This window comes from Gymnoscopelus microlampas (assembly GCF_963454915.1).
Source record: "Gymnoscopelus microlampas genome assembly, chromosome: 19".
Taxonomy (NCBI): Eukaryota; Metazoa; Chordata; class Actinopteri; order Myctophiformes; family Myctophidae; genus Gymnoscopelus; species Gymnoscopelus microlampas.
Genome location: NC_139956.1, coordinates 37,776,281 through 37,837,752, shown reverse-complemented (window position 1 = coordinate 37,837,752; position 61,472 = coordinate 37,776,281). Strand labels below are relative to the sequence as shown.

Here is a 61,472-nt window from a genome sequence, read left to right as displayed (position 1 = left end):
TAACTCCGAGAGTGTACAAATGGAAACAAATGGACCCGTAAGGGTCCAAATGGTACGTTCCATTTGTACACTCTCTTTATGAGTTATGAGAGTCCGTGGACTATACCAAACTGGGGGTCCTTGAAATGAAACATTTTGACAACCACTGCACACTGTTCTGTTCGTTGAGTCAATGATGACCATGTACTTTCATTCCAAGGCTTCTTAATGTATATCAAACAATGTGTACAATGTTTGCCGTTACATGAACTCTATGAACTCACTTCCTGTCTCTGTGCATTCATTATATAAGTACTGACCATAGATATAGAAACCTAGATACCTCATTGGCCTCTGCAGTTCATTGGAGCGACCTGTATCGCAATACAAGGCCACCATAGAAGGCAAGTTGCCACTCAAAGTGACTACTGGCCAATCACCGCGCATTGACTACTGGCCAATCACAACACGTCTAACTGACTAGATGCTGCTCGGCTGCCTCTTAAAGGGTTAAGGGCTGGGTTACGAAAAGACCCGCCCCCACCTGCCTCGATCTGATTGGCCTACCAAACGTCCCCTTCTGCGACGCACGCGGATGCTTGGGCCATAGCGGGGACATAGATTGGTGAAGCAATAAGAAGCGGTGCTGGTACCGAGCGCAAGGCTTTGGATCCGCCCTTCAAGACCTTCGATAGGGCTGGCTCCTCCAGTCTACTCTGGGCCTCACTGAGCTCTTCAACAGTCTGTGATGTTTTAAGAAGACTGCGGCGATTGCGTCTGAAGATCTACCTTCCTCTGTCCTCACAGTGAACGATCGTGGAGCTACGTACTTCTTGAAGTGGCTTTTGTTTTCCATCCACCAGGCTCTTCAATTCTGACAGTGTCATTGCTTGACAGTGGTGGAAGTTGCTTTGTTTTGTCATAGAATGACTTTTGCTTTGTTTTCTGCTGTAGTAGCTTCTGCTCCAGTTTCAGATGTTTATTTTGCTTTGAGATGCATGGCAGTGTAGTACGCAGCTTTCTGTTCATCAGCGGCTCAGCAGGTGACAGTTCGCATTCCAATGGTGTTGTTCTGTAGCTGAGTAAAGCTAGGTAAGGGTCAGAGCACTCTCAGCAGCTTTCTTTTTTCTTGTGGATTCCCTTTTCAGCTTTCCCATTTGCCTGTGGATACAGAGGACTAGATGTCACGTGTTTAAAGTCATACTGTTCTACAAATCTCTGCCATTCTTTGCTATTATAAACACATGGGCCATTGTCGCTCTGCACGATATTAGCTATGCCGTTCCTGGTCAAAGATGGATTTTGTACAGTATGTGTTATGACACAGCTTGATGATGTGTTTGAGAGTAATGCCATTTCAGGGAAGTTTGAGTAGTAGTCTATGACCAAGATGATCTTTTCCCTTCAGATGAAACAAGTCCATTCCTACTTAATGCCATCATTGCCATGGTGCTGTTGGCACATCAGCTAGCACCATGGGCTATTTGGTTTGCTTGTTCCTATGTTACTGGCATGTTTCACATCTGCTTATAATTTTCTTGATGTCCTTGTTAATTCCAGGCCAGTACACTGTGTCTCTTGCCCTTCTTTTACATTTCTCGACACCGAGATGACCTTCATGGATTCTCTGTAGCAGATCTTGTCTTAATTTGTGTGGAATGACTATGCTGTTTTGCTTCAGCAACAGTCCATTCACAACACTCAGCTCACCTCTAATGTGGTAGAACAGTGGGCAGGAACCTACAGGCCATCCATTCTGCATGTTCTCCATGCAGACGGTGCAACTCTGTGTCTTTTTCTGTTTCAACAGCTATTTGTATAAACTTTTGTCTGACACAGGAAGCGCAGCATTCACATGGCACTGAACATCTTCATCTGTTGTACTCTCACACCTCCTTGTGGGTGCTCGCGAGAGCATGTCGGCGAGTATCAGGTGCTTTTCTGGTGTATCGATCAGCTCTAAGTCATATCACTGCATCTTCATCATGAGACGCTTGAATTCTTGGTGACATTTCATTTAAGTTTTTTTTATGATCGCCACTAATGGACGATGATCTGTCTCCACGGTGAAGGAGGGCAGGCCAACTTCTCTAGGCCAAAGACCAAACCTAGGCACTCTTTTTCTATTTGAGCATATCTGCATTCTCTGTCATGGTTGTGGATACATAGGCCACTGGTTTCCAATGTTCTCCTTCAACCTGTAGGAGAATTCCACCGATTCCATCTTTTGAAGCATCCATTGACACCTTTTTTGTTCTTTCAAAGAAAGTCAATACAGGTGCAGTGGCCAGCACTGTTTGAGATTTTCCCACTCACTCTCATGTTTGGCTGTCCATTTAAACAGATTTTCTTTATACAGGAGCTCACGGATGCAGGATGTTTTTACTGATAGGTTGGGAATGAATTTGCCGATGAAATTTAGCATACCCATTATGCGTAACACAACGATCTTGCCTGTGGGCCTTGGCATGCTCTGTATGGCACTTATATTTTCTTGATCAGGCTCAACACCTTGTGCAGAGAGATTTCTTGAGCTTTAACCTATACTTTTGAACCCGCTCCATCACTTTTATCAGCCGCTCATTATGCTCCTGGATTGTGGAGCCCCAGACGATGATGTCATCCACATAGGCTCTCACACCTTCCAGTCCCTCAATAATGTGCTCCACTGCTCTGTGGAAGATTTCCGTAACGCTACCTTCCTTGCACCCGACCTTTCTTCCAATCCCATATCTGGAATTGCTGTTTGAAGGCACGCAACATTTCCAGTCAGCTTCAAACGCTCCGGTTTATCCAAGATATCCATGTTGCTTTTTGCAATCCCTCCTTTGCTTAAAGTCGAGTTTTTACTCCTGGTACCATGTTCTGTTCGTTGAGTCAATCGTTGATGACCATGTACTTTAAGTCCAAGGCTTCTTTATGTATATCAAACAATGTGTACAATGTTTGCCGTACATGAACTCTATATGAACTCACTTCCTGTCTCTGTGCATTCATTATATAGGTACTGACACACTACGGACTACTGACACAGAGCTTGTAGATCTGCTACTTTTGCTATGTTGAATTTGAATCCTGAAAAGTAACAGTTTTGGACATATGAGGAGATGCATTTTAAAGTACATTTAAAGATTCACTGTAGCCATTCTTTGATTATACTTATATGGTAAACATCTATACTTTTATAGTACATAGATTATTATCATTTATGTCCTGTTGTACGTTGGTAGTCGCACACTGAATTTAGTTGGACCTGTAATGGCGATAAAAGTTCAATTGATGTACACAATTTAATCTTTGACTTTTTTTCATTGGGTGCCAGGCTGTGCTTCAGCGATGGAACTGTCAAATCAGACGACAGAAAAGCGTCCTGGTGCTCACCACAGCAAAGGTCAGCATAGCAACCTGTTCAGCATCCTTGGCAACCAGGGTCATCGCCATGCCGACAGCAACAGGGCGGTGCTGACGCTGAATGTGCTGTTGCTAGGCGACATGCAGAGTGGGAGGAGCTCTGTGGGGAACGCCCTGATTGGTCAGCACAAACACATGCGCACACACGCACGCACGCACGTGCACACGGCTGACCTCTAACTGACCTCTACCTGTTCTCCAGGTAGCCACGAGTTCCAGAAAGGCGTCAGCCTATCGGGCGTTCCCGTGACAACAGAGTTCCGCCTCGTCAGCAGAACGTTCCCAGACTTCTTCAAGAGAAATGGGGCGGAGTCAGACCTGAGGCTGAGGGTGGTGGACACGCCCCCTCTGCCCCACCCCTCCCAGCTCAGACAGGAAGTGTGTGAGACGCTGGGGACGGAGGATGTCCATGTCGTTGTTCTGATGGTCCCAGCACACCGCTGTGACGACACACTGATAACACAACTAACACACATAGCACAGGTAATACACAACTAACACAACACACTGATAATGCGGTGCACCCGGCTTTGTCGAGCATCTATACGAACACAATTGGCCTGTGTTCAGGGGAGGGAAGCCGAGTGGGGAGGGTGATGATAGTCATTGCGGTGGGGGCTCCTCACTGGTAGGTGTTTTTTAAAATCATGTTGCTATATAGCATCTAAAATGACACAGATGCTTTCCCGGACTCAAAGGTATAACAACGTATAGGCTTTTCAGGTCTAAATTGGTTACATTTAAAAAAAAAAAGTTTTATATTTTGTGTAAAATTATTGAGTATTGAGCCTATTGTGTAATAAGCAGGATAACAAATCTGGTCGAGCTGGTCATTATTGAGAAATAAACCCCTTCAGGGTGATCCGGGACCCCGATTTGTTACAATGCATTGCCCTAAATCCTTTCATGTAAGTGACTGAACTAACACAAATGGTTAGGGTTAGGAAATAACTGACAGGTATAGCAACACACATGAAAAGCAAACAAGGAACTATACTATTGTATTTGTCACTATTTCAGTAAGACATAATGTGTTCATTTGTTTTCTGTGTGTGTGTGTGTGTGTGTGTGTGTGTGTGTGTGTGTGTGTGTGTGTGTGTGTGTGTGTGTGTGTGTGTGTGTCTGTGTGTGTGTGTGTGTGTGTGCGTGTGCGTGTGCGTGTGTAGACTGTGCTTGGTCCACTGTGGTCCCAGCATGCTCTGCTGGTCCTCACCCACGCTGACAAGCTGAGGGAGGCGGGGCTTCAACCTCATGCGTACCTCTCCCAGGCCTCTGAATCGCTGAGACTTCTGATTGACAGGCTGGGAGGCGGATACACGTTCCTGGATAACACCAGTGATTGGCCAGTCCATCTAGGAAAGCCTCTGAGAGACAGACTGTTAGCCCTATCAGTTTTTAACCACCACTGTCCTCTGAAACTGAAGACTGACATTTAGAACACTTGAAGGGGGTGTAAGTGATATTTATTTGCTAAAATAAGTGTTAAATAGCTTTATATTTTGATTGTAATCATTGCTACAGTGTTAGATACATTTTCAGGTCGGGGGATACCAATTTGATCAAATCAGGATTGAGAACTCATAAAGGATACAGGATAAACAAGTGAAACTGGAAGATATTAAATGAAATAATAAAAGAAAGAAAATAATAGAATGTCAAAAATGTGTTGCTATGCTTGTTTTTTCTGTTTAGTTATTAATTTGTTTGAAATAAACTAATACAAAAAGCATGCATTCATTCAAGTATCCACCAGTCACCACATGGTGCCGCCAAACTACCAAACAGCAAATCATACAGAGCGTGACCAATAATAATAATAATAGTAGTAATAAAAATACCATTGATGTGTGAGCAGTAGCTAACAATGTTTATTTTTTCCCCACACCAAATCAATATGAACACTAGAAAATGTGCTCCTCGGAGCACAGGTCTCCGCCAGCGGACCCGTGCTATTTTAACCAAAGGAAATCACTTACCCTATCTTTAACCATAGTTTTCTAGAAATGTTCTAATTCTTACCAAAGATAGAACATGTTACTAAATCATAGCAATGATATTATTATAGCAATAAGTAATGAGATACAGAGGTGGTAAGCAACCACAATCAAATCAACCATCGAACAGTCATTATTACTACACCAAGCTTCAGACGATGATTTGCTGCTTCTTCAGTTCGCGTACTGGGAGTTAGTTGCATTGTGTGATCTCAGCTGTGATCTCAGTTTGTACTGGAAAGTACTGTTCCTGATTGATCCTGTCTAAGCTATTTATATTACATCAGAATATGTAATATAGACCTGCCAGCCACTGCCAGGTCTTGACCAATGTTAGGTGTTCTCAGACGGACACACACGCACGGTCGGGTAATTTGTACTGGAAAGTACTGTTCCTGATTGATCCTGTCTTACCTATTTATATAACATATTGTGATTGTCACATGCAGCTTGACCAATGTTGGGTGTTCTCAGACGGACACATAGAGACGGACGGAGAGGAAAAGATACTCTCCATTAATCCTGTCAATATTACATATTGCCACGTGTCACTTGACCAATGTTAGCTTGGCTGATGGATAGGTGTTAAAGGTGATTAAAGATAGGGTAAGTGATTTCCTTTGGTTAAAATAGCACAGGTCCGCTGGCGGAGACCTGTGCTCCGAGGTCGTGCATGTGATGTCACATGCAGCTTGACCAATGTTGGGTGTTCTCAGACGGACACATAGAGACGGACGGAGAGGAAGAGATACTCTCCATTAATCCTGTCAATATTACATATTGTCACGTGTCACTTGACCAATGTTAGCTTGGCTGATGGATAGGTGTGGGGAAACTGGGAAACTGCATTTCAGTCTTTGTGAGATGTGTTACTAGACACCTTTACAAACACATTGGTGAGGATTTTTGGTAAGGAATTTATTCTAAGATTGGAACTTTTTCTGCTAATATCCCCTGACTAAATGTTAGCTTGGCTGATGGCACTGATGTCACTTCGAAACATGTGAATAATGTTTCGAAGTGACACACCTATTTATAGGTATGTATTTCGTCATGCGTCTCGCTAGCCAATCAAAGCACACCCTTTCAACATATTGTCACGTGTCACGTGAATCTTGACCAATGTTAGCTTGGCTGGGGGGGACACACAGCGGGACGGGAACGAAAACATACTCTCCACCATGCCTTCGGCCTGGCGGAGACAAAAATAAGAATTAATGTATCTCAGGTGTTATAATACATCTACAGTATTAAAAAACAACATCAAACAAGTTCTCAAGTTGAAAACTATTTGTATTTATTTTGTCTCTTTTCATGTTTTCCAGTTGACCGTCTAGAGGTTTACATTCAACAATTCGAGGGCTCAATTTATGGTTAAAATCAAAACAACAGTGTTCACATGAACAGATTTTGACTTGTTATTTTAGATTATAGTTCTATTCAGTTTAGAAATGCCTCTCGTGGACAGCGGTTGAAAATTTGCACTTGTGCTAGAACACTCGAGCAATGCATCTGGTCTGTCCCATAATTATTCTGAGGTCAAATAACAAAGACGTAAACATGAACGACTGTCCCTTCCCTTCTATTTGATTGTAGCATTGGTGAGGGTGGGGGCTCTGCACAAGCCCTTCCCCCTCACCTCGAACCCCGCCCCCTTGTAGTTGGCCACGCCCTTGCTGTCGGTTTTCAGGTCCGCCTGGACGATTTCCCAAATCCTGTCCTTGGCAAGCAGCAGTTTATCTGGCTCACCTGCACACACACACACACGAACACACACGCACACGATCAATTGAAACATGAGCAGCCAATCAGTGACTTAAATCAAACAATATTTCGTTGGACATGGTCAGAAACACCGCTATAGTGTAACCATGGTTACCGGGGTAGTTGTGGAAGGTGACTCTGTCTCCGGGGGTCGCGCCAGAGGGCGGGGCCAGAAGCTCCATTTCATTGTCGGGGGTGGAGCAACAGAGCAGGCGGGCCTGTGAGACCACGCCCTTCAGCTGACAGGGCTTGATGTTGCATAGCAACAGAACAAGAGCCCCCTGGACAGAGAGAGAGGGAGAGAGAGACACAGACAGACAGACAGACAGACAGACAGACAGACAGACAGACAGACAGACAGACAGACAGACAGAGAGAGGGTGTCAATTAGAGCAGTGGTCCAGGGACCCCAATAAATATATCTTATCCTTCATGAGTTGTCTTTATCCATTTATGAGTTGTCCTGACAGAAGTGTACAATTGGAACCAAGATTCCATTTGTACTATATTATCTCTGTTGGGTGGAAACCTTACATGTCCAAAACTGTTACTGGATTCAAATTCAAAAGTAGCAGATCTACAAGCTCAAAACGCGTTGCAGCTTGTGGATCTGCTTTTGATGCTTTTGTGTGATGCTGTAGTGTGATAAAGTAGGGTGTTCATTTACGGAAAAAAACCCACAAAAAGTTAGAATATGTCGATAAAAGGTTTCTGGTCGACAGCAACGATATTATTGGGGTCCGTGGACTAACGCTTATACTATAATGGGGGTCCTTGAAATTAAAAAGTTGGAGAGTCACTGAATTAGAGAGAGACTGTGTGTGTGTGTGTGTGTGTGTGTGTGTGTGTGTGTGTGTGTGTGTGTGTGTGTGTATGTCCGTGTGTATGTCTGTGTGTGTGTGTGTGTGTGTGTGTGTGTGTGTGTGTGTGTGCGCGCGTGCGTGCGTGCGTGCGTGCGTGCGTGCGTGCGTGCGTGCGTGCGTGCGTGCGTGCGTGCGTGCGTGTCACCTTCTCCACGTCTATCTTCTCCTCCAGCAGGCTGACCACCATGCGGGGGGTGGGCTCTCCCACGTCCACCTCCTGCACCATCAGGTCCTCGGCACACCGGTGTCTCCGCACGCTGAGGATCCGCCCCACGCGGATGTCCAGGCGCGACGCGTCAACACTGGCCACCGCCCCGAAGCACAGTGGGTCAGACACAGGGCGAGCTATACGAGAGAGAGAGGGAGAGGGTCAGAAAAGGTTGAGAATCGGAACTGAACAATTAGGCTCTATGCACAGCAGCTATATTGTGAAGACATTCACAGGTGTTACCAATGATACTAATGAAGGCTCTGTTCCATTCTGGTCAAACCTATGGGACAAACAGAGTCAGGGTGCTGATAGTGTCAGTGTGCATGGTGTAACTCTGAGGGTGTACAAATGGAACCAAATGGACCCGTAAGGGTCCATTTGTACGCTCTCAGAGTTATGGGGGTCGTGGAAATTGAACAATCTGAGAACCACTGTGCTACACTAAATGGAACAGAGCCCAGTGGGTCAGACACAGGGCGAGCTATACGAGAGAGAGAGGGAGAGAGAGAGAGAGAGGGAGAGAGGGAGAGAGAGAGAGAGAGAGAGAGAGAGGGAGAGAGAGAGAGCGCGAGAGAGAGCGCGCGCGAGAGAGAGAGAGAGAGAGAGAGAGATGTTAGTTTTTACAGCGTAGCCTACTATAGGAGGCAGAACCATCCAGAAGAAGGTCTGTGTGTGTACGTGTGTGTGTGTGCGTGTGCGTGTGTGTGTGTGTAATCTCACACATCCAACATTCTTGTGCAGGCCAAGTAGGCCAAGAAAGTATACCTCCAGTCCACACAGACATTTTGTGCAAATGTTTTGACACATTTAAAGGGATAGTTCACCGCCAAAATGACGTTTTCTCTATCAATTAGTCACCCCATGGAGACTTTAATTCATGGGGTGTTTTTTAGTTTTTGTCGCATTCCTAAGCCAATAACTTTGATGACTGGCAGCAGTTCCGGTAGGAGACACAAAGAGTCTCCTTTGTGTCTCCTACCGGAACCGCTGCCTACCTAAATGATTGGCTTAGGAATGCGACAAAAACTAAAAAAATATCCATTCATTCAAGTCTCCATGGGGTGACTAATCGATAGGAAAAAAAGTAGTTGTTTGGGTGAACTATCCTTTTTAAGGTTAATTTTATAATCAAAGTTAGTGGGGGTTGGATCAGGCTGAAATCTTCTCCAAATTTGGAGTCGTATGTCATACTGTTGATATGGTATGTCATAGATGACTGACATTCCGTTTTCAATGTCTGTCTTGCTGTCTCATTGCCTCTCCTCCCTCCTCACCTCTCCTGTCTCCTCTTCTCCTCCGTCCCTTACTGTCATGAGTGACAGGCTGGCCGGGGGAGGGGCCAGCGGGTGTTTGAGTGGCAGGCACCCTGGGGGTTTCAGTGACAGACAGGCTATCGGGGGGCGGGGCTGGAGCGGAGAGAGCCTTGGCTGGAAGAGAGAGAGAGAGAGAGAGAGAGAGAGAGAGAGAGAGAGAGAGAGAGAGAGAGAGAGGAATACAAACAAAAAGATGGATAGAGATATTATTAGGTCAAAGAGAAAGATAGAGGGAGTGACAGAGAGTAGAGAGGGGGAAATGAGAGAAGAGAAGAGAAGAGAAGAGAAGAGAAGAGAAGAGAAGAGAAGAGAAGAGAAGAGAAGAGAGGGGAAGAGAAGAGAAGAGAAGAGAAGAGATTGAATTCGTTATTAACAAGTTCATTAACAGCACAGGTGTAGTACAGTCAAAGGTAATGCTAAAAGACAGAATTACTCAATAACACAAAAAGCTTCCATTGTGGCCCAATGTACTCAATTAATCAATAAAACATATGAAGAGAAGAGAAGAGAAGAGAAGAGAAGAGAAGAGAAGAGAAGAGAAGAGAAGAGAAGAGAAGAGAAGAGAAGAGAAGAGAAGAGATTTTATGTGATAAACAGCATGGGTGTTTGGATGAAGAACAGAGAAACATGGCCGATTCTAGATCAGAACGAAACATCTTAGAATGTGGAACCAATAGAACGGTTCATGGTTTTCATTTTTTATTCTAATCACAGGAAGTTTAGACATCTGGAGATTGTGTGTGTGCACACATGTGCGCGTCCACGCACACATGTGCATGCATGTGTACCTGTTTTGCGTCTCTGTTTTTCTTGCAGTTGCAGTTTGAGCTCTTCGATGTCTTTCTTCAGCTTTGCGTTTTCCACCAACAGTTTCTTCTCCTCTCTCACTGAGGCCTGCAGCACTACACACACAGACGCACGCACGCATGCACGCATGTTAATAATATAACTTTAGGATAATATAACTTTACTATTTTAAAAAAGATATGTAAAAAGATTTAATTGTGTAATTTTCATTGTGATATAAATAGGAACTTAAAGTACACTTAAATGTTTCCCCTCTGCTGTTTGCAGAAGCAACTAGGCTCCATTCAAGCGGATGGGTTTGTGGCCAAACTTTACACTTGATTTTATTACCTTATTAAACATTGTCATAAATACTATGCTTCCAGTTGCTAGTTTAAAATGTTATTTCAATCACCATGATATGCGTTTTGATAAATTTTGGTCCCATTTATTTTAAAATTAACGATAATAATTAATGATATGTTTCTAGGGTTTCTACTGGTTCTACAGAGTGAAGACCCGCCCTCGCTGCGGTTTCAGCCAATAGCAATAATTTTCATTTGCATTTCGGACCGAATATCAACCGTGTATAGAAAGATGCCGCATTTGAAATCGCTGCAAAATAGGCTTCATTTATGGTCTGTAGAACCAATGGCGTGACACTGTCCATATATATTTTTTACATTCTATGGTCTAAATGTAGTATACACTGACGGTTTTATAACACAATGCTGGCCTGATGGCTACAGCAGGAAAGAATCTGCAAGGGGAAGCGAAATGAGCAACACTCACCCCTTCCTCCACACCCACCGCTGAAATGCCCCTGAGCAAGGCACTGCTCCAGTGGCCAACATGTATCAGACTGTGGTTGTACTATAGCAGTGGTTCTCAACCAGCGGTCCGGGGACCAGTGCTGTCATGGAGGCCACACGGAGTATAGGACGGCGTGTGGCCAGTGATTTATTTCACGCGCAAGTTACAGCACGGTACAGTGCACGCGCGTTCACGCATGTGCACGCTAGTATGTCCCCCCCCTTCACGAGCAAAGTACCCAAATGGCTACTTTGCATAACAGGTTTACAAGTGAGTGTGAACATGTTTCCTCAGATTCCTCACACCTCACATCTATAGGCTACACGGTAAGCAACACAGCGTGTTGGCTTCAGTAGGGCTGCTACCAGTATCCTATCTGCACGCAGCAATGCCTCAGCCACCGTCGAAGAAGAGAAAGATACTCGTTCAAAGCAAACTTTTAGTTTCAGCTCTATAAATGGCATACCTTGAATTTGTATTAGTTTAAAAAGACTAAAACTAGGCTAAAAAACATTTCCTATACAAACACGTTTCCTAATTTACGGTAAAATAAAATGCGCGCGGTGTGCGCGTGCCGTGTGCGTGCGCGTGACGTCATTAAAACACCGTCCTGCCAGTAAAAAAATCACCATGACACCGCTGACGGGGACCACCAGTGGTCCTTGAGGGGGTTCCAGGCAGGTGGTCCCCAGTTAAATGATGGAGAGTTGGTAACCAAATGAACACTTATTATTAGATGTTTAACTTGAGAGCGTAAAATGAAACCAAATGGACCCTTTACGGGTCCATTTGGTTTCATTTTACGCTCTCAAGAGCTAAATTATTGTTAAACATCTGCATTACTTAATTAAAGAATTGTTTTTTTGATTAACGTTTGCCTGTTATCTCTCCTATGGTACCAACATCAATACAGCATGGAATTGTGGACACAATCTTATCCAACGACAACCAAATATTCAAAGTCTTGGGTCTTAGAGTCTCATCAAACGGTGGTCCGTCTGTGGCTCAAATGCCGAATAAATAATGGACCCAGAATACTTGGTTAAATTAAAAAAATATGGGTTTTCATTACAAAACAACTTATATTACGTGGACGCTAACAGTAATATTCTTTTCTCAGCAGGTGCCTGGAGTCATGGCAAGCTGCCCTGCCAATGTGGCGGCGACTTCCCAGGGGCCAATGCACTGTCTATAAATGTTGACCAGTGGTTCTCAAACTTTTCCATTTCAAGGACCCCATAAAGTATGTATATATGTGGCCGCGGAGCCCCTTCTGAAAAGAGTTTGGGCCATAGACCCCCATACAAGAATTGTGTTGTTAAAATGCTTCAAACATATTTTTGAAAATAGCAGCTCCATAAGCTCACATCGCGTGAGCTTGCAGCCGATCAAATGTCGAAGCGGTTAGACTGATTTCTGTTGCTATATCACTGCTATAGTAACTCATTTAGCTTGGTACCCCCTGGAACCAAGGGGCAAGGCTGAGATATTTACTATGAGGCCAACCCGGATGTTTAGTAAATGTCCAGCGAGAGGCGCTGTTTCACCCGTGCCGACCTGTGAGTTCAGAAAGAATTTATTTTAACGCAAGCCGATGGGTTTTTACCAACTTTCAGACTCGATTTTCTTACTGTAATAAAAATTGTCATAAATTCTATATGCTTCCAGTCGCTAGTTTAAAGTCTCCTTTCAATCATCAGGATATGCGTTTTGCTAAATTATGGTTCTATTTATTATAAAATTGACGATAAAGTAGGCTATTCTCTAGGAGGGGCGGGATGATTTGATTGACACGCTACACAACCAATAGCACTCATTCCCCGCCCCCCGCTCTTGATTGACAAGTTACCCAACCAATAATGGTCTGAACTCATTCTGACGCGTAGTGAAAGATGGCGGAGCCACAGTCTGCAGCAAAGGATTCATTTTCGGTCTGTAGAAAGCAGCGGAGGGGGTTTGTCCATCTCATTTATACAGTCTATGCCTGGAACCCACTTCAAGGACCCCTGGGGGTCCCCGGACACCACTTTGAGAACCACTACGTGTAGATTATTTTGTCTATGTGGTCGGAACCACAGCGTGCAGCGCTGACAGCAGTTCCTGTCTGTTTTTATAACTGTCCGTGCCATAGGCCGTTATCGCGGTGTGTCGTCCTTATTGTCGTATACGGTCTGTCAGCCCGGGGCTGGGATATGAAAATAAATCATCAGAGACTGTGAGGATGTGGAGACCAAGAGGCGGGGAATCCCCACCATGCAAATCACACCCTGCAGTGGAAGCGTGTATGTGTATGAGTCAGTGGTGGGAAAAGTACTCACAGTTTTTACTTAAGTAAAAAAAAATCAATGCAAGGCCTACAATGTAGAAATACTCTGTTAGGGTACGCTCCCACCGCACTTTTATTTTATCTCTGGGGCAGAATCTGCCAATGCATTGTCAATGCAAATGCGTGGATTCACGCAAGAGCAGATTTTTCCGCTTGTCGCGAAGACCTTGCGTTTATCCGCTCTACACGAAGAAGCATAAAACTGCTGGAGGCAGGAGCTGATTTTCCCCCTCTGTCCAATCGGGTGAGTCGAAGGCGGACCGTCGCAAGACTCAGGAAGCAACATGGTGCTCTCAGTGGACCAACTGGTTGTAGCTGTTGCATCTCACCCAGTACTTTATGATTTGACCATGAAAGAGTTCCATATGACTGACATTAAAGAACTGGCCTGGTTACAAGTCAGTGCGGCCGCAAAGGCTTTAGGTTAGTGTAATAATATATTTAGTGTAATAATATTACTCTAACTATATATTTAATAGCCTTGTCAGTTGAAAATAGTCTTCACTTTTGCACTTGGGGTTCGTACATCTACACACACATTCAGATTTAAAATATAAAGTGCTTACCCCGTGGCCACGGATTTTAAAATCATGTACGGGCCCTCAGAAGTACCCATATCTTCCGTATTGTTCAATAAAAAAACATTCTAATCCGATTGGTGGCCAATTTCCCACAGAGTTATAATGTACCAACAGTGCAATACACATCTCAACCGCTAGGGTCGCGCAGTTGAAAGCATACGGAGAAAATGACCACTGATTGGATTCAAATGCTTTTTATTGAACAATACGGAAGATACGGATATTTATGAGGGCCCGTACATGATTGCAACATCCGTGGCCATGGGGTAAGCACTTTATATTTTAAATCTGAATGTGTATGTAGATGTACGAACCCCAAGTGTGAAAGTGCAAAGGCATTTTTTTGTCTAGTGCAGGGGTATTCAACTAGATTAGGCAGGGGGCCACAACTGTAAAATAATTTGGAGTTGGGGGCCACACAATTTGCGCTTTGCGCACGCGCGCGAAATTTTTCGGGTCTAATTCGGTCTAATTCGGGTCTAATTCGGTTCTATTTGACCAATATAAACCTTTTTTCGGGTCTAATTCGGTCTAATTTGGTTCTATTTAAGGTTCTAAGTTAAGTTCCAATGAAAGATGGCCTTTCAAGAACTAATGATCTAATCATTTGTACTGTTTTAACTTTGATAACATAAATCAAAGTTAAAATAAATAATAATTATGAAAATTAAAAAAAAAAAAAAAAAAAAAAAAAAAATTTTTTTTTTTTTTTTTTGGAATATGGCCAGGGGCCACAAGGAAGCTCCTCGCGGGCCGCACGTGGCCCGCGAGGAGGGCCGCCAGTTGAATATCTATGGTCTAGTGGCTAGTGTCTAGTGGCGGTGCGGGCTACGGGGACGGTCTTGAATGTGAGTGACAGGTGCGTCACAGAGTTTTTTTAGAATCCGCTGGCTGCAAAAAACTGTGGCCGCGCACAACCTGCGTTTAACAGCGGCCAGCCAACTTTTGATGAGAGCGTACCCTTACAAGTAAAAGTCCGGAATTCAAAATTGACTTGAGTAAAAGCATAAACGTATTGGTATCAAAATGTACTTTTTACTTAAAGTACCAGAAGTAGAAAGTACTCATTATGCAGAATGTCCCATCTTGCTTTTTTTTTTAAATAGCAGATCTATAAGCTCACAATGCGTCACATTGTGAGCTTGTAGATCGGCTATTTTCAAATGGCCGAAAGGTATATAGGGCTGAAGTGGTTAATGTATGTTTTCGTAATAATAATCAAAATCTACAAAGTAACTAGTCACTAAGGTTTTCAAATAATTGTTGTGGAGTAAAAGTACAACATTTACCTCTGAGCTATAGCTGAGTAGAAGTAAAAGTACGGAAAATTGGAAATACTCAAGTAAAGTACAAATACCTCAGAATTACACTTAAGTGCAGTACTTGAGTACATGTACTCGGTTACTTTACACCACTGTGTATGAGTGTGAAGCAGGCTGTTCATTCAGTGAATGAAGATAAAAAACATGACACCTGTCACTGTAACGTTGGTGTTCTAGCAGTTCTACAATGACGTGTGCTATGTGAACAGCAGTGGTGGAAGAAGTAGTCTGTTTACTTTTTTTTATGTCTTTATTTAAGGGGGCATGAAACACAAAAAAGGCTGATTTTGTAGCTTGTTTTCCACTTCAGGTTAAAAACTACAGCCGGGTAAAACATAATGTATTGTAAGCAACACAGCTGTAGCTAATCAAATTAATAAGCTCACAACGCGCAGTGAGCCTTTTTTGCCATGTTGGGGTTCAAATGGTTTAGTAAAAGTAGCACAATGTAGAAATATTGTGGAGAACAAAATAAAAGTATTGTCATCATAATTGGCATCAGAATATACTTAAAGCTTTGTTTCGTGTTTTTTTTGTGCGTGAATAAAATATTATTTTGTCCAATCTGTATGGTAGAGCTGTTAATACAATATAACTTTGCGGTGGTTGTATTTGGTGTCCCTGCTCTTCTATTGAGACATTTAGGTTGGACACGACCTTTGACACGATCCTGTTTCTGGTTTGACCTGAAGGTAAAATTTCAATTTCTCCCCTAACCAAGCAGAAGGTAAAAATGTCAGCACTTACAGAGGAGACCCGGGTTCAAAGCCATTCAAATCATATAGAACAGGAAAGATACACAAGAGCAGCTCAAAGTAAAAGTAGCAATATCAAAATGTAGAAATACTCTGTTACAAGTAAAAGGCCTATATATTATAAAGTAAAAGAACAATAGTAAAAGTACTCTGTTGCTTTCCACCACTGGTGTACAGAGAGTAGTAAAATGTTTGCGTGCGTGTCTGCGTGCGTGTGTGCATGTATGTATGTATGTATGTATGTATGTATGTATGTATGTATGTATGTATGTATGTATGTATGTATGTATGTATGTATGTGTGTGTGTGTGTGTGTGTGTGTGTGTGTGTGTGTGTGTGTGTGTGTGTGTGTGTGTGTGTGTGTGTGTGTGTGTGTGTGTGTGTGTGTGTGTGTGTGTGTGTGTGTGTGTGTGTGTGTGTGTGTGCGTGTGTGCGTGTGTGTGCGATCATACATGCTTTCTCTCGCATCATCAGAACATGAGTCTTTAAGTACTCCATGATCTGAGCTCCGTCCTCTGGGTCCAACTTATTCAGCATTATAGCCAGACTGAGAGAGAGAGAGAGAGAGAGAGAGAGAGAGAGAGAGAGAGAGAGAGAGAGAGAGATGCCAGTGATTCTTCAGTTCTTTATTTGATACATTAATCTGTATTGTATGCAGATATTCATTCAGACAGACAGACAGACAGACAGACAGACAGACAGACAGACAGACAGATAGAGAAACATGACCGACAGACAGACAGATAGAGAAACATGACCGACAGACAGACAGATAGAGAAACATGACCGACAGACAGACAGATAGAGAAACATGACCGACAGACAGACAGACAGATACACAGACAGATAGAGAAACATGACCGACACAGACAGACAGATACACAGAGAGATAGAGGAACAGACAGAGAGACAAACAAAGAGAGATTGACATGTGGAAAGAGAGAGAGAGAGAGTGAGACATCAACATGTGATAATGTCATCAATCAAACAGAGTTATTGACAGAGAGAGAAAATATGACAAGAAGGAAACTATCATAACCACAAGAACAATATATAAAGGGCACACACGCACACACGCACACACACACACACACACACACACACACACACACACACACACACACACACACACACACACACACACACACACGCGCGCGCGCGCGCACGCACGCACACGCATGCATGCGCACACACACACACGCGTCCTATAGCCAGTGGCTATTAAACTGTATGTGTTGTGTATTTGAATAATGGTTTGGAAACTGACAAGAAACCACATGAACACACACACAAGGATATATACTGTTTGTACTGTATGTGTGCAAGGATATATACTGTATGTACTGTATGTGTGTGTGTGTGTGTGTGTGTGTGTGTGTGTGTGTGTGTGTGTGTGTGTGTGTGTGTGTGTGTGTGTGTGTGTGTGTGTAAGTGCGTGCGTGCGTGCGTGCGTGTGACACTGACAACAGCTGCAGTCAGACCTCCTGCTATAAATAAAGTGACCTAGTGCTCACGTTTCAAAACACACACACCCACACACCCACACCCACGCACACGCGCACACACACACACACACACACACACACACACACACACACACACACACACACACACACACACACACACACACACACACACACACACACACACACACACACACACTGTAACCACACCCATGCCATGTGGTAATAAAGACACTGGTCAAGAAACATAAAGAGAGTTCCTCTGGAAAAGAGCATGTATGCTAATTACTAAATACTACATTATAATAAATTATATACAGTATAGAGAGAGAATAATGGGGTGGCCCAGGCTGTAGGAGGGTTCCTGGTTTTGATCCCGGCTCCTCCTGACTTTTGGTCGAGGTGTCCTTGGGCAAGACATGAGCCCCTAACCCTAACCGCTCCTGATGAGCAGGCTGGTGCCTTGCATGGTTTCCTCTGCCATCGGTGTGTGAATGTGTGTGCGTGTGTGTGTGTGTGTGTGTGTGTGTGTGTGTGTGTGTGTGTGTGTGTGTGTGTGTGTGTGTGTGTGTGTGTGTGTGTGTGTGTGTGTGTGTGTGTGTGAATATTTGTTCTGTGAATAATGTGTGTGTCAGAACACTAGCAAAAAGTGTTCTATAAATGCGGTCAACTTAGCATGATAAATAGAACGACAGACAGACAGACAGACAGACAGACAGATAGATAGTCGCGCGCACACACGCGCACACACACACACACACACACACACACACACACACACACACACACACACACACACACACACACACACACACACACACACACACACACACACACACACACACACACACACACACACAATATGGTAGAACGCTGGATGTTTTACCTGGGCTTGAACGGGTTGTCAAACTTGTCATCGTCGGCCATGTTGGAATTAGTCAGAAAGGCAGTATACACTTCTGACAGAACGGTCAAGTCAGAACCAAGTGAGTTGCCGTACGGGTCGGTCAGAGAGTCAGACAGACTGAGCCGAGGCACATGCAGTCTTTCTGCTTTCTACAACTCTGTGTGTCTCAGCTCAGCTGTCACTTTCTGTCTCCAGCTGAAGTCAGCAGGCCGGCAGCTGCCGTCGGAGATCAGAGTTTCTCCTCTCCTGTCTTGAGGACAATTTGCGGTGATCAGATGATCCTGGATCAGGTCTCAGAGTCTCTCCCTCTCCTGCCTCGAGTGCAACGTCGAAATAATGATCAGATCTTAGATCAGGTCCCGCGTTCTCTCCTGGCTCTCTTTGTCTTCAGTACAGTGGTGGAAAAAGTACTCAGATGTTTTACTGAAGTAAAAGTATCAATACTGCAATGTAGTACAAACGTATTGGTATCAAAATGTACTTAAATGTACTTAAAGTACCAAAAGTAAAAGTACTAAAATGTTTGAAAATAGCAGGTCTACAAGTATGAAACTTTGTATAACACAGGGCTAAAGTGTTTAATGTGTTTTTTTAATATAATCATTTATATCTGCAAAGTAACTAAGTGGTCAAATAATAGTAATGGAGTAAAAGTACAATATTTGCCTCTGCGATGTAGTGGAGTAGAAGTAAAAGTATTGGAAATTGGAAATACTCAAGTAAAGTACAAATACCTCAAAATTGTACTTAGGTAGGCCTACAGTACTTGAGTACATGTACTTAATTACTTCCCACCACTGCTTCAGTACAATGTTAGAATAGATCTGCTCCTAGATCTCAGGTCTCAGATGTGTTCCTGTCCTCACTTGAGCACAACATTAGAATTAGGATCAGATGTTAGGTCAGGTGTCCACTAATAAACAGTCAAAGACAAGGGACACCCACAAGGCCAAAAATACATGACTGTAAATAAAATGGAAAGGTACTATGAGGCCATTTGAATGCACAAGTACAGTGTTTAACCACAGAGTGTCAGAAGCTTTCTATTTTGTCATTAAACAATATAGCAAATACCAGATCTACAAGATGCAAAACATTGTGAGCTTGTAGATCTTCTATTTTCTTCCATCTTGATGAATTTGACTGGACCTAAGTGGTTAATAGCTCAAACGGTGCACAGGTATGAAGCACAGGAAAGGCATAGATCACAATAGACTGAAGATCAGTCCACACAGACAAAAGGCTTGACCTCTGTCAGTGTCAAACGGTTCATGTTACCTGAAGTTACCTGAAGGGGGCGTCACAGGAGAAGACATACAACACTAGGGGATGGTATTTAGTTGTCTGTTGTTAAACTACTCCACCTACTTGCTGAATCTGGCACTTTCTCTGTTGTCACAGCAACACACAAAAAGGGCCTATATAACCATACCTCAGGGGTTTATATAGGATAGTCCACAATCACAACACCAGAGGCAGCTCCACTGATCTTGTCCAACCCAGATTTGGCACAAACAAGGGAATGAACTTGTTCTCATGCTATGCAACAAAAATGTGGAATGCCCTACCAAAAGGGGTAGAGGAGAGTAAAACCCTACTCACTTTCAAAACTGCCCTAAACAAATACCTTCAGGAGGCTGCAATTCCAAACTGGCTCCTGTCAAAGTCTTAACCTTTAAACCAATAGTTGGCTGGGGGACCCCCAGGGTCTATACTAGGCCCCCTCCTTTTTCCTCCACCACCAAAAATAGTCGATCTACAAGCTCACAAACAGGTGACGGTGCGATGCAATGTAAGCTTGTAGATCAGCTGTATATACTGTATGTACTGTGTGTGTGTGTGTGTGTGTGTGTGTGTGTGTGTGTGTGTGTGTGTGTGTGTGTGTGTGTGTGTGTGTGTGTGTGTGTGTATAGATTCACAGAATAGGGACACATGGGTTCAAGAGGTTAAACAAACATAATTCATACAACAGCAACATTTTAAGAGAGGGTTTGCATGTGGTACCACCAGTACCACATGGTAAAGTTAATGGACACTACATCTGCCACCATCTTTATCGTAGGTCAACATCATTGCAGTTAGCTGTCTCTGTCAGGAGAGGGAGACAAACTAACATCAAACTTCTGGAATGTAGTTGAAGAATGGGGAAGGTATGTTGTACAAGCTTTGTGTATCTTCAATTATTAAAAGTACTATTGGTTGTTGTTAATGTAAGGTATTATGCTTGCAAATACGGTATGGTGTGTGTGTGTGTTTTTGCGGTCAATAGCCGGGGCAGGCACAACATCCTCGTTTAATGACAAGAACTAAAGAAGAATGAGCAGAACATAATAAGGATCCTATGGGGTGTTAAGTCAGTAATCAGTAGTGTAGATGTGGATGTGTGGAGCATGGTGTGGTGCGAGGTAGGGTTTAACACCGGGATTCCCGGGATACGGGAATCCCGGGAATCCCGAGGTTATTTACCGTCCCGGGAACTGACTCCGGTTCCCGGGATCCCGTTTTTTCTTTTTTTTGTTAGAAATGAATACTAATTAGTAGAAAGGCCTATCTACAGCGCGGAGGAATTACTATTATAATTAGCCAAGTTACTTGCCGCGTTGCCGACCAGGGCAGGGTCACATCGTTCCGTTGTGAACCAATATGTGACGCACTGAATGTAACAGTAATGAACAAATTAAAACACAAGTGGCCGTGATGCCCCATGTCTGCCCTGCGCACGCTGATTTCAACGTTTCCTCTGCTGTCAATACGGTAGACACCAGTTGACTAGTTGATATTCAACATCAAGTGAAACGCTGCATAAACAGTGGGTAGGTTTGATTTCGAGCCTATATTCCAGCTTAAAATGCGCGCAAGCCAAGCAATGCTTTTGATAGAGAGACGGGAGAGCTGGAGAGAGAGCAACAGAGAGCGCGTGCGAGAGAGAGAGAGAGAGAGAGAGAGCGAAAGTAGGCTATTAGACCGATGTGGTCCGATTGTTTTATCATCATTAATGTAGCCTACCCTACCTACACTTGCATTTTAGAACGTTCAAACTACCATTTACTAACTACCCAGTACAACAAGTGAACTGCACAGCAGCTGTCTGTCTCATTGATTGTCAGTGGCAGCGGGCGGCAGCGCATGCATGTGCACATCAAAATCACACTATAAAACCCGACATTTGATCAACAACAAAATATAGATTAATACATTTGACAACATACAGCCGACATCCCAAAATGGAGTCTTAATATCCAGCAAGTAGCCTAGCCTAATATAAATTAATAACTGCAAACAAATTACAAGTTTAGGCTATCAAATCAATATCCTACAAAAGTAGAGATAAGCTGTGACCTCACCGGCGCTCTGATGGACAATAAATAAATAATCATTTTGCAAACAACATCCATGTTCTGTTCTCTTGTCAATAATGATACAAATGGAACGTTTATTTCAGCAGCTAGAGTTTGACATTGTTTGAGTGCGTTTTGGCTGCACAGCGCAGCTCCTCGTTTAAGTTAATCGTCTTCACCCACTGCTTGCGCAACAGGGCAGATCTCCGCCAGGGCACTATATTATATTTATATATTATATTTATTTGATTTAAAAAATCAACTTAAGTCATTATTAGTGCAAGTTCATAGGTGGACACTGGACACAATAGGGACATTTGGGCACCTCGATGTAAAATTGGCTATTTAAGTATATAAATGCATTTAATAGTGGGCACTTTTTTTTTTTTTACCCTTTAACGGGAATTCCCGGGAAGCCCGGGAAAAGGTCTGAAAATTCCCGGGAATTAAAATTAGATATTTCCCGGAAAATGTTAAACCCTAGTGCGAGGTGTGTGGATGGAAAGAAAGATCATAATAATAAGGGCATGGAGAATAGGGGGTTGGAGCTGGTGGAGACAGGTCTGCTTCTCTCAGGCTTCTTCCAGAGACTGGCCAGGGCGGGGCTTTTATAGCCTCTTGGGGGCACCAGGCCCAGGTGCTTTCCAATGAGCAATCAGCCCCACCCTGCTCCCCTATAGGGCAAGAGTTAATGCAAGGCATTCACACCCACAATCGCCCAGACTATAATATGGGGCATCACAACGACACTCTCTAATTAGTGTGCATACATGTGTGTGTGTGTGTGTGTGTGTGTGTGTGTGTGTGTGTGGGGGGGGGGGGGGGGGGCTCTAGTGTGGCTTGCATTGCCCTCTAGTGTTGGTTCTACAGAATTGCCTAGTAAGGTGTGTTGATTACATAGACATATTAACGTCACCAGTTGCAATCAAAGTGAATCGATGACAAAGGGGGAAGCGAGGGGGGGGGGGGGGGTGTTTGAAAACGAGCGCTCCTTCAATTTCACTGGTTTTCCAATTTCCCTGTTACATATACTGTATGTGAATATGTGTCCATGCATGTATTAACTTTCTGCCTCAGAATGAGGCCTGAGTGTTGATGTCTATGTCCTATTTGAATGTTAAATGTCTGCTTGACCTGAATGAACACTGGACCTGTGATTATAAAAACACAGTTGCGTTGAGGTTTAAGGGCATTTAAATGTTTTGTCTTTCATTTCTCTCAGTCTGCCTGCCCCCCCCCCACATCTTTGTCCCCTTCAGCCGTTCTGACCATCACTTCAAACAGATCTACTATCTCAGTACGAGTCTCTCTGGCTGAGCTGTGAAGTCCAGGGGAACTCCACCCTGAAGGGGAATGTTTCATTCAATGGGCTGATATCATGCCGAAATATGATAGTGTCTTAATTGTTGGCGATATGAATATCCACGTCTGCTGTCCAACCAAGCCGCTGGTTAAAGATTTTTTATATCTTGTTGATGGTTTTAATCTTCACCAGTTTGTGTCTGGCCCCAGACACAAACTGGCTCAGAGGAGATTTAACAGGAACCCGGAAACACGAACACATCACCCCCATTCTAACCTCCCTCCATTGGCTCCCAATACGTTTTAGGATCCATTTTAAGATTTCATTGTTTGTTTTTAAATCCTTAAATGGATTAGCACCAGTTGTTGTCTCTGATCTTCTTAAATGATATGTTCCATCAAGATCTCTGAGGTCAGCTGACCAATTGCTGCTTGTCGTCCGTAAGGCGAGGTTTAAGCAACGAGGGCGGTGAGCCTTTTCAGTTGTAGCTCCCAAACTGTGGAACCAGCTACCTGTTTTTAAAACCCATCTAAACACTAATTTTTATTCCATAATTGGCTTTTAAACCCTGATTGATATTTGTATTCATGTTTAATTTAGGCCCGACCCGCTGTCAGAGAAAGAATAGGCACGTGTCATGTATGTATCGCAGTTTATCAAACTGTCAGTCCAGTCTTAGTCCACATTTCTGCCCAACAGCCACAACATTAAATATGTTTTAGAACATGTAAATATGTTTTAGAATATGTAAATATGTTTTTATGTTTTACAAAAACCAAAAAGCTCTGAATAATGTGAACCTCACAGAAGCTGAACACTAAACTTACGAACAATGTTGCATATAACATTATACGTTGCCTGTAGATGTCTCCATCATCAGATAGGTCATTTGTTAAATAATGGCCTAAGTAGGCCTACTTGACCTTATCACAGACCTTAAAGGGCAGTACAGACAGAAAAAAGACAGGAAAAATTCCCTACTTCTTATAATCATGATGTTACTCTTCTTTGCATTGTAAATGATGTCAAAGTCTGAGCCGTATAGAGAGCAGACCCTCAGTAACTGTCAAAGCCCAGCACTACATGGACAGAGGATCATCAAATCATCCGCGTACATCAGGTGGTTGATTATTTTGTTACCGACCCGACACCCTGTATCACAGCTGCTTTTAAAATAGGTCATCCATATACAAATGAAAAAACAAATTAGACAGAATACTTCCCTGTCTAACTCCATTATTTACTGTGAAATGAGCTGAAACACAGTTACCCCCAGGCGCGCGGGAAGTACTTAATAGCCAGGGGGGCTGAGCGTCGGGGGGAATTCGCTTGACGCATGCACGCGCGCGGCTCGAAAAATGTGCGGGTTTTGGCACTTTTTTTCCTTTACTTTATTTCGGTTTTAGGGTTAGGGTTAGGGTTACGTTATTTAATTATTTTAATTAAATTTAAATTTAATAAAAAAATAAAATAAAAATACCTTCCCATCACCAGGGGGGCTGCAGCCCCCGTAGCCCCCCCCCCCCCCTTCCCGCGCCACTGGTTACCCCATCTAACACACATTGTCTGATAAAAGCCAAGACTCTTATTAGAAATGTAGGGACCCCTCTGTTCGTAACTTATGGAACAACTTTTCGTGATTAACACGATCAATAAAACACGTAAAAATAGTGGTATATGTCCGTTTAAAATATCCTTTAAGGCAAAAATACACATATCTGTGCCATGTTTAGGTTTAAACCCGAACTGGTTGTCAGAAGTCAGGACAAACTTTTCCAATCTGTTCATTATAGTCCTCTCCAAGACCTTGGATAAAATACTGGCCAGAGCTATTGGTCGGTAATTATCTGAGGTATTTAGTTTCCCAGATTTATCTTTAATAATAGGCACTAATAAAACACCATGAATTAAAAACCCAGTAAAGCAGATAGTAAGTAAGGGACAGACTTTTCTGCCTGCACACTTTAGATGCTCAGCAGATATCTTGTCCATACCACACACCTTATTATCTTATCCTGACTGCATCATAGACTTCTTGTGGGGAGATAGTCATATCCTCATTATCAACAATGTTGCCCACTATGAAGGAGTTGCTTGTAACGCAATTGAACAGCTCATAATAATGTTTATGCCACAACTGAGCAATCTCCTCTGAGCCAGTTACACCATCAATATTTGTTGGCAAAGATGTTTTACAATTATTGAATTGAATATCATGTCACGTATAAGACTGTTACCCTGCATTTATTGATAAGATCATTAGATAGAAAGGAATAGATAGGTCATAATAATAATGATAATAATACACTTTATTTGTATAGCACTTTTAAAAACTTCACAAAGCATAAAATGTAAAAATAAAAACAATATATGAAAATATATACTTTTAAAAACTAATAATAAAAAAAGATATGTCAAGGTGTTTTTCGAAACAGGGTTACACATTGCTTCAAAAAACAATTAAAAACAAGCATACAATGAAATAAGCATGGATAAAAGACAAAATCAAATAAAAAAATTAAAGTAGGTTTTCAGAAGAGATTTAAAAGATGACAGTGACTTTGCTAGTCTTAGATCCTCAGGTAAGATGTTACAAAGCCTATACGAAAGCCTGTTAACGAGGTGGTGACAATGTCACACTGTAAAAAAAACTGTCCTGTGAACAGAGCAGTTTTGACAAAGAGCCACACTGACTCAAACCACTGAAGTTACTGTACTCAGCAGAGGACACTAAGGGTGTGCTCGGAAATACAGCACTGAGCGCACTAGCCAATACAAACTAATAGGCGAGTGCGCTCTGGTTTTTCATTGTCATTGGCGTGCTGGATTACTTCATAGATGCTGTTGTCATCTAAAGGTAAACATAAGCATTAATGTGGTGCTTATTTTTGTTATTTTAAATATTGTTTCAATGTAATTAATTGTTCTGCTAATTAGGAAAAACAAACCGACTTTAATGAGCTTCCAAAAAGGACACTCATGTTTTCATAAATGAAGACGTATTGTTTTTATTTCAAGTTATAATTTCTTTAGATTCAGAATAGAGGCAGTTGTTCTTGTCAGAAGAACTTGTCAGAAGTATCGACTGACCGTGCTGCAGTGGAGGTGCACATTATCAAGAGCCCCACTTTGATTGGTGTTCTGGTAGTCAGCTGAGCTATGATTGGTTCCCTGACACTGAACAGGTCTGTAATTAAAAGTAGAAGTAGATGTAAAAAACAAGATGGAATCTACTGCTATCATGCTGATGAATAGTCAGAGATCAACTTACCTGACACAACATAGATCTGTAAATTAAAAACAAAGAATGAACCTTAAATATTTGAACCTTTATATTGTCATGCTGTAGACCTCTGTATGTCTTATGGAGAATTGCTCTGTGATTATAATCTACAGACATAAGATAAGATAAGATAAGATATGATAAGATAGGATATTCATTCTTGAGGTGGAATTGGTAGACAGTAAACAGCAGCAGTCACTCCAGGTACAGAGAAAGCAAAAACAACATATAATAAAGATCACTATGAAAGAAAGATATTAAATAAATAAAAAGATAATATGGCAAAAAGAAAAAATACAATAATAAAACCCCCAAAATAATACAATTATTATAGATGGTTTTGGTACAATGGTGGTCTTAATGATAATATAAAAAAGGGGACTAAGGTACAGAACAACCTCAACCTCCTCAGTATGTTTTATGGAGAGTTGTTCAGTGATTATAATCTATGGTAGATGTGATCCATCTAATGTAGTCGTTCTCACCTTTGGATGTTCTGTATCAACACAGCAGGACCAGAAAGATGGTCAGAAGAATCACAACAAGAAGTCCTACAATCAGATGAAAAAAGCATTGGAAATAATGAACTCATTTTAGCATTTAGTCTATGGACATTTTAAATAAATAGATTAGCATTAGCAGCCAATTCTCATTAGCTGCATTCCAGGGCTAAGGTAGCCTCGGTCCCAGCCTCACTTATATGCGAAAAGAAGAGCCTGGTCACGACCTAAAGCAGCGAGTGTCTAGGAAGTGCTGAGTGGGTAGGATTTCCGTCGTACGCGTTTCCCCCGGAAACAATATTTTTTTGACCAATCACAACACTCGTTTCATTCACGGAGAATGTTAACAGATTTGTAAAGCATCAACGTCATTTCCTTGGGCGGTACTTCCGTCAAATTCAACCGTTTCCGGTTCTTCACTTCCTAGACAACCAACATCCCAGGTCTTGCCCAGTGTGGGGCTAAGGTGTGTCGTGTCCGTCTGATGATGATGATGATGATGATGATGATGATGTACTTAAAGTAAGTTTACTCAAATTGTAGATCGTCTTTTTAGTGTGTGTGTGTGTGTGTGTGTGTGTGTGTGTGTGTGTGTGTGTGTGTGTGTGTGTGTGTGTGTGTGTGTGTGTGTGTGTGTGTGTGTGTTTTGATGACTTTAAAGTATTTTTACTCATTTTAAGTACTTTAAAATGTTTTTACTGAATTTTACGTGTTTTTACTAATTTTAACACCTTTTAAGTATTTTTTTACTAATTTAAAGTATTTTTACTCAGTTCAGGAACTTTAAAGTATTATTGATCATATTTAAGTATTTTTACTCATTTTAAGTATTTCCACTTATTTTAAAGACGGGGTGCCATGATTTTCAGTGATTTTTTCCCCACCTAAAACATAATCATCAGGTATTATGGTTATACTAGGAGGAAGATTTATTTCAAAAAAGTGTGCAGAAATTGTTAAAATTATGTTTTTATGTGGACACGCTTCCAGTTCATTAAGTATACCTGGTTCTCAATTTGTCGAACAGAGTCATGAGTCGTCTCATTAGACTCGGTTGAAAATCCTTGTCCTAAATTAGAGTTACTTAGCTCTGCTCCCTGTTCTGATTGGTCGATATTTGTCCGCAACGTGGACAGAGGTGCGAGGGCCCGGTCATCGCTGCTAGCAGCTTTAATTATTATTATCATCATTATTACCTGGGTGAGGAGCAGCTTTGGAAGAGACACAGACTTTTGTAACATCGCCGCTCTCTACATCCTGGCCCCTGTGGTACGAAAAGGGAGAAAAAAACTGCAGACATGAAGGACCTGTTTCCTGTTTGTGGTAATAGAGACACACTGTTAAAGAAATCTAAAAGGTACAAAGATACAGTCAGGACATATTGTAATAATGTAATTACAACTTGAAGGTGCAAGTGAGGAAAGAAGATATAACATTTAACACAAGGGAATACATTTCAAGGTGTTATGCTTCTTCAATGCTCTAAAGTGCATGTTCTTTTTCTCTCTATTAATATTGTCTTTGGACTGTAACTTTGTATCAGCCTATTTGGCCTATTTATATATTTTTTGGAGGATTTCAGTTTCATCCCAATCCATAATCCTGATCCTGTGCATGAATGCTAATTATATTAATGACATCCACACCTGGGAGCTGACCAGTACAACCACAGTATTCTACTGTTGTACTGGGAGCTGACCAGTACAACCACAGTGTTCTACTGTTGCACTGGGAGCTGACCAGTACAACCATAGTCTTCTACAATTGGTCACTGGGAGCTGACCAGTTCAGCCACAGTCTTCTACTGTTGACAATTGGAGCTGCCTACTAGTACAACACAACTGTATGCCTGATTAGCATATCTATCTCTCCATAATATTATTACTATTATTATTATCACTACTACTACTACAGCTTACCGCTGCTGCAGTATGTACTGTATTATCCTACTATTAATAATAATTTAGCAATGTCACTTACATGTTGGAGGCCCCAGCAGTGACCCTGGTGCAGATGTTCATGTCATGATCCCATCCACAGAAAGGATCCCTGGCCAGAACACACTGTGTACAGCCCTTATACGAGGGACAGTGGGTCACCGGCACCTGGGTCACCCCTTCAGATGTCCCCACATAAACCACGCCCTACAGAACAATGACAAACAGTTATTTTAGGGATGTCCGATATTATCGGCCTCCCGATATTATCGGCCGATATTAGCATAAAAATTGATATCGGGAAAATATCGGTATCGGTTTTTGAAAAAAAAATTTTTTTTTTTTTGCTTTATAAATAAGTTACAGGAGTTCTTACTGTATATGGTGTGTGTGATATGAAATTTGAGCTTACCCTAATCACAATAATCCCCGCATATATCAGTATCGGTTGATATCGGTATCGGTAATTAAGAGTTGGACAATATCGGTATATCGGTTAACGGTAAAAAAGCCAATATCGGACAACCCTAAGTTATTTACATTACATTCACATAAACCATTCCATAGAGAACCATGACATGCATTACATTCACTCGTTGAGCATTTAGCTGATGCAGATTTTTAAGCAAAAAAATGTGACGATCCTTCAACCTTTTCTTCTGTTTTGGGGTTATACTGTCATACAATGATGTATTCATTTAAAAGTGATACACAGGTTGGAACCTGAATTAAAAGTAGACCTTATTCATTTTGCGAGCAGATTCAGCTTCCCCATGTTGACAGTTAAATGTCTTGCACAGGGACACTTTAAGGCATATTTATTATGCTTAAGTGTTTTAATCAATATTTCCTTTTTTTGCTCTTTGTAGTCTCGTTTTAGCTCTGTGTAACAATCTATAGGCCTTATTTATTCCTGATGGGAATGTAATGATTCAATAAAAAATATTATTATCATCATAAGTTTTACCTTGGAGGAGGAGAGGAGGAGGTTTTTCATCAGCTGAGGATGTTGGAATACCTGGACCTCCTCTATGACCAGGGGACCCTGTTCCAATAGAACCACTTTGTGGAGAAAACCGTTCTCTGGAAGATAAAGAGTGAACGTTGAGTTTCTGAGACACACACACGCACACACGCAAGAAGTAATCTCGATCTATGATGACACAAAAACGACAAATCCTATTTGGTTACATTTGTTCACTCTCGTGTGTGTATTGTAACCAAGTCCCCGGGACTGTTTTTTTTTTTTAGGCAAGGATTTCCAAGTCTAGTACTGCAAGCGAAAAGGGTTTGAGCCAATGGGTTCGACTCATGGGCTGGCGCATGGAGGTACTGTATCGGATAAAGGACATAATTACACGGCTTGGCTAAATGCTTTATTCTGATTGGTCAATTACTGAATTCAGCGGTCTGTTATTTCTTAATAATGACCGCTTAAAGTCAACGCTCCTGAATCAAATTAATCAATCAATCCGTAGTGTTTGGGTTGCCGAATTCAACAACACAGGCAGCCATGTAAACAAACACACTATGTCATTTTACAGCTAAACAGTATAAAGAAAGTTTCTGAAAACATTTGAGGCGACAAATAGGCAAGTATTAGAATATTGATTCATATTTGATCAACACTTACTACAAGACTTTTGCGAGCCAACCTGTTGCGCTGGATGCACTTGGCATAATCTAATGAACTATCTTTCTTTACCGTATGCAATTAAATACTTTTAAAATCAATGATACCCCTTCAGGGCGATAAAGACCCCTCCGCTTCGCACAGGTTTTCTGGTCTATCCTCTAGGTATTATGCAATTGATATGAGCCAGGTGCTCCGAGTCTTTGATTAGACAGCGTTCTGTTATTAAGTTCAGCGGTCATCATTATAACAAAAATAACAGACCGCCAAATTCAGCGATTGACCAATAAGAATCAAGCATTCAACTAAGTCGTGTAATAAATAGCTCTATGACGATAACATCATACCGGTGGCGATAATTGAGTTCCAAGGATGAGCGGAGCCAGACGCGGCTTCTGATTGGCTGAAACGGGGGTAGGGAGCGCTCGGCTGTGTTAGCTTGGATCGTGCGCAAGGTGGTGTTGACGTCTCGGAGGTACCGAGACTGGGGGGAGAGGGGGGCAATGATTTACGATCAACGTAACTCGAACGGCGCTGAGTTGGCTGAAGCGGACTTTGCAATGTTCGACACAGCGTATTCCCTGGCCTGAGTTCGCTCGGAGGTGCCTCTCATGGCTCAAGTCCGCTTCAGACGGAGCGCCTCTGTCGGCGCTGTCCGAAAACAAGCGCAACTGCGCCCGCTCATCCTATATTAGCGTACCAGTGAGCAGGAACAGGATGGTGTATGTTTTGCCGTTGGCAGCCTGAGTCCTCTCAACCACCAGGCGACTGTATTGCTGGCTGGCAGAAATGAGCAGCGGGCCGTTCCCTGCTTGCTTCACGTTGTCACTGGTCAGAAAACTCTTCTTCACCTCTTCTAAAACAGTACCGGTGGCGTTTCCCTGTCCACACTGAAAACGAAACAGATAGGGACTGTCACGATCATGAAATAATTACGATACAAATTATTTGTGTTTTTGGCAACTACCAAAACCACCCCAATTGTATAAGTTATATTGTATTAACATTCTCTACCATACATATTGGACAAAATAACATTTCATTGACGAGTTAAGTCACAAGTCACACATTTTAGGCATCAAATCCTGAACTCCTCACGTGGCCAGTCCACAGTAATCTCACTCCACTCTGAATGGAGTTGTTGTTGAACTGGGATAAAATACAAGTCCATAGTGAGAATATATTAGCGTTAAAATAGTCACTTTTCATACTACTGTTTGACTACAACTTAAATGTTGATTTCCAACCTTTCCCAGGTCATATTTTCTGCCTGAAGACTTCCATTGGTTAGTATTCACGTCAAGTTTCTTGTAGTTGCCATCAAACACAGCCCTGATGTCACTCATCTTAAAGACACACACAGCAGAAGACCCTGGATCCATGGACCTACGACATAGATTGAACAACACACTAGTAACATTACTACTACAACTTCTACTACTACTACTACTACTACTACTACTACCACTACTACTACTACTACTACTACTACTGAAAGGAAATTCTATAGGGCTGTCAGAACTATATATACTAGACCATACCCGGTGAAGGGCGCAGGCGAAAGTAGTTGCCAGTCCCGTCGTGCCGAGCTTGTTGGATATTACTTGATTACGAACTTCTCGACCAGCTTGAGAGGAGTGTATCTCGGAGCTCTGATGTACTATATCTGCTGGTAATTGTATCATTTTTGTATATGATAATTAATTCTGATTGTTTAATAGACTCATACATAATTGTAACTTAGATTAAAGGGTAATAAAATCATTTGGATTCAACCACATTGTAATTCACCTGTGTAGCGACTTTTATTCAAGGGGTACCCCCTCACTCTATAGAACCGCACTGAACCATGCACCTTGCTTATTTATGATTTACTTTTATGGTGTGACGGTTCAGCAGTAAATCTAACACTACAGTACTACTACTACTACTATTACGAAGAAGAAGAAGAAGAAGAAGAAGAAGAAGAAGAAGAAGAAGAAGAAGAAGAAGAAGAAGAAGAAGAGAAGAATCAAAACAAAGACTTTCATTTTGATTATTATTGAAAGGAAAAAGGAAAATAGAAAAAATAGCTTATTATAATAGCAAACTCGCAACACGTCACAGTGCGACACATTGTGAGCTTGTAGATCTGCTATTTTCACTATTTTTGTGCAACACTGTTGTATGATGAAGTAGGGCATTCTCTTTTACACACACACACACACAAACGTTCTCAAGTAATAAGGTAAAGCTTATAGTAAAGGTTACATGATTAGAACATGCTTGACATTCGAGCATTAAGGTCTAATATTTAACAAGTAAGACGCGCAAACGCTGGAAGCGAACGCAGCTCGAAAATATTGTGTATTTACGGACTGTGTGTGTGTGTGTGTGTGTGTGTGTGTGTGTGTGTGTGTGTGTGTGTGTGTGTGTGTGTGTGTGTGTGTGTGTTTTGACTGTAGCTGCACTCTGGCGCACTCTGTGGGTTGCACACAGGCAGTGCAGGCAGTGCACACATACTGCACACACACAGACAGACAGAGCCACAAGCCGAGCAGAGTTTCATAGTAGGCTCCACTTGGGCGGAGGCCTCCTTCCGCGTTCGCAACAATTGCTACAAATTGCTTCATAACCAGTATATCCATTTTATATCATTTTGGGCATAAACAAGAAGTTGAAGGAAGTCTGATAATGATGTACTGTGCATGTTCAAATCATGTATACATTACTTTTTTTCGATTTTTTTAAATTTTCGATTAAAATAAAAACATTTGGGAAGAAATAGTGAATTTTACATTGAGGTGCCCACTCTTTCTTAGTGCCCACTCTTCTTGTATCCCTTTGAATTGCCTTGTGTTGAAATGTGCCATTTAAATGTGTCTAATTAAATATTTTTGCCACTGCACATATTTCATTATACCACTGGGAGGTGAAGACGCCGTAGAACAGCGTGTCTGTGGTGCTGTCACCCTCTACTGGGTGGAGGGTGAACATGTCCAGGAGGACATTGAAGGGCAGCTCTTTCGCCAGCTGGCAGAGGAGAGAAGCCTTGGCGAAGGATGTCCACTGTCTCTGTAGAGTACTACGCCCTCCTACGTCACTCTGAGAACAGAAATGAGTGGAACATTATCCGTCTGTCCGTCTGTCTGTCTGTCTGTCAGTCAGTCTACTGTCTAATACATACATACATACATACATACATACATACATACATACATACATACATACATACATACATACATACATACATCTGGATGGGGGACTTTTGGGATGTTTGGATAGGTGCTCCACCATGCTGTGTTTTCTGGTGGTGCGTGGTCTTTATTTGTGCGTTCAGTTACCAAGAATATATGACTCATCTATATCACTCAATGAGGTTCATTATGTACTTACGTTCTTCTAGGAAACCACTCTTGTATGTCAATTTGACTCACAGGGGAAATGTGGTTTGCAGTGCGGCATGCAATGCAACACCGTGCATACTCACAACGACAAACACAGGAGGAAACAGAATTTCCTGGACCGCCATAACTCTGACAGTGTGCAAATGGAACCAAATGGACTTGTAAGGGTCCATTTGGTTCCATTAGTACACTGTCAGAGTTACAGACCTGTAAGAGTCCATTTGGTCTATTTTACATAGCAATATATTAGAGTTAATTTCCACTGAGATGTGCAATTTGAGTTGTATTGAATGGAGGCTACTGGCCTCCGAAGGGGGAGGAGTGAACGCTGCTATGGCAACAAGACTGTTACAGAGCATAGCGGAACCAAAATAGGTTTCAAAATAGACAAACCAACGGACAGACCCACAGACCTATTATACATTCATGCCTGATTAGCAAACACAGTTTAGAATGTATGAGCTTTCACTCCCTTCTCAAACACACACACACATACACGCACATAAATCACAGGAAAGCCCAGGGAAGACCGGAGAGTGAGAGAGAGATCATTTTAAAGTGTTAAAAAGTTATCAACTAAATCATTCATACACACAGACATATGACAGACATACACAATATATACATACACAATATATTTCGACAAATAACTAATTTTGGAATCATAAAGATTTTATCCTGTGTGGGTTCAGTTTAAGTATTATTTTAAATTATATTAAAAACAATTCTAAGGAATTTAAAACATATTATTAAGACTTATTATGAATGGTTGGATGAACTAGAATGGTAACAAAACGGTCTCAGATAAAAACAAATCACTCCCTCCCCACAGTCCTGGCCAGAAACGAAAATGATGATACAGTACTTGCCTGGCCATTGCACAGTGTGCAACAGTGAGTTTTCTAGTGGCCAACAAGGCGGTAAAAGGCACATCTCCACAAATGTTAGTGTTTTGCCAATTATTTGGGGGCCCACTTGCAATACCCTTGAAGCCCACCAGTGGGCCCCATCCCAGATGTTAAGAATCGCTGATATAAAGTAAACAAGGGCAGCTTATCACCTTGCAGATCTTGTACAGTACAGTAGCCTACCTTACAGACTTGCGCCACGCGGGGCGTTGTGAGATCAATCACGTAGTCGTATTCTTTGGCCACCTCACTGAAGAAGAAGAACACCTTCCCCTCAGCAGGATCAAATGACGAACTGACAAATGTGGGTTCTGAAATACAAGAAATGATGAAACTGCAGGAACTAGCGTTAGAGCACAATAACGGCATACGTTATCAGGCCTGGAATTTTGTCATTTTAGGGGCAAGGCCACTTGGCCTTTGGTGTTGGTGTCAATTGTTTTACGGCACAAAGGCCAAATGCCAGGGCAGGAAGGCCATCAAATAAAACAATGATGTTTAAGTCCACGGAAATAATTAATTTAACTTAGAGATTAAGGATGATTTAATTTTAATATAGTACAAGAATAGTAAAACTATCAGTAAAATATAACCCATTTATTTCACAAAACTAGAAAAAGTGCTCCTCGGCGCACAGGTCTCCGCCAGGTCAGGTACGTTATTGTGGCCTCCTGGTGGCGCTATAATAGGCCAATGTGAAAAGGGTGGGCATTTATTCTTAGGCCTTTCACGGCAATCAGACACTGCATTCATGATTTGAGGCATTTTGTTCAAAAAAAAATATTTTGCTAATTAGACCTGCTGGTGGTGCTATAACAGGCCAATGTGAAAAGGGTGGCATTTCTTCCTCAGCCTAGTGGGAATGTGCGTGTGAAATTTCACGGAAATCGCAAGCTGCGTGCATAGTTTGAGGCTTTTTGTTCAAAACGGACCAATCCTGCAAACTTTGGAAGCCAACCTTAGCCAATGAGGATGGAATATGGGAAATCGGACAGATCCATGTTGATCACATGACTAGAGATACTGTGTACCGATTTGCATGACGTTTGGGCCCGGGCCAACGGTGCCCGAGATTAGCTGCTAACACACGGACAGCACGGACAGACGGACGGACACACGGACAGGGGGTAAAACATACTCTCTCGCCATGCCTTTCGGCCTGGCGGAGACAATAATGTATTGGCAAATTACCAATATTTGTACAAAGTCATATTGGTCTCAATATTTGTCATGTTTAGCCCTGGACTTCACTGACTGCAGTAGGTCACATGGATCGCATGGACATTCACAGATTAGAGATTTTAAGTACTTTCCCCACAAGTTATATTCATAAAAAAAACTTGATTGAACTTGCACTAATAATAACTTAAAGGTAGAGTAAGTGATATTTTTTGGTTAAAACAAAAAGTTTTTAGTTAAAAGGTTAAAGCACTAGTCTCCCCATCTCCAGCTCTTTAATAAACAGAAAATACATTTTCAGGTAGGTGACAACATTTCTGCCAATCAGGAGAGAGTACCCCTTTGTCGGCTTAATTTGTATAGCTTTCCAGTTCCAATTTTGTCTGCTAATTTATTGGTGTCATCACTTCCAATTTCACTTATTTTATATATCCAATTCAATTCAATTTTATTAAAGTGTCAAATCACAACAAGTTGTCTCAAGACACTTTACATGTAGAGAAGAGACTATCCTGACTGAGTTCTCTATCCTGATTGGATACAATTGGTATCCCAACCTGAAAATGCATTTTCTGTTTAATAAAGAGCAGGAGAGACATGGAGACTCCTGTTACTGAACAAACACTCTATAGCAATGAGTACCATCAGAATATAGAGCAATTTAACAGTTATTTTAACCAAAGAAAATCACTTACCCTACCTTTAAGTACATTTTTCACTATTTGTGGGCTCGCTGCAGCAGCAGCATTGATGTTCTACATTATTTCTTTCTCTCACAAAAGTATGGCACCTAACTACTCGTACATACTTTCAATTAGAAACTCCATTCAGACTGTAAAATATCCAGCTTACTGTGGACATGTGTGCGTGTACTTTTCTTTTTTGAAATAATTTGTAGTTTTTGAAATATTTAACTTTAAACACCCCAAAAAGTCAATGGGAAAGTTAATGTTATTTCAACTGAAAACCCCTAGAGAGAGAAGGACAGAGGAGAAATGCCCTGTGTTTTCGTAAAGTCACTGTGGCCACATTTTTTACACTACAGATATTTATTTTACATCACCATGTGCGCATATCCCCCCACGGATGCGTCGAGCGGGTATGGACTAGTCTATATGTATAATTAAGCAGAAACATTTTTTCTGGCCTTAGCTCGCTCTAATTAAACAGGAGTATGCTAGCAGCTCCCAAGTCAACCCCAGAATCCCTACCCTGTCTGTAGTATACATACGTAAGTATGGCAGCACTCACCATTCAGTAGGCTAAAGGACGTGTCCTGGGTTACATCTGGGCGGCCATCTTGGCTGAAGTGGCGAGCAATGACCGGTTTGTTCCCCTTGAAGTCTGTGGTGGTGCCAGAGAATAGCTCGCCATCTACAGACCCATAAGATGCATTCTGTAAGGTCTTTGAGGGGTAGGGTTATAGGGTAATTGGAATATAAGTTGAGTAACCTAAACCAAAGCAAAGTCTACTCTTTCAAGAAGTCAGTTAGTGGTGAAATAGTGCACTAATAGAACTCATTGACCTGACTTAACCACTTAAGCTATATTTGCTATATCTATACCAATCTATCCCAAAATAGGGATGCCCAAAATAGAGATGGTTAAGTAACATGTTGGGTCTGTCAAAAGAAATGCAGACAATAAACATGATCACTATGATTATCTGTCTTGCAAAGCCAAATGGCAAGTATATACAGTACTCTCCATACTGTATATGTTAAACATTCTCAGGTCAAGGTTAGAGTTTCGATTGCATAATGTATCAATGGAAATTATAATGTTATGTTATGTTTTTACAATATCCATTCATTCTTTACAAGTGCTTTTTAAAGTGTTTTGAACTAGGGATGTTAATAATGAATCTATAATCGATTAATTGCCGTTAAGAATTTACCTGATAAAATATATTGATTTTCAATTATTTATGTTTTTCTTTTTTTTAGGGGGGCTAGTAAATGTTACATGTATGGTGTATATGTGATATGAAATGTTAGCTTACCATAATCACAGTAATCCTTATCCTATTCCATCTGCTGCTGCAGCACATAAATTCTGCTACTAATAGTTTTGCATAATTATGACAGACAAGACAGTGCACTTTTCATTTCATTTTCTATTCCTCACACAAAGATGCCATAGCCTGTATATCAAACGGTCAAGTAAATGTTAAGGAATTAAGGAACATAATATGCCTTTTGTATTCAGCAAAATGTAGATTTGTATGTTAGACCTTATTGAGGGAAATTAAGATTCTCAGATAATTAAAAAAAACGCTGCTTATCAATTAATCAGTTCATCGATCAATAATGAATCAATTAATGAATTGATCAATCATTTGCATCCCTATTTTGAACGTACTTATAGTGATTGCTGTGTTCCTCTGGAAGGGGTTGAAGGGACAGCGTACAGAATGTTTTGCTGACGTTCTTGCCATCGAGAGAGTGGCTGTATCCTGAAGGAAAACCAACAGTGGTTTATTTATAACACAGGTTTAGATTGCAAATTTGGTTCATTACAGGCATGTCATTATAGGCTAAAAGTTTGCAAAACGTTGCAACACATTGTGAGATTGTAGATCTGCTTTTTTTCAAATAGCTCAAGTATAAGATAAGTGGTTAGGGTAACAATCTACATAAACAGGCCTAATGGTTAACTATGGACACGTCATTCACTATTAGAGTCCTATAGTGCAAAAGCTGTTGCTGTCAAACATTAGGTCTCGACTTCATGTAAAAGGTAAAACGTAGAATCAGAACTAGACTTACAATGAGTGTGTCTTGTGGACTGTAGGCAAAGCTTCCACAGACATACAGGTGGGTGGAGTTGATAGCCTGTAGCACTTTAACGAAGTTACCACAGTCAGCCTGGGGAGAAACAGACAGTCTAAGCAACTATTGATGCTGTGGATGGTTCTAAGTTAATGTCTCTCTATTATTATTTTCTTTCTCTTAGAGTAGCCAATTATTCCCCCCCCCCCTTTTCTCCTAATATTGTTCCCGAATTTCCCAGACACTTGGGTATTGTTACTACTGTTCATCCCTCCTGGCTCACTTGCCAGTGAGGAGGCCCCATGGGACGACGTTGTGCCTCTGTCTTACTCCTCCACTCTGGGAGTGGGAGTACCAGTGACAACCAGGAACAGACTGGGGGACGACCACAAAGAGTGTGGTGACATCTGGAGAGACAGAGGATGGCCAGAGAGACGGTGTCCCAAGATGGAAAGGGTTAGCAGCCCAAACCACTTCTTCCGTGAGGAAGAACCCAAAAGCTACAGACTGCGGTAAAAATCCATCAAGGCAGAATGAGATGTTTGTGCACATCAGCAACGACGACGACGACGCAACGCACAGAAGAACGCTCACTTCTGGTCAGACGAAGGAGGAGCCAGGCCCTGAGGCAACCCACAGTGCCTAAAGCCTCCTAGAGTTGCCGACACCCGCTGCTATCATCTCTCCAGCCACCCTAAGCCCCCAAGAGACAGCATGGGCAGTAGCATGCCACTTGGACAGAGGCCGGGGTCTGAGCAGCCTCGGTCGGGTTGCCTGGAGGACGGTGTATCTCACACCCAGTGACTCCAAGGACACTTCGACACTAACTCTGGGGGAGCCCCCCAGCCCGGGATCGAACTGGGAACCTTGCGCTTTCCAGTTCACTCTACCCGGCCACTCTACCCCAGTGGCTCAGGGGCACTGATGATGTGTCCAAGTTTGTGCATCAGTACGTGTTTTCGTTAACTCCCGTTCAACACTCCCCACTGAAGGCACCACCCGCCCAGGCCGTAGGAGTCACCAGCGCAGCCACAAAGATCATCGTCCCATCTCCTCCCCCGAACATGGTCCAGCTGTGTTCATATAGACCAGTGGTTCCCAAAGGTTTTAGCTCGAGACCCAATAGAGAAAGTTGTCTGAATGTCTCCCCAAGACCCAAACTAGTGAAAATAGTCGATCTACAAGCTCACAATGTGTCACGATGCGACATGTTGAGCCTGTATGTCAGCTAGTTTCATTAATTTTTTAAAGGTCTTATTCTTTTTTTTAATTATGGAATTTCTATGATTTTTTCATTTTCAGAAATTATTTTGAATATGTTTTTAGTTCATGAAAAATAAATGTAGGAAACAAAAAATGTAAGGGATATTTACTTTTGACCCATCAAAATGGGTCTGTGATCCACGTTCGGCCAAACTGGATGCACCACGATGGATTCAAAGCCATAGTCTCTGAGGTGGTGGACAGGTATTTTACCCCTGCGCCACCCGAGCACCCTTTGTCGACCATCTTTGTGTGAGTTGGTCTACAGTTAGCCTATAGGTTTAAAGAATGACTACACACCTTTAAATCTTTCCCTTTTGAAGAACATGCTCTCATTTCCTGGTCAGACGGTTTCCACTCCACCTAAAGAAGAAAACGAAGGAAAATGAATGCATCGTACATTTTTCTATCTTGACTAATAATTTTATTTCATAATACGTATTTGTAGCATTTTGTTTTGTCGGTAGGATGGTATGCAGCATGAAAAAAATAAGGCTAGTTCTGTGTATCTGGGTATTTTTCCAGATAGAATGAAGGTTGCAAAAGTTATTCCACTTTTTAAAACAGGAGATAAACATAGCTTCAATAACTACAGACCAGTGTCATTGCTTTCACAATTCTCCAAAGTGCTGGAAAAGCTCTTTGCACAAAAATTTGATAGCTTTATTGAAAAACATCAATTGTTGAGTGAGAACCAATAAGGCTTTCGACAAAATAGGTCTACATCAACAGCTCTAATGAACATTATAGAAGAAATAGCAACATCAACACACAAAAATAAATATACAATAGGGGTATTTATAGATTTAAAAAAGGCTTTTGATACTCTGAATCACTCTATTTTGATTTCTAAGCTATATACATATGGTGTGAGAGGAATGGTGCTGGACTGGATGAGAAGTTATTTAGATAAAAGACAACAGTATGTGCAGTATGCTGGTAAAACATCTGAGTATATGAATATTGAATGTGGGGTTCCACAAGGTTCCGTCTTAGGACCAAAACTTTTTAATTTGTACATTAATGACATTTGTGACGTGTCAAAATTGTTACAATTTGTTTTGTTCGACACAAATTTCCATTGCTCTGGATATAATTTAAAATAATTAGCGGAAAGCATTGTACATGAAATGACAAAACTGAAAAAAATGGTTTGATGATAACAAGTTATCATTAAATCTGATTTTTGGTAATCGGGAAAAGGATGACGAGGTGTTATTATCTATAGATGGAGTGGCAATTGAAAGAGTATCAGAATTTAGATTTTTGGGAGTAATAATGGATGACAAATTAACATGGAAACCCCATATAGCACATGTTAAAAAAAAAGATTTCGAAGAGCAATTTTGTTTTAAATAAATTAAGACATGTGTTAGATTATGTGTCAATGCGATTACTATACTGCTCACTTATTTCACCATACCTCAGTTATTGTGCTGAGGTATGGGGGAATACGTATGTGACTACCATAAAACCATTATACATACTACAGAAGAGAGCGGTAAGAATCATGCTATAATGTCAATTATAGAGAACACACAAACAGACTATTTATTCATTCTAGAGTTTTGAAACTTGAAGAGTTAGTGAAGCTACAGACATTATTAATCATGTATAGGGCAAAAAACAAAACTCTGCCAGTTAATGTACAAAAGCTGTTTGTATGTAGTTCAGAAAGTGGGGACAGTAGGAGGAAATATGATTTTAAGCATCAGTTTGCGCGAACCACTCAAAGGCAAATGTGTCCTTCAGTTGTAGGAATCAGAATGTGGAATTCGCTCCACACTGACTTAAAATGTTGTTCAAATATTTATCAATTTAAAAAATTGTATAAAAAAATTATAATTAGACAATATGAAGAAGATCAATAGGAAAGGATTTGACTTTGGAGTTATCTTTGTTGTTGTGTTTTGTTTACTATATATGTTATTCATTTGGTTGCTTGTTTTGTTGCTCGTTTTTGCTTGTTTTTTTGTTTGTTTTTGTTTTTGTTTGTTTTGGTTATGTTTAAACTTGCATGTTAGTGCAGGTACCGGTGGTATGCGCCGATCATCAAGGATATATATATATATTTTTTAAATTGGATAGGGGGCAGGTATTAATAAGAATGTATTCTTCTTCCTGCTCCTTTTTGCTCATGGGTGTATGTGAATTAATGAATTATTGAAATTATTATTTGTATGAACTGTAATACACTACCATATGCGAAACAAAATAAAATGAAATGAAATGAAAAAGTGTATAATGTTCAAACTGACTCGCTATTAAGATTAAGAATGTATTTTTCATGGGACATTGGCCAAAGTAAACAAACTAATTGGTCAGCAGCACAAAAAAAACATATTAATAAAAAAACACAAGAGTAAAATATAGCTGCAAGCAGCGATAATACGGGGCCAGTGAGAGAGAGAGAGACAGACATGGAAACTGGGAGAGAGAGAGAGAGAGAGAGAGAGAGAGAGAGAGAGAGAGAGAGAGAGAGAGAGAGAGAGAGAGAGAGAGAGAGAGAGAGAGAGAGAGACATGGAAACGGAATAGATTGAAAAGAGACATGGAAACGGAATAGATTGATGAGAGAGAGAGAGATGGAAAGAGAATGGATTGATTGGACATCTCAACCTATTGCCATTGACAGGAATCGAATTCTCAACCTTCGGACTAATAGGCTTCAACATTACCTATAGTGCTATAGCTTTGTCCAGGCTGATGTTGTCTGTTGAAGATCATAAACTCTTGCCTTCTGTCATGAACCAAGCCAACACTAAGATCACTCGTTCACAAACCATTTACCATATAGAGATAGAGAAATTTATAGAGAAATTGTATGTCTCCTCGCAACCGAAAACAGTGAAAGCAGCTGATCTACAAGCTCAGAAACACGTTGCTATCTGAAAGGTTTTGAGATTGTAGATCGGCTATTTTCAGAATGAAGTATGTCATACATTGAAAAAGCGTACTCTCAAATAAGCATTTCAGGTTATCTTTACCATTTGCACATGTATTCATTGATACAGTCATGTTGTTTGCAATTCAACTTAAATGAAGTCTGCATCAAGTGAGGCTTGAACTGGCGACCTTGAGATTGTGAGGCACTCATTTAAGGGAGACGCCATTGGACCAACAGACAAGGGACTGTGAAAAAGGAGACCACACAGATGATACAGTTTCACGCAAATAGCTGAAAAATCCTGGGTTTAAGTGTTTTTCAAACTGCTCAAAATTGCGGACAATCTAAGGGCGGAGCCTACTGGTCAAAGCGATAGATGTGTTCCTCATGAGTCAAGGCACAAGTGTAAGCAAGTTTCACGACTTTCGGCCAAACGAGGCAAACTTTAAACGAGGCTTTTGCCTGTTTAAAGTTTGCATTTTTAAAAAATTGCTATAGCGCCCCCCTTTGGCCAATTGGAGTGAGATTGGTTTCAGTGATATTTGGAATGACTCTCTACATTACTGCAACGTTTCAAAGAAATGTGAGTCTTGCATGTATGTGTTAGGGGCAGATGAATAATTTTCATAAAACTGCAATAGTTAAAATCTATTTCCTCCTGGGATTTTTGAGTAATCTGCACGAAACATTTTACACATGAACTTAGGACCTTTGCCGACAAAAAAAAAGCGGCGGATTTTCCATAAGTGAAAAAATGCAGAAGTTATGAGCCGATGGCTGTTTTTCATATAATTCAAAATGGTGGGCGATCTAAAGGTCAGAGGTCAAAAGTCAGACCACGAAAGTTGTCGGGCATGAAGAGACGCATGTATGTATCAAAGTTTCATGGTTGTAGGTCAAACAGGGCATGAGTTGTACCTGTTCAAAGTTGGCACTTTCAATTGAGTGCTATAGCGCCACCCTTTGACGAATGAGTGTGAGAATTATTTCTTGATAGTTTTTCATGTGCATCTACCATATGGCCGAGTTTCGTAAAAAGCGTATGCACGGTTAAGCCAGAATTGCCAAAAACAAGTATTTTTTAAACTGCTCAAAATTGCGGACAATCTAAGGGCGGAGCTTACTGGTCAAAGCGATACATGTGTTCCTCATGAGTCGAGGCACAAGTGTAACCAAGTTTCACGACTTTCGGCCAAACGAGGCATGACTTATGCCTGTTTAAAGTTTGCATTTTCAAAGAATTGCTATAGCGCCCCCCTTTGGCCAATTGGAGTAAGATTGGTTTCAGTGATATTTGGAATGACCCTGTACATTTCTGCAAAGTTTCAAAGAAATGTGAGTCTGCATGTATGTTTTAGGTGCAGATGAATAATTTTCATAAAACTGTAATAGTTAAAAAAATCCTCCTGGGATTTTTGAGCAATCTGCACAAAACGTTTAACACTTCAACTTTGGACCTCTGCCTACAAAAAATTCCAACGGATTTTCCATAAGTGAAAAAATGCAGAAGTTAGGAGCCAATGACTGTTTTTCATATAATTCAAAATGGTGGGAGATCTAAAGGTCAGAGGTCCAAAGTCAGAGGGTGAAAGTTGTTCAGCATGAGGAGATGCATATGTGTATCCAAGTTTCATGGCTGTAGGTCAAACAGGGCATGAGTTGTACCTGTTCAAAGTTGCCATTTTCAATTGAGTGCTATAGCGCCACCTTTGGACGAAAGATTGTGAGAATTATTTCTTGATAGTTTTTCATGACCATCTACCATATGGCCGAGTTTCGTAAAAAGCGACTGCACGGTTCAGCCAGAACTGCGAAAAGTGGCAGAAGAAGAAGAAGTGACAGAATACTGCCAATAACAAAACAGGTCCAGAGCTGAGCTCTGGCCCCGTAAATATTGACATCCTAATGATTTTGCCAACATTGAATGTGAATAATTACAGTTTATAGTTTTGTTTAAATTGACATATAACAACAATAAAAACATGTCAGATAACATTCACATGTGTGTTGTCTTCACCACTGGAACACAGGTACATTTTTTTTAATTTTCATCTGAAAACGATTAAAAGCAGATTTTCTGGTTATAAATTATACATGCTCCCATGTATGCCGAGTGGGAAGTGACAATACAAATGGATTCTGACTGCACTCCTTTGACATAGTGGCCTCATCACCATTGTAAATACATACGCATAATTGTGCTGTATTTACAGTTCTCATTACTACTTATTATAAGATGAGTCAATTTCTACTTGCTCTGTGTCTCAAAAGTGGGCCGGGGACAGTTCAGAAACCTGCCTACCGACATCATCAATGGTTATTCCAAGCTAATAGAAATGACAGCCTTTCTCTTCCGAAAAAGTTAGCATGCTGAAATAGAACATTTCTGCATGCATAAATAAAATAATAATAATAAGTTAGAAATCCTATTTGAAATGACCAAACATGCCTACTAATGATGTGGGAAGGTCTCTTAACTGTCCACAGCCCTCCTTTGAAACGTAGAGCGAGTAGACAGAAATGGTGCCATCTTATAATGGACATTAGTGAGGACGATAAGGATGAAAATGGCTGAAGTGGTCCTTTAAACCAGTGGTTCTGAACCAGTGGTCCGGGGACCACCAGTGGTCCTTGAGGGGGTTCCAGGTGGTCCCCAGCTAAATGATGGAGAGTTGGTCACCAAATGAAAACAAGAGTTAAAGTTAAATTATCTTTAAACATCTGCATTACTTAATTAAAGAATTGTTATTTTGATCAACGTTTGCCTGTAATCTCTAGGTACCAACAAACAATACAGCATGGGATTGTGGACAAAATCATATCAAACGATAAAAAAAATATTCTAAGCCTTTGTTTATTCTGCATTCGAATGCCTAATAAATAATGGACCTTGATATGAAACTGCTTTAAACCCTTTATAGTTTATACTTTGTCAACTGAGGTTCTGCTGAAAACAGCTAGGTGTGCTGAGGTGACCACCTCACCGCTTATCACCATCGTCATTTTGTAGTAATCCACCCACCCAGTTCTGTGGGTGGGTGGGTGGATTCATTGGGAGCATGTAGCTGCCTTTATGGGGTCTTCGAAATTAGTGTGAGAACCACTGATCTTCATTAACCGGCAAAGAAAAAAAAAGCTGTGTTCCATTTTTGTTTAGGATATGAGTTTGATTGAAACATTTACAATGACTGTGTCCAACCTTGTTCTTCATGGTGATGACACCAGGGTGGCTGACGTCCAATGAGAGGACAGCATCCCGTGCGCCTACATACAGAGTGGAGCTGTCGTTGCTTAACAACAAGGTGGTCGTGTTTTGGGCATCGGTGAAATGGGCCAGTGGTCTCCCTGGGGAATCTGAACAAACACAGCAAGAAGAAAAATACATATTTTAAAACCCTAACAACAATGGAGGAACAACCAGGGGTCTTCAATGTTTCAATGCCCATAGACTCTATACAGACCGTAAATGAAGCCTATTTTTCAACAATTTCAAATCCGCCATCTTTCTATATCCTATGCACTCGGAAATGAATGCTATTGGTTGGGACCAGAGCGGGGGTGGGGAATTAATGCAATTGGTTTTGGAGCTTTTCAATCAAATAATCACTTATGCCTAAACTGTGTTAATTTGATTAGCTGAGTACTGAGGAGGGTACTTCAAATCTTTTTCCGTTTCAAGCTTGAATGCAAGGGGTTAAAATTAAGATGTGAGAAAAGACAGGGCCATTACAGTGTGTGTGAGAATGACGAAATAGGTTAGCAGTAAGAAACAGCTAGAAAAGAGGAACTTCTAGTGAAGGACAGGAAACCATGAAAGCTGGGCGAGGAGCCAAAAAGCAGAGAGAGTGTGACTTTGTTTACTCTACTCTCTATAAGAATAAAAATACTTAAAGACAGTAAAAGGTAAATGAGTAACAAAATAATGATAAAGTGTGGTAATGCTTACTATATTCTTAAATATTGTGTTAATCACTAGAAGAAGTGGTAAGGATGAAGTAATCACTGAAAGGAGTGTTAGGGAGGAAAACATAAAGATAGAAAGTAACGTAGTATTACAAGGGGGAGAAAAGGCCTTACTAGACAGACTGGGTGTAGCGCAGGAATACACTGATTAGGCGATAGTGGGGTGAAGAGCAAATGCTTTATACTTAAATAAGAGTTTATTTGGGTTAGTCAGCAGACGATAAGTAAACTGAGATAAATAGTATAGATATGAAAATAATGGTCACGACTAGTGAATAGGGTAATAGCTACTGAGACTATGGAAACATCATTTCCCTAAGGGTATTGCATATGTTGAAATAGTGTGTAAGAATAGGGAAGAGGTGATATGTCCCAGACATAGATTAAAAGGGTCATGACGCAGCAAGTACAGTCACGCTGACCATGGGGTAATAAACGGGATATCATGGTCAAGAGAACGTGGGTGGTAAGACAAATAGGATGGGCCAAAATGCCCTTTATAAACAATGTTCAGAGAGCAAGTTGTTGAGAGACTTTGCGCGCTGTCGTTAGAGACCTGGGGTATGTTAGAGTAATCTCACCATATCACCCGAGTTGGGGAATTAGCCTCTGACTTGTGCAAATATGGAATTTAGATGCTTAATAATAGATGGGGTAGAAAAATAAGCCAAAAACATAGTGCGTGTATTAGACTAAAATATCTCCCTATTTGATGATGGGTCTTATAAGGGGCCTCACCCTTTATAACCTATTATTAGGTTGTAGTCAGGCGAGGGAAAGATTGTACGCCTTAGGAATCTGGATTATTGGAAGGAAATACCAGAAGGTGATATTTTAGTTATGTCTTGTTTTATCACAGCATGGGAGGGTAAGGGTACCTATGTATTTGAGATCTATTTGGATAGAACTTTAATATTCTCATGTATGTGATATGGATTAATTTGTAACAGCTTAATTGAACATTGTATTCAATTCTACTTACTTTTAACAGAATTTTCTGCTTAAAGCTGCAAGCAATACTATAATAAATTTTACATTTCCTGCATTTAAAAGAGAAGTTTCATAGAGTTATTCTACACACTTTGGGGATAATTCCCCTCATTTGGTTTATCTCCTTCAAAGAGTAAAAACAGATTTGTGCATATATATATAAGGATTTTATGGGTTACCTCTAACCCCACCTTGGGTATTGATTAAATAGGAGTTTAGTCACTATTCAATAAACAACACCTTGGATTTAGACATTGTTAATAAATTCTAAATACTCAAACCAGTAACTACACCAACTTGCACGCATTTAAAGTAAGATAGCCGATATTAATTAAGGTGATTATAGGCAGCGAGTGATTAATGGGTTGTTCATGACCGATGCCTATAGCTGAAAAAGATCGGTTAACGAGCTGGAGTGAATATCTTACGCCATAGGCTTATGTGCTTCCTATGAGTGAATTGAAGGTTTAGTTCACTAGGATAGGAAATTACCTGTTAGTCAGAGAGCCTATACGGGACGGACGTACCTCCGTAAACCGCCCGGCGACACTACCCGTTACATTATGCATAGGTGTGGTTTGGACGTTACAATAAAACCAATCACCGTGCCAGATGCCATTACCTTTAAGAGAAGCCTGCGCTAGCCATTATCCCCAATCCAATATACGCTCTCCTGTCTCCCTGTCTGCAGTGTTGCCTGGTCTGATTATTATAAGCCACATTGGGCTTGTTTTCCTGAAGTTGCTTGTAAATAATGGTAGAACGGTTGTGAGCTTGTAGATCGTCTATTTTCAAATTGTCAACATATATAAATATGCACATTGTTTAATGGACGACATATATAGGTTTGAAGTGCTCATGTGGCCTATTATAGTTGCTTCTTTTGGGCTTGTTTTCATAGACCTGGTTGCTTATTTCTCGCAAATTCTGGCAACTCTGCAACCGCACTGAGGGGATTTTACAAGGAGCACACACAACCGATGTTCTAAGCTCTGAACTTTGATTGGCTTTCAATAAAACCACATTTGAGAGACATACGTAAGTATCACCTACATGTTACTGATTAGAGAGAATTTTATATTTTTGTAATCAGTTCATTATTTCCCCATCGATGATGTCATTGGTAGACAGGTTTCTAAGCTGTCCACAGCCCACCTATCAGATCAGAATGAGTAGACGGAAATTGTGCCATCTTATAATGAGCATAAGTGAGGACCAATTATATTAAGATAAGGTTGAAAATGGGTGACATGCTCCTTTAACTCTGCGAGTGTACAAATGGAACCAAATGGACCCGTTTGTACACTCTCAGAGTTACAGACCCGTAAAGGTCCATTTGGTCGGTGGTTGGTCCCTGGACCGGACATTGAGAAACAGATTTTGATTAGGCTATATTACTACAAAACATTTAAACTTTGTCTATTTAAAAATAGTAAATCTACAAGCTCACACCGCGTTGCATCGTGGCGCGTTCTGAGCTTGTAGATCTGCTATTTTCAAAATATTTGTATGAATTTTAGACATAATTGTGATAACTATTGTGGTATTGTGCATGATGAGCACTTTAACTTTTGTCACTTTAAGTATATTTTGATGCCAATACTTTTGTACTTTTACTCAAGTAAACTTTGATTACCAGACTTTTACATTGCAGTATTGATACTTTTACTTAAGTTAAAATAGTTTAGTACTTTTTCCACCACTGCATATCATACTGTATAGTGTGTGTGTGTGAGTGTGAGTGTGAGTGTGAGTGTGAGTGTGAGTGTGAGTGTGTGTGTGTGTGTGTGCGCGTGTGCGTGCGTGTGCGTTTGAGAGAGAGAGAGAGAGAGAGAGAGAGAGAGAGAGAGAGAGAGAGAGAGAGAGAGAGAGAGAGAGAGAGAGAGAGAGAGAGAGCGTGTGCATGCTTCAGTTCCACCAGAGAGAGGATGTGGTAAAGGATGTTACGTAGCCTATGCATGCATGGTCTCTTAACAATGGAACAGAAAGCTGCATTCTTAAGAACTTGCATCTGAGCTCATTTTTTATTTATATTCTTAACTTGTTTTGGTTCTTGACTCGTTATACAGTATCTTATCTTGCATGCAAGGGGCAGTTACATTTTTGTAATGTTCTCATTTACAAACCAAACTTGGTTGATACCAAATAATTAGTTTGGCCATTCTTACCACCAGGCCAGGGATCCAAATGGATCCTTACGGCCAGGTTACAGGTTAAACTGCATGCTACACAGGTTATGTTAAACTGCATGCTACACAGGTCACAGGTTAAACTGCATGCTACACAGGTTACATGTTAAACTGCCTGCTACACAGGTTACATGTTAAACTGCATGCTACACAGGTTACATGTTAAACTGCATGCTACACAGGTTACAGGTTAAACTGCATGCTACACAGGTCACGTTAAACAACAGGTTACAGGTTAAACTGTATGCTACACAGGTTACATGTTAAACTGCATGCTACATAGGTTACGTTAAACAACAGGTTACAGGTTAAACTGTATGCTACACAGGTTACAGGTTAAACTGCATGCTACACAGGTCACGTTAACAGGTTACAGGTTAAACTGTATGCTACACAGGTTACATGTTAAACTGCATGCTATATACAGTAGGTTACGTTAAACAACAGGTTACAGGTTAAACTGTATGCTACACAGGTTACATGTTAAACGGCATGCTACATAGGTTACAGGTTAAACTGTCCATTTGGTTTAATTTGTACACCCATTTGACCATTAACACCACAGATGTCACTATTTTTAATAATATTAACAATGTTTTAAGTTAAAACAACTAAAACAGGTATTTTATTTTTGGAAGTGTGTTCTAATATTAGTCTATTATAGCCAGATAACATCATTATCCATAGTTTTCATTATAAGAAATGTAATGAGTGAATTTGTATAATTGAAAACGAGCTATATTGAAAGATGAAACCCTAACCCTAACCCAAAATCATATTTAAAAAAGTGTTACATTGATATGAATTCATAACAAGTCAACTATGAGGTGGGGGGAAAAAATGAATAAAGAATATTATTTTTGGAGTATTTTGGGCTGAGTTAAATCACTTTTGGTGTTAGCGGGTCAAATTTGAACCGCTAACACCAAAAGTGTCAGTAGGTTTCTAACACAAAGCAAGGGTTAAAATGTGAAGTCAATGTGCAAAGCGCCAAAATAATTGTGCTCCCCTTGATTAAATCAACAATAGTGCCAACTATATTTGCACGTGCATGAATGTGCACGTACATGAACGCGCTTGCATGAAGGATGTGTTCATTAAAATAGCCCTATTTAAAATATTAATAATAATAATTATAATTATTATTATTACATAGCCAGTCTACAAGCTCACAGCGTGTAAGCTTCGTGGCCCATTGTGAGATTGTAGATCTGATGAAAAGACATTTTTATAATATTTGAAGATCTTTTAAAATATTTTCACCTTTAATTACATGCCCATAATATGGACGCAGGGGTTAAAGTGGCCACGGGTTTGGGTGACTGGAAATATGGTCACCCTACTGTGGCCTACGTACAAAATCAAAACTGGTAAGGTCAGACAAGACAAGGTAAATGGTGCATTTATATAGCGCTTTACGTAGATTGTGCAACACACACACACACACACACACACACACACACACACACACACACACACACACACACACACACACACACACACACACACACGGCGGAGGAAACCATGCAAGGCACCAACCTGCTCATCAGGAGCAATTAGGGGTTCAGCGTCTTGCTCAAGGACACTTCGACAGAGTGGAGGAGCCCCCCAGCCCAGGATCGAACTGGGAACCTTGCGGTTTCCAGTTCCCTCTACCCAAGAGAAGACAAGACAAGACAAGACAAGACAAGACAAGACAAGCCAAGACAAGGCAAGACAAGTGTATTTGCATAGCACATTTTAACAAGGCAATTAAAGTACTTTAGATAAGGCATTAAGCAAGCATTAACAGATCAAGGCACAGAGTGAAATGATCACATTATAAAAGGACATTTGAATACAAAAATAAATAAAAGAAGTAAAAGTGTGATGGACTTACTGAGAGGGTAGGAGGTCCGTGGGGGATCCAGAAAAACAGAGGACCCCAACAAGCCTGGCAAAATGAAGAGGAGGAGTCCTACGCCACGCATGATGAAGGACACCACGGGGCGGATAGATGGACCAGAAAGCGAAGATAATATCTTATCTGTTGTCTGACTTCCTGCAGCGATCTAACATTAACATACGGCAGCCAAGTCTGTCTGTCAGACTGTATTGTGATAGAGGGTTTCAGGACCACCCCCTTCCTCTCTGTGGTAAGTAACGCCCGACCTACACCAGACTTTTCAAAGAGACACGCACACGCATGCATATACGCACACACGCACTTCCAGTACTATTTTAAAGCCTGTGTATGTGGGGCTCGTGTATCTGTGAGCCTGGTGTAGCCTTTATCATTGATATCAATTCCAGTAAATCGCAGTAAATTCCACGCGTGTATTGTAACGGTTTCCACTGAATTGGTTAATTTGTATTCGTAGGGGTGCCAGGTAGATTCTGTCTACCAGAGAAATAATACTCCTTATTCCTCTTTTTTGTATTTAGTGAGTTCTTCCTCATCGGAGTTAACCATTAGTGAAACCACACAAAGGACTTATATATAAAATATAAACCCTTTTGTCATTGAGAATAACCAACAAACAAGTTTTAAGTTCAGTTGCAATTCTTTTAGTGAAGAAAGTTCAACCAACCAGCAGTTCATACAATTCAATTCATCAATTGCAAAATCAACCAAAAGTCAACCAGAGGATCAACAGTTTCAAAAAAGAACAAAAAATAAACAAAATATAATTCACAGAATGAAAAAACCCGGGTTATAAGTGTAACCCCTCGTTTTTAACGCAAAACCACAATTCAATGAATTACTATCAGTTCAGGACATCGCACAACACAATGCCACCATAAACCAAGTTCGCTGATAGATAAAGTCACGTACCACGGGCTTTAATAGTCTGTGCCCGGTCCTCAACACGCACGCAGCACGCAATTGTTTAGTCCTCTTCTCACCGAGTAGATCGGCTGCTTGCTGAGTTTCCCCAAACAATAAACAAATAAAACAAAATAAAGTTCACTCCCCCCCGAAACAAAAATAGGCCTACGAGCTCAAATAATAAGTGAAATACCAGTACGGCAGGCAGCGGAGGTAATCTGGAACGGTTCCTTGCGTATCAGTGACGGTCAGCCACAACAAACACTTTGTTTGTTTAGCAGGAACTGCCAGAATGCGGGGAATCGCAGCGTCGTTCAGGATCCGATGGCGGTAGGTGTGTGGCTCCTTCTGGCGAGGGATCAACGTCCATTTCTCGGAGGGCTACGAACACTTTTTAACGGTCTAAACGCACGGTACTAACCCTGAGGGAACGAAGGTCTGACTTCCTCGTCCTCCACACTTCCCACTTCCCACGCTCACTCTCTCGCATCGCAGGTGCCAGCACCGGGGCATTTAATGACAATGGGGTGTCCACGGGGTGATTGACGGGCGGCTCGCGGACCATTTCGGGCCGTCACAGTATGCGTGTGCGTGTGTGTGTCCAAATGAAACTGAACAAGTGCCCCTGCCAATATTTCAAGTGCACTTCTATCTATGAAAATCATTTTTACTTTTTGATTGACCTGACCTGTGTGTGTGTGTGTGTGTGTGTGTGTGTGTGGGGGGGGGGGGGGGGGGGGAGGGGGGGGGAGGGGGGGGGGGGCTCCTCAACCATTTACTTAAAGGTAGGGTAAGTGATATGTTTTAGGTTTACAACTTATAGGCTGGCTATTTTTGTTGCAAGACACTGGCATGAAAATTGGGCCTACCATCATTAGCAAACTTGAGGGTGTTGTTGTCAGTCCACACAGTCGTGTGGGTTCAGGGAGTGTTGCAGAGGAATCAGTACGCAACCTTGTCGTTCGGTATACCACCAGGGCTCCAAATAGACCAGTGTACACATCTACACTTTCTGAGTTAACCATTTAACCCCAGCATCCGTATTGTGGGGAAAGCTTTCGCAGATCGACAATCTCACAATTGATTGTAAGATCATTAGATAGAAATGAAATCGATGGGTCATAATAATTATAATAATATACTTTATTTGTAAAGAACTTAAAAAAAAAAAGTCTTACAAAGCACTTCACAAAGCATAAAATGTGAAAATAAAAACTACATATTAAAATATATATAAAAAAAACGTTAAAAAGGTTATTTCAAAACGCTTTTTGAAACCGGGTTACAAATTGCTTTATTAAAAACAAGATAAAACATACAGAAAGAAAACCAGAAAAAAAAGTAAAACAATATTTTAAAAAATATGAAAGAAGATGAAATAAACAATCAATCAAATAAATTAAAAACAAATCAAAAACAAACATAAATATAGCTGCAAGCAGCAATTAGCGGTTTCGAGAATAGGGGAGAGAGAGAGAGAGAGAGAGAGAGAGAAGAGAGAGAGAGAGAGAGAGAGAGAGAGAGAGAGAGAGAGAGAGAGAGAGAGAGAGATAGAGAGATAGAGAGAGAGAGAGAGAGAGAGTGTGTGAGAGAGAGAGATAGAGAGATAGAGAGAGAGAGAGAGAGAGAGAGAGAGAGTGTGTGAGAGAGAGACAGACAGTGTGAGAGAGAGGCAGACAGACAGACAGACAGACAGACAGACAGACAGACAGACAGACAGACAGACAGACAGACAGTGACAGAGTGAGAGAGAGGCAGACAGACAGACAGACAGACAGACAGACAGACAGACAGACAGACAGACAGACAGACAGTGACAGAGTGAGACAGAGGCAGTGAGACAGACAGACAGACAGACAGACAGACAGACAGACAGACAGACAGACAGACAGACAGTGACAGAGTGAGAGAGGCAGACAGACAGACAGACAGACAGACAGACAGACAGACAGACAGACAGACAGACAGACAGACAGACAGACAGACAGACAGACAGACAGACAAACAGACAGACAGACAGTGACAGAGTGAGAGACAGACAGACAGACACAGAGAGAGAGAGAGAGGCAGACAGACAGACAAACAGACAGACAGACAGTGACAGAGTGAGAGAGAGGCAGACAGACAGAAAGAGAGGCAGACAGACAGACAGACAGACAGACAGACAGGCTACCAGGAGTATGTTTGTAACAAACTAAGAATTCCAAATGATGATCACCTCAATGCATTGTTGGGGACAGGGATCAAACCAGCGACCTGTGGATTCACAGGCTGCCTCTCTTCTTATTGAGCTAGAAATATGGCCTCCCTGATGGTGTCTGTTGATATCTATAGGTTTTTCAGTCCGTTATGAACCAAGCCTCTGTTTTGCTAACTACTCTAGATTACTGGTTGACAAATATTTAACAATAAAGTTTTGTTTTGTGTTCTTGGAATGGAAACTAGTGAAAATAGTTGATCTACAAGCTGACCATGTGTTGCTATCTGAAAAGTTGTGAGATTGTAGATTGGCTATTTTCACAAGAAAGTATGTCGTACATAAAAAACAACTAGTCTCAAAAAAGCATTTCAAGTTATTGTTTAAAAGTTGCACATGTCTGAATTAACAGGGTCATGTTTTGTACAATGCAATTATAACGAAGTCTACATGCGGTGGGATTCGAACAGGCAACCCTGTGGTTTCAAGGCAGATGATTAAGCGATCAAGCTATTGAACCAACACACCTGAACCTGTGAAAAAGGGCCTCACACATTTATTTGACACAGTTTCACACAAATTGCTCAGAAATCCTTGGTTTAAATGTTTTTCAAACTGCTCAATATATTTCGGAATGGAAACTAGTGAAAATAGTCGACCTACAAGCTCACAACGCGTTGCTATCTGAAAAGTTGTGAGATTGTAGATCGGCTATTTTCACAAGAAAGTATATGTCATACATAAAAAACAACTACTCTCAAAAAAGCATTTCATGTTATTGTTTAAAAATTGCACATGTCTGAATTAACAGGGTCATGTTTTGTACAATGCAATTTAAATGTAAACTGTAATCAGTGGGATTTGAACCAGGGACCTTCGGCACATGAGGCTCACACTCTACTGGTGGAGCTATTGAATCCACAGCATCAGACAGTGAGAAAGGAGAATCCAACAAAACAAAACAAAAGGGCGAATGAAGTACGTCATACATTGAAAATAACTACTTTCAAGTATGCATTTCTCGTTATCTTTAACAATTGCACATGCATTCATTGATACAGTCATGTGCAATGCAATTATAATGAAGTCTACATGAGGTGGGATTCGAACCGGCAATCCTGTGGTTTCAAGGCAGATGATTAAGCGATCAAGCTATTGGGCCAACAGACCTGAACTAGTGAAAAGGGAGTTCACACACATGACACACTTTCACGCAAATTGCTCAGAAATCCTGGATTTAAATGTTTTTCAAACTGCTCAAAATTGCAGACAATCTAAGGGTGGAGCTTACTGGTCAAAGTGATACATGTGTTCCTCATGAGTCAAGGCACATGTGTAAGCAGGTTTAATGGCTGTCGGCCAAACGAGGCATGACTTTTGCCTGTTTAAAGTTTCCATTTTCAAAAAATTGCTATAGCGCCACCCTTTGACCAATTGGAGTAAGATTGGTTTCAGTGATACTTGGAATGACCCTCTACAATATTGCAAAGTGTCAAACAAATGTGAGTCTGCATGTATGTGTTAGGGGTAGATGAATAATTTTCATAAAACTGCAATATTCATTGGCTTATAAAAGCTTAACGTTTTCACTTATGGAAAATCCGCTTGCTCACGTTTGTCGGCATTGGTCCAAAGTTCATGTGTAGACAGTTTCGTGCAGATTGCTCAAAGATCCCAGAAAGCTATGGACTTTTACTGCTTTTTACTGCTTTTCATAGAATTCGAAATGGTGGGAGATCTAAAGGTCAGAGGTCAAAAGTCAAAATGTGAAAGTTGTTCGGCATGAGGAGACGCATGTGTGTATTGAAGTTTCATGGCTGTAGGTCAAACAGGGCATGAGTTGTACCTGTTCAAAGTTGGCATATTTCAATTGAGTGCTACAGCGAATTTCATAAAAAGTGACCACGCGGTTAGGCGAGAACTGCCAAAAGCGGCGGAAGATAAGTGAAAGCCAAGGAATGCAATAAGGCTTCGAAGCCTGATAGGCCTCGAAACCTTAAAAAGGCACAGAAGGAAATAAGTATGGATAAAACAGAAAATCAAATAAACTCATTGAAGTAAGCTTTCAGAAGAGATTTAAAAGATGACAGTGACTTTACTAGTCTTAGCTGCTCAGATACGATGTTACAAACCACCTGCACCATGTATGATCATTTAAACGTACCACATACATGTACACATATTGTAAGTAAAAGGGATGGGGAATGGAGATCAGCAAAAAAAAAATGCCTCTGGCTGTTATTACTCAGGTGAATCCTAATGTATTCAACTTTTCATTCAAAACTGTCATGATTAAACTTAAAGGGCAAGACCAGTTTGGTAGAGGTTTGGGTTGTGTAGTTACCTTGCCATGATGTAACTTCAAAGGTGGGCAAGAAATCAAAAATAATTGCTCCATTGATTAGAAATTGATAATTCAAAATATGCTCCTCATTGACATTGTACGGTAAAACAGGTCTCAAAGTCACTCTTTTAACACGTAAATGAACCCAAACAAAGTTGATTCAGAAAATATAGAGCATCACCAAACCCAGTAGTGTTTTTTTTTTTTTTTATAAAAATGTCAACTTCCTGTTGATTTTACTATTTGAAGATCTGGATCCGGATCCGCCGATCCAGTCCGGGTTTTCTACTTATTAAAAATGGCAAAATCAACAGGAAGTTGACATTTTTATAAAAAAAAAAAAACAGTACTGGGTTTGGTGATGTTCTATATTGGAGTCCATGTGGTCACTGATAGGGTTGGGATCCTTTAGGATTTTAACGATTCCAGTTCCTTACAAATAATCTTTAAGACAGTTTTCCACATGAATAATTATGTATTATGGAGCCCAATTTCCAATTACTGTTTCATGGAGAGAGAGGTTCATCCCAAATATATATATATATATATATATTTTAACTCTGGGCATTGTCATATTTGATGTATAAAAGTGCCAGTCAGTCCCCAGTTATGCCAGCACATATTACTCTCTACACATTATTTCTACAGTGATTTGACATGTAAACCTTATTTCTACAGTGATTTGACATTTAAACCATGTTTCAAGTTGGGTTGTCATTCATAACATGTTTCAATCCAAGAACCTGAAACAAAAAGACTAAACATTTACAGGATAGAATGGCACTTTTCATTAACTCTTGTCTATGGATTATATGGCTTAAACATAATTTAAAAAGCATATGCAGATGCATTACTACATCCATTATCAAAGAGTCTTATGTAGACTCGTGCCTTCCTGATGATTCTGAAAATGAAAATGAGTTGAAATACAATTAGAAGCTTTGCAGAATGAGGCCGGTCATATAGTTTGATTAATCTGTTGGTGTATTCACCTCTCAGTTGGCTGCCAGAGTTTTGTTGTTCAGTGAGTTCAATTCTCATTCCATCTAAAAAAGAAAGAAAGAAAAAACATCACAAATATCTCTGCTTACTGGAAATGTAAAACCACTTGGCCTAAAAATATGAATAACTGTGGACAACAGTGTTGCATGTGAACATTTAAACATTAGATACTGTACCGTTTTCATAGTAATTAGATCTCTTGAGTACTTCATAAAAGCTTGCATCACCTAAAGGTAAACAAATACACATTAAAGTGGACTTTGTTTAACACATTTTTTTATTTATTTAATTTGTGAATTAGTAGGAAAAACACTGAACTGATTGATTTGAATGTACTTCCAAAAGTACCATGGGTGGTCACTCATGGTTTAATGAATGAAAGAGATTTATCTTCAGCTGCTATGAACCTATAATTAATTTGAATTCAAATTAGACGCCGTTGTCCTAGTCAGAAAACATGTACCTTAATCCCCATGTATAACGCACAAACTTTTTTTTAATTTTTATTATTGCGCTCTTTTTCTCTCTAAGCACCTTAGCGTCTATAAGTATATCATGCACAGTATACATACATTGCTGCTATGCTCAGGCACCTTAGTTTGTCTCTTATCTCAGGTACTTTGTAAATATGTAGATAACTTGTTTTTGGCCTTCTATTGTTCTCTGTTGATCTCCTTCCCACTTAACCCCCTACCCCTCTTCTTTTTCTCTCTCCCCACTCTTCTTTCTACGGAATTTAACGTTGCGATGGGAGTGTTGTACAAAAACGAATTTCACCCACTTTTTTTACCTTGTAAACCTGTGATGTGACAATAAACCTGATTCTGATTCTGATTCTGATGTTAGAAGTATCCTTAATCAACATGATTGGTTCATCACACTGACCGTGCTGCAGTGGTAGGTACACATCATCAAGAGCCCCACTTTGATTGGTGTTCTGGTAGTCAGCTGAGCTATGATTGGTCCCCTGACACTGAATAGGTCTGTAATTAAAATATAACATATCATAAATCAAGTTGAAAACAAGATGAATTTACTGCTGTCATGTTGATGAATAGACAGAGATCAATGCTGTATTTACCTGACACGACCTGGATCTGTGAATCAAATAAAAACATATAATAACTTAAATATTTGAACCAAATAAAAAGATGCAGGCCTAATTGTTTGTCATTTTCTCCTTCATGAGAAAGCCTGTTAAAGAGGTGGTGACAATATCACAATGTCATACTGTCCTGTGAACAGAGCAGTTTTGACAAAGAGCCACACCGACTCAAACCACTGAGAAGTTACTGTGCTCAGCAATGGACATGAACACATTTCTAACAAATCAAGTGATACACCTGAACCTGAACCAAAATTACACTCCCAACTTTCATATTCCACATTAAAACTAAATTAAATTAGATTACAATAATCGGATTGGTTCTTTAAAAAGTATACTTTACCATTTTCATAGTCACTGGAGTGCTGGATTAATTCATAGATACTGTTGTCACCTATAGGTAAACAAAAGCATTAATGTGGTGCTTATTGTGGTTATTTTAAACATGGTTTGAATGTAGTTAATTGTTCTGATAATTAGGAAAAACACAAAACAAACTGAATGTAATGAGCTTCCAAAAAGGACACTCATGTTTTCATAAATGAAGACGTATTATTTTGATTTGAAGTTATAATTCATTTAGATTCAGATTAGAGGCAGCTGTCCTTGTCAGAAGAACTTGTCAGAAGTATCCTTAATCAACATGATTGTTGCATCAGACTGACCGTGCTGCAGTGGGAGGTGCACATCATCAAGAGCCCCACTTTGATTGGTGTTCTGGTAGTCAGCTAAGCTATGATTGGTCCCCTGACACTGAACAGGTCTGTAATTAAAAGTAGAAGTAAATGTAGAAAACAAGATGGAATCTACTGCTGTCATGCTGTCAGAGATCAACTTACCTGACACAACATAGATCTGTAAATGAAAAACAAAGAATGAACCTTAAATATTTGAACCTTTATATTGTCATGCTGTAGACCTCTGTATGTTTTATGGAGAATTACTCTGTGATTATAATCTACAGAGATAAGATAACATAAGATGAGATAAGATATTAATTCTCAAGGAGGAATTGGTAGACAGTAAACAGCAGCAGTCATTCCACAGAGAAAGCAAAAACAGCATATAATAAAGATCACTATGACAGAAATATATCAAATAGATAAAAAGATAACATGGCAAAAAAAAACAATAATAAAATCCCCCAAATAATACAATTAATACAAAATAGTGTGGTTTGTGGTCTTAATGATAATATATAAAGTTGACTAAGGTACAGAACAACCTCAACCTCCTCAGTATGTTTTATGGACAGTTGTTCAGTGATTATAATCTAGATGATCCATCTAATGTAGTCGTTCTCACCTTCGGATGTTCTGTATCGACACAGCAGGACCAGAAAGATGGTCAGAAGAATCACAACAAGAAGTCCTACAATCAGTCCAATTATAAGTGGAGAAATCTGTTCCACAGGCCCAGACACTGAAGGATGAAAACAGCATTGGCAATAATGAACTCATTTTAGCATTTAGTCTATGGACATTTGAAATAAATAGATTAGCATTAGAATAACTTATTTTAGCATTTAGACTGTAGTTTATGTCCCGAAATGTGATTGAACTACTCCTATAAACCTGGTAGAACATTGTTATGTCTGCTGCACTGTATAATAGTTTATTCAATAAAGCTATAAAATCTGAGCTATAAAATCTGTCATTTTTTCATATATGTAAGTTTAATGAGTGGCTTTTTAACTTTTATTCAGCATAGATTAACAATTGCCTGAGTAAAAATGTGTTTTCCAAATTAGTACCATACATGAAACACAGAATTTTGACTAAGAAAAAGCAATTCTCAAAGGTGTATACTTACTGTGTAAATAAATTAAAATGTGTTACCAGTATACTGTACTTACGTGTCACTGCCATCCAGCTCTGTGGTGACTCTTCTCCAGAATATTTACACTTGTAGAAGCCCTCATTAGACTTAGATACAGCATGTATGAGTATCTCTCCATTGGTTTTAGTTTGGACCAGTTCTTCATTTCTATAAAAGTCC

General features: G+C 40.6%; 3 protein-coding genes across 4 annotated transcripts; 1 reads left to right on the top strand and 2 right to left on the bottom strand.

Moving 5' to 3' along the window:
• Nucleotides 1-3,299: 3,299 nt before the first annotated feature.
• Nucleotides 3,300-4,826, top strand: LOC311034505 (GTPase IMAP family member GIMD1-like; the record flags this gene model as incomplete). Its single annotated transcript, XM_084042384.1, has 3 exons — nucleotides 3,300-3,511; nucleotides 3,593-3,873; nucleotides 4,557-4,826. The coding sequence occupies exons 1-3, from the start codon at nucleotides 3,316-3,318 to the stop codon at nucleotides 4,824-4,826; spliced, it is 747 nt and encodes a 248-aa protein (XP_083898510.1). The 5' UTR covers nucleotides 3,300-3,315.
• Nucleotides 4,827-6,661: 1,835 nt separating this feature from the next.
• LOC311034611 (aminoacyl tRNA synthase complex-interacting multifunctional protein 1-like) lies at nucleotides 6,662-18,629 on the bottom strand. The gene is made up of 7 exons (XM_084042501.1): nucleotides 18,468-18,629; nucleotides 16,571-16,665; nucleotides 10,324-10,437; nucleotides 9,497-9,649; nucleotides 8,157-8,356; nucleotides 7,264-7,429; nucleotides 6,662-7,133 (listed from the first exon to the last, which is right to left on the bottom strand). The coding sequence occupies exons 1-7, from the start codon at nucleotides 18,506-18,508 to the stop codon at nucleotides 6,967-6,969; spliced, it is 936 nt and encodes a 311-aa protein (XP_083898627.1). The 5' UTR covers nucleotides 18,509-18,629; the 3' UTR covers nucleotides 6,662-6,966.
• Nucleotides 18,630-25,453: 6,824 nt separating this feature from the next.
• On the bottom strand, nucleotides 25,454-52,093 carry LOC311034610 (semaphorin-4A-like). Of its 2 annotated transcripts, XM_084042499.1 has the most exons (16): nucleotides 51,897-52,093; nucleotides 46,075-46,229; nucleotides 40,290-40,352; nucleotides 38,724-38,822; nucleotides 38,317-38,410; nucleotides 37,207-37,329; nucleotides 34,960-35,087; nucleotides 33,385-33,566; nucleotides 31,730-31,868; nucleotides 31,183-31,372; nucleotides 29,817-29,932; nucleotides 28,893-29,056; nucleotides 28,109-28,176; nucleotides 26,898-26,963; nucleotides 26,401-26,416; nucleotides 25,454-26,316 (listed from the first exon to the last, which is right to left on the bottom strand). In XM_084042499.1, exons 1-14 carry the CDS (start codon nucleotides 51,985-51,987, stop codon nucleotides 26,914-26,916), a joined length of 1,662 nt encoding a protein of 553 aa, XP_083898625.1. In that variant the 5' UTR covers nucleotides 51,988-52,093; the 3' UTR covers nucleotides 25,454-26,316; nucleotides 26,401-26,416; nucleotides 26,898-26,913. The 2 variants fall into 2 exon arrangements, with proteins under 2 accessions (XP_083898625.1, XP_083898626.1); XM_084042500.1 differs by lacking the exon at nucleotides 26,401-26,416.
• Between the last annotated feature and the right edge of the window lie 9,379 nt (nucleotides 52,094-61,472).

Bases quoted from the DNA above. Each gene is read 5' to 3' on its own strand.
- LOC311034610 (XM_084042499.1), bottom strand. From the start codon at position 51,987: ATGCGTGGCGTAGGACTCCTCCTCTTCATTTTGCCAGGCTTGTTGGGG. The intron at 37,330-38,316 runs GTACGTTCAAAA...ATGGGTCTGTAG, and splicing joins GAACACAGCAATCACTATAA to ATGGCGAGCTATTCTCTGGC. The intron at 26,964-28,108 runs GTAATAATGATG...ATCTGATTGTAG, and splicing joins CAAAGCTGCTCCTCACCCAG to GACTTCTTGTTGTGATTCTT.
- LOC311034611 (XM_084042501.1), bottom strand. From the start codon at position 18,508: ATGGCCGACGATGACAAGTTTGACAACCCGTTCAAGCCCAG. The intron at 9,650-10,323 runs GTACACATGCAT...TCTCTCTTCCAG, and splicing joins AAAACAGAGACGCAAAACAG to CCAAGGCTCTCTCCGCTCCA. The intron at 7,134-7,263 runs GTAACCATGGTT...GTGTGTGTGCAG, and splicing joins CACCTTCCACAACTACCCCG to GTGAGCCAGATAAACTGCTG.